This window comes from Dermacentor silvarum, chromosome 10 (genome assembly GCF_013339745.2).
Source record: "Dermacentor silvarum isolate Dsil-2018 chromosome 10, BIME_Dsil_1.4, whole genome shotgun sequence".
Taxonomy (NCBI): Eukaryota; Metazoa; Arthropoda; class Arachnida; order Ixodida; family Ixodidae; genus Dermacentor; species Dermacentor silvarum.
Genome location: NC_051163.1, coordinates 14202530 through 14274618, shown reverse-complemented (window position 1 = coordinate 14274618; position 72089 = coordinate 14202530). Strand labels below are relative to the sequence as shown.

Here is a 72089-nt window from a genome sequence, read left to right as displayed (position 1 = left end):
ATGTTATTGACAGCGGGCAGCCACAACTCAATGAAACCAATGACATATGTGTTGCTGTCATGTGACGCTCCTTATGTTAAGTTTTATGTTGCGCCTAATTAGTTAATCAATAAGGATTAATTGCGGAAAATGTTTATTATTCACTTTAGGGCCAATTACGTTTCATTTCGTTCTTGAGGGCATTTCAAAACGACCCATCTTTTTCTTTTTTTTTTTTTTTTTTTTTTTTTTTGCAGCCACACACATCCAGTGTGGTGAATTATTCCGGCGTTTATTGAAAGCCCGCGAAATGTGAAATAACCCCACGTGACTGAGCTTATGTGCTACTCTATTGCGTGCACACACACACAGTCACTCACACACGCATATATATATACGGGGGGCTTCAGCGAACACTTTCAAAAACTCTTCAATAGTGTCTGTGGCACAATGCCCAAGTCTAGTTCATGAGCTGGTCTGCTCTAAGTGGCGGACATTACTTGCACAAGCAATTGAAATGCTTAGCCGAATAATAATGAAACAGTCACTAATTAGGTTAACTAATTACCTGATGGACCACGTTGGAATGTACAAATTGTAGCCGTGGAGTTTGCAAGGCGGATCCACTCGAAACGAATTCTCGGGATGACAACAGTTTCGAGATATTGATGTAGATAATAATGAAAGCAGCTCTCGCGTGCACCACGGTGCCCCGGCTCACCGATTCAAGGAAAACGTGAGAGCCGCTTTTGATATTACCACGGACAAGTTGCACGGAACGTCGCTTGCACGCGCCGCCCGGCTAATGTTGTTTAGGACTTTCTCAACACGGGCGCTCGCCGCTTTGTCAGCGCCATCTCATAACTGTGCGCCCTGTTTGAACGGCTACTAGCGTTCTGGAAAGCGTCCGTCCGAATTGATACACCACTTTGGCCTCGGTAGCGCTGCGATTTATGCTTCAAATTTGCGTGAAACACTGCTTGCGCGTCCCGCCCCTGCTGATGCGATTTCGGATTTTGTAGCTGCATGCGGGCTATAGCTATAAAATTTGGGCGAATGCACCTGCGCGAAGCAAGTGCCCCGCTTGGTCCTTATGCGGCATTTAACGTGAGTGTAATTCTTTCAGTTAATATGCAATACGAAGCCTCGAGCCACTGGTATTATTGGAGGGACAGTGAGACCAATTTTGTTTAGAAATTGTTTAGAAACGATGAGGACGTGCACCTTCCAGCCATCTGCCTTCCCCATCATAAAGCGTCCTTGCTGCGCGTAATTGGAACAAACGCTTTTTCGGGCGCCCTTCAATGCAAACACACCTGTTTCTTTGCGTAAAAAAAAAAAAAAAAAAACAGATAATACTGGGGTTTTGCGTGCCAAAACCGCGGTCTGATTATGAGGCACGCCGTAGTGGACAACTCCGAAATAAATTAGACTACCTGGGGTTCTTTAACGTGGTGGTGGTGGTGGTGGTGGTGATGATGTTGAAGCAGGCGGGGTTAGCCTGGCATACATAGCCGGCAATTGTTCCGCCTGATCCTCCTTCGAGTTGATATCAGGGGTGTGTCACCAAGTGTCTATGAGCCCCGTGTCTCGCAGGAAGGCCAGCAGCAATCGTTGCGCTCTCTTCCTGGTTGTCGCAGGTCCTCCGGGGAAAACGACGTCTTCAAATGTCCTGTGCGTAAGACCGCTCTTTTGTAGGCTGTCGATCATCGCTTTTCTTTCTTTGTCAAACTGCGGGCATATCCAAATGTAATGTTCGATGTCGCCAATGTCACCACAGAAAGCACAGAATGGGGAAGCGCGAAGCCCAGTCTTGAATAACCAAGCTGTGGTGTACGCGGAGTCGGTCCTGATGCGGTATAAAAGCGTCGCTTCTTCGCGGGTAAATCCATGAGTCACGCAGGCTTCGTGGGGATTCTTGTGGATCTCCCTAAAGTGAAGGCGGATTACACCCTTAGGGTTCTGAAGAGCTTTTGGAGCTTTCACTTTTGGGACACATGTCAGCGCTAGGCGTGCAAGGGCGTCAGCTTTCTCGTTTCCATCAATTCCTACGTGTGATGGTATCCACTGGAATCTTATATTAAATCCTTTGCTTGTTAGATCGTTAATCAGTGCCAGAGATTGCCTTGTAAATTTCTCTAGAGGTAGGCCACGATGCAATCTCTGTAACGCTGACTTGGAATCCGTCAGCACCACGACATCTCGTGCAGAGAAGGCCCGTAGTTTCCGCAAAGCCGCGGTGATTGCGGCGCTTTCTACTGTTGTAGAGGAAACTACGCGATCCAGTCGGCCAGACCATGACACATCAAGGGATGGTATGCAGAATGCCGCTGCACAGCTATCTGTTTGTGCGCACACCGAGCCGTCTGTGTAAACTTGTAAGTGGCGTTGAAATGCTGTGCTCAAGTGTTCCAGCACAATAAACTTTGCTTCTGCAGTTGAAATGGTGCGTTTCGCCGGTAGGTGGGGTACACTGAGGCTGCAGGTAACGTCCGAAAAAGACCATGGCGGGTCAAGGCGACTGCGTTTAGGCCATCCCAATCCTAAACATTGGAAAGTGTTCAGCGCCGCATGGAAATGTGAGCGAGTTCTTGCTCTTAGCCGCCGGAGAAGCGCCGTGCCTGCGCGGGACTCGCCCAGCCTTAATAGCTGCGTCAACAACGCCTGAGATGCCAAGAGACGGAGTGGAAGAGATTCTGCCTCATTAGTGACTTTCTTGTTTGAAGCCGTCTGTGGAACTCCCATCGCCAAGCGAAGTCCCTTTCTGTGCACAGCCTCCAAGCGCTCGAATTGACTCGATGACGGGGATATCAGAGGGAGCTGATAGAGAATGCGGCTTGTTATCAGTGCCGCATTCAGTTTAAGCATGGACATAGGATTGTTTCCCCAACGTACACCTGCCAATCGACGAAGTGCGTTGACTCTTTGCACTGATGCAGCCACAACACTTTCGACCGCACGACGCCATAGTAGCTTGCTGTCGATGGTGACGCCCAGGAATCGAACATGAGTTGCACGAAGAATTGAATGTCCCTCTGATATTCAGCGTCAGGCGTGTTGACTTGCGTCTCACTCCCGGGAAAAGCATGAAGGCAGATTTTTCCGCTGATAAAGATAGGCCAAGCATCGATAAGCGGCGTTCGATGGCGGAGATTGCGCCCTGGGCGATCCGGACCAACCGTTTGTGTTGGTACCCCGAGATCCAAATGCAGATGTCATCTGCGTAGATGGACATTTTAACTGCCGTCCGACCTACTTTCAGTGCATCTGGAAGGCTGGCCATGGCAACGTTAAAAAGCAAGGGAGATAGGACGCTTCCTTGTGGGACACCGAGGGAAATTCGTCGCTTGTCACTCATTATACTTCCGAGCTTAACTTGGGCATACCGATCTCTGAGAAATTCATGGATGAATCGAAGAGCATTTCCTGAGACGCCCATGTTTTGGAGTCCGCTTGATGATGCCTGTATGAAGCACACAGTCGTATGCCTTGGCAATGTCCATAAAGATGGCGAGTGTGGAAAGGCCGTCCGCGCGATGGTGCTCGATATGGCTTATTAAATCCAAGACACTGTCCTGGGCACTCAACCGTGGACGAAAGCCGGTCATGCACGATGGCAGTCTATTTCCTTGCTCAAGATACCATGTTAACCTCGCACATACTAGTCTTTCCATCAACTTTGATACGCATGATGTTAGCGATACTGGCCGATATGAGGCGAGGTTCGCAGGATCCTTTCCGGACTTGAGTACTGGCACCACCCATGCTATCTTCCACGTTTCTGGGATCTCTCCCGTGCTCCAGACGTGATTAAATATGTCCAGAAGGGCTCGTCTTCGTTCGTACGGCAGATTTGTCAGCATCTGATTGCTGATCGAATCGGGACCCACAGCACAGCGTCTTCTTAATTTGCTGAGCGCCATATCCAACTCACGGAAAGTGAATGGCGTATCCATGGTATGGAATGCTTGAGACAACAGAGGGTTCGATACTCCTGCTGATCTGCCAGATGTGAATCCATCTGCAAAATCTTCTGCAAGGGTTTGCAAATCTTTTCCTTGCTTCAAAGCAAGTGCTTCAAATGGCCTGTGCGGGCGAATCTTTCCGGATAGGCTATTCATTACTCCCCATATTCTTGTCATGGCAAGCTCGTCTTAATCACCGCGTTTTGCAGCATAGCCAAGGCATAGCCCCATGGAAATGCGGCCGCCGTAGCTAGTATTTCATCCCGCACCCTTGGGCCTAGCAGCGCAACGCCAAAGCCACTACGCCACCATGGCGGGTGTATTAAAATTCATTAAGCACAGGTGCATATACGGTGGTTCTCTTGGAGGAGTGGCTGAATTTCAGCTCTCAAGTCGAATGTAGTCTAATTCTCGGCACGAGTCGCATCATCCTGGTCAGGTGATGGTTCTGCTCCTATCCGCTCCGCTGAACACGACAATGTATAGTGCACGTCTTCATTTAAGTCATTAGTTAAGCGCCCAAAACTTCTCAGCGGTATACAAGGGAGACCTTAGTGGGGGTCTCGGTTGAAGGTTTTTGCCGCTTTGGGTTCCTTAATGTGCAAATAAAGATAGCTTAGCATTTTAACATTCTGCCCTCCTTCTCAGCGTGGTCACTAGGACCGGTAATTCAGCAGTGACCTCGTGATAAGAAGCAGAGCGCCGTAGCGCACTGAGACACTGGTGTGTTAATCGCAGAACCAGAAAGCTTTCATATTCTCGCCAGCAAGGTCAGCGATAACTGTAGGGACAAAGTGAGTGTTCGAACTTTTCACGAGGAGTGTGCTTGGTATAAGAACCAGTAAAGCTAGTGGCATTACAGCGTGGAAAGCCTGTCGAATGTGGTGCTTGTGCGACACAGTATACTTCCTCCTTAAATTTATTCGGATTCTTGTAGCTTGCCCACAAAGATACAGCCGTAGAAGGCACACTGAAAAACACACACCGATACAACCCGTTCGATATTTTTATATATATAAATATATTATAGTTGGGAAATGTCGGCGACATTAATTCCGCGTCAGCTACTCCTTTCACATACAATAGAAATAATGAACGCCACAGACATGTATGTATTACCATAAAATCGCACTCAAACGTAAAGTAAGCTTTATAAATAAGTCAGACGTTCAGTCTTAAAGCAATGCCACTGAACAATAAAATGCGTAAGAAAAGAACACAGAAACGCGGAATAAGTTCACACAAACTGCACATGAATCCAGGCAGAGAATGAAACAGTCTACTCAATATTTTACTGTGGTTCTGCCTTTGTGAATGCGGTGCAATTATTTTAAGATGACAAACCAACAAACCCACATGGTCACTCTTATCGTTTTGAATATGTCAATTCGGCCACCCCTTGAATAGTCTGCACATGGCAGACGATTCGAAGTCATACTAGAAGCAGTTTGCTGAGAATATTTTTTTTTTCTTTCTACGGAGCTGAACGGCCCACAATGCTGTTTGGGCCGTATCAAAGAACGGCTTTAAAGCCAGAAGGTGAGCCAGTCAGTTGTCTAAGTAACGCAGCGCGATTTACAATGGTAAGAAAGGTTAGGGAAGGAATCATAAAGACAGGAAAGACGCTAAACTTCGACATGTTTCATAGACGGCATCCTAATTTGTCTAAAAGCTATAGACGCCACCTGGTGGCGTAAAGCCTGGTGGAGAGCGTAACGTTCGAAGCTGCACACTGGCATCTCTCTTGAAGTGACCACCACCCTTTCTGTGATTTGTTCTCCAAAAGTCACGTCGGCGCAATAATAAGCGCCGTCGTGGAGTGCTCTATAATTGGAGTGCGCAGTGTCCGTATAATTGTGATACTGACACTGCAAGCAAATTTTGCTATCGTCGTCGCCGTTGGCGTCGCCGTGAGGTTCTGTATATATTCAGGTAATGTGCTATATGCTATGTGCCGTGTAATGCTATAAGATATGCGGTATATGAGGGTTATAGAATAGAATAGAAATAAACTTTATTTGTCCGACGGTTATGGCTGCAAGGTATTGTATGACTAACACCATTGAATGAATAACGTTGCTTATACCAGGTCTAACATTTCTGCCACAATTGTTCCTCTGAATTGTGAGAATGGCAACCCACAAACAAATTTCATGAAACAAAACAGCGACAGCACATGCCTTTCAGGTTAAATCTTCACAGACTTAAATATTAAAAGTGCGAAACAACAACAGAGTTAAAACCTGAAAATCACGTAATTTCATTGGCACGGCTTTAAACGGCCACCGGGATCGGCCCAGGAAAAATGTTTAAAACATAGCCGATACGGAAAAGTGGTGGTAAAGTAGCTAAGAAAGACTTTGGCTTTAATTATTAAACATAAGTGAAATTGCCTGATAGGAGGATTCAAACGGAGGACCCCCAGCACAACAGCTTGTTTTTACTTCGTCATATTACGTTTGCTTCAATTCATACTGCCACTACAGCTGCGCAACTTACACTTGGTATAATACTCTAACATGTTGTTATCGCAGTCATTGCTTCGCCCTTATGGCGAAACTGAGATAGTTTTTAGACCACCGAGGGTTGTTTAATTTCCACCGGAATCACGGTAAGTTTGCGTTTTCGCATTGCACGTTCAAAGAAAGAAAGAAAGAAAGAAAGAAAGAAAGAAAGAAAGAAAGAAAGAAAGAAAGAAAGAAAGAAAGAAAGAAAGAAAGAAAGAAAGAAAGAAAGAAAGAAAGAAAGAAAGAAAGCAAAAAGAAAGAAAGAAATGCGGCCACCGCGTCTAGAAACCGAACCGGATATACTGTGCTCAGCAGCGGAACGCCACAATGTCCACGGTCATACGAACGTACTCTTTCGAACTACCGGATTTTATCGAATATGATACGTTTTGAGCACAGCATATAGATTCCACGACGTCTCAGCATTTGAGTGGTGCAGTTGATGCTGCATGGTTCCTCCACTACGGTGTGCCTCATAACCGGATCGTAGTTTTGTCACGTAAAACCCCAGAACTTAATTTTTAATTATCAAAGATCAAAGCAGAATTTTATCTTCGAGCAAAAATTATGGACCTATATCTTGCTTACTTTGGCCATTAACGAGACGGAATACAGAGGGGCCCGAGTTTTGTTAATCACAAACATATAAAGCCAACGGATAAAAAATTAATTGTTGCTCAATAAAGTTGAAGTTGAGAAAAACGCACGTAGTTGCCATTACAGCCAAATTGAGTACAAGTGCCTCATTGAGGTTAAATGACTCGTGCTTCATCGTCTCATTGAAAGCAATTTATTAATTGCATTAACGGGAATCGAACACGAGTCGATGGTACCTAACGTTATGTCCATGCCTTCTTTTTGCTGATGCTGTTCATTGCGAACGCTTAGTTTTCAATGCTGACGACTTTTTTCCTTAGTGCTATGGTACCCCGGCGAACACGTGAACAAGAAGACTGCAGCACATATGTGCACTGTATCACGCAGTGCTTTAGCCAAGATTGCATTCTTATTACATGGCAAGTTAGGAGCAACAGATCAGTCCTTTGGTTGGGTCCGTCAGACTACAAATTCGTTCACTCAGGTTTCTTATTTTTCACGTTTGAAATTATGAGCGTCTAAAAATTGTAGGCGCCACTGAAACTACTAACACTTCAAGTATTTTAATACCTTTGAAATATATGTCGTCGCTGCTCTTTACACCGTAGCCTGTCTATTAAAATGACACGCTTTGCATTTAGATGCAATCTAATATTCCTGCAACGCATTGCATTCGAACGCTATAGACCCGTCTCCTCGTCAACATTTGACATATTTATTACACCTATCGCGGAAAAGGAGTGTGCGACGGTACTCACAGCTGGTGACAATGATGCACACTGCAGCGATAGTTGTCCATACCGTTGATCGAGCCATGTTTTGGGGCGTTGAAGGTGAAGAAGACCTCTTGGGCTTTGCAGTACTGGAAGATGTAAGTAGCTTTCCAGGTATTCTTGCCAGTGATTTTGGGCAACCGGGCACCACGTGCTGGTAGCTTCGTGTACAAGCGAAGAGAATCACGTGCTGTTAAGTGATTGATAAATCTCTTAAAAATGAGGGGACACGACTTCTTGAGATCGATGAACAAAAGCTTTTTGAAGGGCGGCTTGCTGTCCAGCGCCTAATATATATCGAGGAAAGTTGGGCACCGCAGACCAGTCTTTCACGAGCACAAAGTCTGATTCACCTGGAAACCGCTATTTATCCTGCAGTCATCAGCTCCGCACAAATTCTTGAGCGGTGTTTCAGCTTCGCCACCTCTTATGTGCTTGAAGCAACATAATCGACACTCTTACAAAACTTGAAGACTGTCCTTTCGAGTTACTTGGCTGTCCTCAGGAAGCTTTCCGGACACCCTCGCAAAGACGACTTCACTGAAGACTCTGTCCTGGAAAGTAGGTAGCAATGCCGATTTCCAATGGTCTCTTACTTGCGACAGGCTGCGCAGCTTGGTTCGAAAACTACACTAAGCACACCCCACGAGAAGGAAGCGTTTGGTTCGCCGCTACGCCCGATTCAAACTCCAGTACAGCCTCGGTGGTGATTATACTGCCGCGCAGGTCCTTCGGCTGCCGTCCGCCGCCGGCTCCGCTGACGTCCAATTGTTTCGAGCGCCAAGCGTGTTCTTCGGGCTGGCGCGGCCACTTACTTCACCACCATCACCGTCGAGGCGAGGGTGAGTCTCGCTACGAGCCGGTAACGGTTCCGACCTCCTCCTCTCCGCGCATGCGCTGTCCTCACCCCTTGGTTACGCATGGGCGCTGGTCCACGCAACGCGCCGCGGGCGACTGTGGGTGGGGTGCCAGCGACGCCCTCACCGTTGGAGACTGGGGCCGATGCCTGACGGTGGAAGCGTCTTCTCGCAGCAGTGGCCCCATGCGTCCTGTTTGGGACACCGTTTCGGGGACACGTGCTCTCGTCTCACTCCCCTCTCTTGTCTTTCTAACCTGCTCTTCACTAATGGTTACGATACATTTCGCAAGCTCCCTATAACTATCTCTGTCTCTTTTTAATTGGGTTGCGCCTTGTCGCTTCATGACCTCTTCTTGTACTCGAGACCCGCAAGTTCGATGCTTTCGAAGGCTTCCTTTGAAATGCCCCGTGCTGCTATTTTTGCTCGCCGAGGGGACCCTTGTTGATGACACGCTCCACTGCCCGAAATGATGTAGCATGTTAGATACTTGGTAGCAAATGCAGTGCTTAAAGGAGACTGAAATAAACAAGGGTCTCGTCTGCCCGGACTTCTAGAGGCGCACACAGAACCAAAAAACAATAAAATAAAGAAGAACAACCACCCCTACAGGGAGCTTCTGGATAGCCAGCGACCTTCAGTGCAGTGTCCTCATGCATAGTCAATGCAACGTCGGCAAAATTTTCTGTCAAAGGAATGAATCTTAGGTTCCGCGACTAGAGTTCGCCACGACCTCTCCCTGTGACCTAGCACTTGGTTGAGCTGCGCGAAAAACTTTATTCCAAAACGCTTCTTTCTCTCTTTCTCTCTCCCTTTCACTTTGCCTGCATCACGCGCGTTTGCAAGAAAGGCATAGACGAAGTAGACGCAGACTCCACAGCCCGTCCAGTTGCCCGTGCCCTCGCGTAAGTCAAGTCGCCGGTTTCCAAGCAGGCGCTACTGCGCCTCTCCCACTTCAGCCCGCCCTTCCCAAAAGACCTATTAGAATTCTCTGCAATGGTCCACTGCCGCTTTCGCCAGGCTGTCAGAGAGCTCGAAAAGCGGATGAGACCGACTCCAGCCTACCCGCGTTGAAGGTAACCCTGTCCCTGAAACAAACAGAAAGAAAACAAGAGGATGGAGCGAAAGTAAAACGCTATAGAGGAAGAAGAAAGACAATACGAGAGAGGCGCAAGGAGCGGGCTCTCCGTTTTTATCTCTGTCGTCGACTGTCGCCTCCGCACCGCGCGCGAAAGCGAAGCGTAGCCTCCTCTTCTTACTAAGAAGTACGGCTTGGCCGAGGTCCGGCCTTGAAGGTGTGTCTCTTTGCAAGCCGCCGGCCGCTTTTACTTTCAGGCTGCTGGCTTCGTCGTACGCACTTGCGTCGCATTCCTTATTGCTTTTATTCTTCTTCTTGTTTTACTTCTTTTTTGCACGCGTTGATTTGGTTTTCATATTTTACCATTGGGACTGCCCACACTCCCACCGCTTCTCGTGCTGTGGCGTGAGAAAACGCGCAGGGTGTCCAAGCGAAGAAGCTTCGCGCGTCTACGGTGAGAATTCGCAACCGCAAAAATGCGGCGGGTTGCGAAACTTCGCTGACCATAGGAAAAAGAAAAAGAACCAAATGAAAGAGAGGAGAAAGGCGGGGTGCCCGCGTGTGTAATAGCGGCAACAGCGGAACACGCCTGAATGCCTTTATTCAATCCGCGTGCCGGTCTGTTGGGACGCGCCTGTGAATCGCTTCTCCGTGCGGGGGATGCGTACACCAGGCCGGAGTTGTTTTTCTCTGCGGTCGCTGGAGAATGGAGGGGGGGGGGGGGGGGGGGCAATAGCAGCTTGGACACGACGGCGGATATACGCGCCGAACGGTCACGCTCGTGTGATTCGGACACTTGTGTCACGCGAAGGACGAGTACTTGCGACTGATTCGCGTCAAAGACGCGGCACAAAAGAATTCCAGTACACGCCTTTTTCGACGCTTTTGTGCGTATCAAGGGCTGAAAGAAATCTTCCCCGATGTTTTTCGGCAGTTTTCCGGGCTTTACGCTTCTATCAGCGGTAGCTTACAGCGACAGTAAACAAGAAACTTGGCAAGGCACTGGTAATGACCACGAAAGGAGCGATGGAACAGCAACAAAAAGTTGACAGTTTCGCCATAAGTGCGAAGCAATGAATGCGATAGTTTCACACTTTTAAAATTTAAGTCAGAGAAAATTTAAGATAAAAGGCATGCTTTGTCGGTGTCTTCTATCGTGACATTTGTTTGTGGGCTGCCCTTCTCAAAATTCTAAGAAATAATTTTGTCAAGGATGCAAGACCTGGTATGAGCAACTTTAGAGATAGAGTGGTGTGGCAATGTAACCCGCATATACCGCATGTTTGCTACCCTTCACTAGGGTTAAGGGAAAGGGAGAATAGAAAGAGTAAAAGAGGGAGAGCGTAGAGTAATAAGTATACGTGAGACGATGTGCAGGGTTGGGCATTAAGCACGTGGTCTAGCTCAGTACAGCCGATGTTAATTCGACCTCGGTTAATTCGACCTTTCGCTTAATTTGAATGTACTGAAAAGTCCCCTCGGAAAACCATATATTGCTATGGTAGAAAAACTATTTTAGTTATAATGCGAAATCACGCCGCTTCGGTTAGTTCTTGTCAACGGGCGTTCCCTCATGCGCGCCGGGGTTGCTAAGGCAAGAAAGCAAGAGAAAATAAGCAGACGGTGCTACTTGACTTTTACTCAATTCTTCTTTTCTGTTCTAAACTTTCAGAACTTCACTTGTCCTCGCATTCCAACGCCGAGACAGTGTTCGGTTCCATCATAGACTGCTTCGAGCAATGATTTTTTTTTTTTGAATTTGGTCATTTTGGCCCCATTTGTTAATTCAGCCTCTCGGATAATTCGACCAGATCTTGCAATCCCGCAAATGTCGAACTAATGGAAGTCGACTGTTTAACGAAACGGGCGCCAAAGGACGGAATACACGGTCGAGGACTCTAGGTCGTGCGGTGAAGCTCAGGAAGTTTACACGCACAAGGATGGAGTCAGCTCACGTAAGGATTGGAGTAGGCTGGGAGAGACATTTGTGCTTGCACTGGACTCGAAATCGCATGACGATTATGACAGCGAGAGATGCTACGAGATCTTGGCTCTCCCGCGTGTGTTTAGAGTATACTTGTCATTGATAACAATCGCAGCGTACTCCTTAGATGCAATTTTGCATCAGTATATATGCAGCATGGGGGTGAGTAATGAACGTTGAACAGGAACGTCAATGGTATTTCGCAAAGAATATTGAATCCGCATTTTTCTAATATATGTAGGCACATAGTTTCTAGCGAATGGTTCTTCGTGGCGTACTAACTCCGATTATGTGAATGCAACATACCCCTTAAGTTTTCAATTAAATGTATATTTAGCGATAGGTATTGTGTAACGATCGTATTGTGGATTATCACATAAATTCTTATGGCGGCCATGATTATGAATATTCGTCAAAAAAATTAATTTGACTCCAATTCCTTGTTTTTTATCGTCAGAGACAGTCATCGCTGGGGAAACACATGGCATGCTGATGTGCTCGCTTCCTTTTTCTCCACTCCACATTGTTCTATAGAACGGATTGTACCATTCTGACAATCGGTCGAATTATTTCGATGGGCGTGCCAGCTAATATACGTTTTTTTGAATAAGCAAGATCACTTACAACACATCGCACGAATTTCAATGTGCCTTTCATTTTCGGTTTACACCAGGTGCGACTTGCAGAAAGCAGTTAAAAAGAAAACCTCGTGCGAATGACAGTTAGTTGACGTGCAATAAGCTGTTGAATGACTAATTGGGTGACGCTTGACCAAACCTTTTCTTTTTATCTTTTGGTCACTTTGACAGGGTGTGGTGCGGCAACCTATTCTCACTTTGACAAGGCGTAAATTACTGCGTAAATTGCGTAAATTTACTGCCGATAAATGCGTAAATTTACTCACCGATAAAATGCTTCGCGCAAGCTATCTGTACATGCGAGCATTCGAACTTGCTTTCACACATTTCACACCTGAATTTTCAAGTGAGTGAATGTTTAGTAAATTAGAAGAGCGCAAAGAGTGAGAAAATAGGTGTTCCCGCACTTGGCCCTTGTGAGTAGCCGTGACGTCATAGAATGTGACTGTATCCGCTCGATGATAAAGAAGGAATACTTTTTGCTCCAGACCAAACATTCAAACATTCAGCCATATTTTATTTGATGATTTTCGAACTTTAGTGCCCAGTTCTATAGATGTCTATGTAATATATATATATATATATATATATATATATATATATATATATATGTGTGTGTGTGTGTGTGTGTGTGTGTGTGTGTGTGTGTGTGTGTGTGTGTGTGTGTGTGTGTGTGTGTGTGTGTGTGTGTGTGTGTGTGTGTGTGTGTGTGTGTGTGTGTGTGTGTTTGTGGTTTAAGGCTATTTGATATGATATATGCATTTACCTATTGATGAAGTCTGTAGGATCAGTGCTGTAAGAATATTTTTTTTAACAACTTCTTTTGCATGCTTAGTTCTGTACTCATTTTTGCTGTTGTATAGAGATATTTGAGCGTTTGCATTTGCTGTATGCCATGTACAGCGGGGCTCAGGTTTTTTTAAAGCGAATTTGTCACTTTTTGCCTGGGCCATCCCGCTTCATCCTGATGTAAACAAATAAACAAATCAAATCAAATCAAGTCTCGGAATCTTTCCTGCACGAAAATGGTCAAAATACACAAGATAATGTTTTGAAATTTGTGGCATCACGCTTACGTGTCCTATCTGGAGTTTGGTGGTTGTGAAATTCAAGAAAACGAAATTCGGCTTTCGTTTCCTTCACTAGAAAGGAAAACGTTTCCCGCCGACTGGACAAGAGAGTAGCGTTCTGAAGGAATATTTCACCAATACAAACTGTATTTTCTCTCTTTTTATTCGTGGGATTTGCGTCGAAGCAAATGCAGGGAAAAGGGAAATAATGAATAGAGCACATAAATAAACGCATGCAACCCTGTGCGTTTCGTGAACTGCAATAACGAGTTCGCGAATTTAGAATTCTGAATGAAATTTTTATTTCAATGTCATATGTGCATACATGTTATTGAGAACACAAACCAAAAAGCTACTAACTCGCTTTGCGGGGACCTGTTACCTCGTTACAATGCAATATTCAGAGGATCTGAATGAAAAAGACATATAATACGTTTATAAAGGTTGAATTCAAGCACATATAATTCTTCATAATATTTTAAATCAAACATATAAAGGTTCGTACCCATTTGAAGAAATTGGTCATTAAACAACGCTATTAAAGCCATCAAGACAAGCGAGAATGCCTTAGTCGTTAGTCTGTTATCCGGCTGGTATAGTTATCCAGCTGATATCGTTATCCAGCTCTGGTACATTAAGCTTGGATTTGTCCTCCCTGGGCACCTGATTCATTAATCTAAAGCGATGTATAGTTACTATTCAATGTTCCTTTGAGTTTAATGGCTACACTGACACCTCCACGCGTTTTCTTCAGTTTTGCAGGTCTTCGACGCCGCAGTACGTGCCTCACCAATAACGAGGAAAATGACGCGCTGAAAAATAAGTTGCCAGCTTGTTGCCAAGTTAGGAGCAAGTTCGTGCCCAATGACGGTTTCCCTATCGCAGGAAAAGCAGGCATTTCCTCGTTAGGCATCCGAAGCGTCGAACTTGCTGAACTTACCAAAATGTTTGCCTTTGGAAGAAAACATAAGCACTTGTAACCGAGAGAAACATAATTTTGTATTGCCTTCTCATATATACTTGTAGTTTCACGACGTAAATGTTTCAAAAAGCCATGATTTGAAGGTAGCTTCTCAGTGAGAAGGTACCTTCACCTGTATGCTAGAGTGTTTAAAACTAAAGAAAGCACACACAACGTCTTACGTTAAACAGCTACGTCGGTTGCGGGAGCGTTGCAATTCGTGGCATGAACCGAATACTTTTTTTTTCTGCCTCAAACGCTGCCTGAGGTGCACATAATTTTTCCTATATCTGCTTTGAATGTGGACCTACAGAGCATCGTGAAGGTGCCTATTTAGAACTTTCATGTTAGACAGTTCTTGCCATTTTTACAAAAAGAAATAATGATATAGGGTAAATGTTAACTCATAGATATGATTGTTGCTTCCAGCTGTGATGACAATTGTCACACTTTCTGTCCAATACAACGCTTCTGTCAGCGCTGAGCTCTTGAATTTGGGGTTACCGCCGCTTCAGTGTAAAGTCCAGGGTTTTACGGAAGCCTGCCTGGTCGGAATAAAACATGCTAGTTCTTTTGCAAAGAAATTAACGAAAAAAGAAGTTAAACAACTAAACGCCAAGGCAAAGATATACTGGGTGTATATTTCTTTCTTTTTTTTTAGATCATACACATTTCATTTATCGCCTGTGGCAGATAGCTTAATTGTAGTACTTGAGCTGGATTACTCAAAGCAGCGGGTATTACTCGCGCGAGAATTCGAAATGCATAATCGACTAATTAATAAAAATTCACTAATTAACTTTTAAATTGATAACTCTACGGCACATTGCAATTTACAAACTGTAGCCGGTCAGTTTGCAAGGCATATCCACTTGGAACGACTTCTAAGGATCACACGGATTTTGAGATATGCGCCGTGAGACATGCGGCAAAAATGCACGATTGTTACACTTAATTTTCTAACAAACCTTCGTTTTACACGTTGAAGCGCAAATGCACTTGGAACGCCCATGTATTGCGTCGCACATATTGAGACAGAATGTCTCGAAACTGATGTCATCCAAAACATTGGTTCTCGCCGGCTGCAGTTGTGCTTTTTTGGAAATTAGTGCTTTTCTGGTTAAGTAGTTGATTATGCATTTCCATTTCTCGTGCAAGAAATGTCCTCCTCATTGAATAAGTCAATCCAAGGATTAGAATTGGGCTATCTGCCGCATCTGCCGCAGGCGATTTTTAAAAGTTTTCTGTGGTCCAAAAACAAAAACAAAAACAACAGAAAAGTACACCCGGAATATAAGAACCGAGTGGTCACAGAAGCTAAATTGAAATAAGAAAGCAAGAAGTAAGTATAATACATGAAATGTATTAACGCAATGAATAAGAAGAAACTGGGAATGGGTACCAGCTAAAACGATGACTAGAGATCGCATACGAGAGAAGTAAAATAAGAGAAGCGGAGAACGAAAGGGTGAGACAAGTACTTTTGGAATGGTTCCAGTTAAATCGAAGACTTCATTTACTGGCTACGTGAGAGAATGGAGAAACGTTTGTGACTTCCTGGAAAAGCGCACTCAGCAGCACGCGAGTGTGCGAAAACGCGCGTAAATTCGACTTCAATACCTGCCGCGGTGACTTAGTTGTCATGGCGAGCTGCTGCTGAGCCACGAAGTAGCCGGTTCGCATCCCGGCCACGCAATCAGTCAGTCAGTCAGTCAGTCAGTCAGTCAGTCAGTCAGTCAGTCAGTCAGTCAGTCAGTCAGTCCAGTCAGTCAGTCCAGTCAGTCCAGTCAGTCAGTGAGTCAGTGAGTGAGTGAGTGAGTCAGTGAGTCAGTGAGTCAGTGAGTGAATCGAGTGAGTGAGTGAGTCAGTGAGTGAGTGAGTCAGTGAGTGAGTGAGTGAGTGAGTGATCGGTGAGTCAACCAGATAGTGATCAGTGAGTCAGTGAGTGAGAAACGCCAACACGCCATAGTACTGCCAATCACATCATGACTAAGAACTAGCGGTCTGTACTACAGGCGGCGGTGCGTTACAGATAGCACACTCTAAAAACAGTTCCACCCTTTGGGGCGTATTTTTGCCACATAACAATAATCGTCATCTGACTTGCGTGGCTTTCCTTTCTTTAACGCTGTGCGCCCGGCACTTCTCGGTCACGAACGACAAGAGCGTTATCAGCGTGACACAGCGTTCTCGACAGGAAAGTAGCAAGTGCAGAGTTTTCAAGATAGGAAACGCAAGCAAGACAGATGACGATTATTGTTGTGTGGCAAAAATGCACCCCAAATGGTGCAACTGTTCTTAGAGTGCATGGAACGCTTTGTGCCAGCCATTTTTTTTTTCTGAATAATAGCGCCGGTGTAAGTAATGATGTCTAGGACAGCTTCCAACCACGTCACAATGTCACTCCTCTAAAGAGACGCGTCGCAAGAACCATTCACCGTGAAAGAACTCGCGAAGCACTGTCATTCGAGGCAGAATTACTGAACTATACGAGTAACTGGAAGCCGTCCGATCCTTGTTCCAGCGGACGAGAAAGTCGGGAACCACGCCCATTTCTAAGACCTTCCAGCCGCAGTCACGTTCGAAACACTCTCAGGGCACGCGAGCCAAAGACATGGTGATTATACGGAAACCCGTCAAAGAGCAAGTGAAAAGGATGCGAGCGCCCGAGGGCAGTTAACTCGAAACACCTACCGGAAAGAAAGTAGTCGTGAACGGCCTGGCTTCCTGGACGCCTTCAAGGTTTCAGCGAAGGGATTGTTCGTCTTCGTCAAGGTGGCCCTACGACTCGATACTGACGTCTCTATATTGCCGCTTCTGCGGCGGCTTAAGTGCCTGTGTCTCATTGGAACGTTCGGCAATCGCAATTATGCGTGTTGTACGTCAAAAAGCGAGGGCACAATCTGCACGAGCAGCTGCCTTCTCAATGGACCCTAACGTGCGTGGAAGCCGCGTCGGCTACTTTAATTACGGAACTCTCTCAGTACGCTATCCTGTATATTAATGAATGCTCTTGTAGATTCCATCTGTGTGTTTGCTAAAGTGGCTTTGGCATTGCCCAGTAAATCGTGAAACATGCATCCGTTCACGTGCTGTAAGCATACGTTTATGTTTGTATGTGTAATCTGACATATTCTTATATGTTTTAGAGTGTGACGTTCGTGTTCAGATACCTGGGATCCAACGGTACACAGTCTACATTATTGTAATGGCTCATATAAGCTGAATTTACGTTATTCTAATAGCTCATAAGCGTTCGTTCGTTGACGTTCCTTTTATTTCTTCCTGTAAAACCTGCGTCGATCATTATTGTTCCTTTCTGCCGGATCTGTAGAGTTCTATGTCTGAAGAACATTCCGCCATAGCACTATTCCGAACTTGTGCTCCGCTACACAAAACGTCTTCCCTCAATGCGGCAAAATAAGAAGAAAGAAAATGTACCCAAGGGTCCTGCAATAACTGTTCACACCTTCGTAGAATCAACGTTTATATTTAGGAAGCTGCTGCGGCGACAGTTCGTCGTGAAAGCGATCAAGTCCGGACAGCGTGAAGACGAAAGCTAGGAATCCACTTGACATTTCAATCCCATCCGGAGACATCTAAAATGGGTTACAAGCAACTCCAGCGTTGACTACATTTCTCCTCGGGGGAATACCCAGGAACACTTCCATTTTGCACGTCGCTGTCTGTCGCTTTCAATAAAGAAAAGCAATTACGGGCTCCTCTACAAAAAAAAATCCGGACTGCCTATTACGTTCTTTTTCATGTTCGTTCGCCGTCACTTGCAACGCGTAACAGTTTTCATCATTGTCTGCGTGTGGTGCCAGCGATCTTCATGCGTGACCGATGCTTTCCCGAACGAATCCAGCCGTGACTGACGGCTGGTTTCGGCATACATATCCCTCTCTCGAACTCTGGGCAACGTGGAAGCCAGACACTCCCAGGAGAGAGTTGACGGCACAAACGGCTGGGGTTGTAGGGTACATGAGTTTTGGTGGCAAGGAGAGAACGTGCTTTTCATGGGCTCGGTGGGGTGCGACTGTTTGTTTTAGCGCGCAATGGTTCATCGGCGACGGTGAGGGTGACGTCGCTGTGGGCGTTGGCGACGTGTTGTTTTCTCTCCCTTTGTTTTTGTTTCTTTAGCTCGATTAGCGTGTCGAACGTGGTTTTCGGTGTCACTCGAGCGTCGATCGACTCGCGGCTATTTCCCGGGTCGTTATACGCTGCCCCACGAAAAGTGTGCAGCACTTCCAAAACTACACTTAAAAAATCTCATTATAATGTCGATAGATTGCTTACATTATATACTTATATGCTTCCTGTAAACTTCCTGTAGACAACTTGGTCTCCCTGCAGAGTTTCACGTTTTTCCGTACTTAACTGAGAGAAATCTGCAGACAGTACCGGGCTTGCTGTACATCACTCCGTGTTGGCTATGGGTGTCTACTATACTAAGCACGAACTTCTGTCTCGCGTAAGATTCGGGATTGACAGCAGCATTCACCATAGTCCCTTATGAGAGTATATTTATAGGCTGTTTTTACAGAGTGTCATATGACATCTTGTATACTACTTTACCTGCCTATAGCTCTTTCTTTATTTCTGCCTGTGTGTAATCTGGGACATCCTAAATATAATATGTGGTTAAATGTTCATGCGCTAACAGTCATATTACCTCTAAAAACTTATTCCCGATGAGCTCCTTATGAACGGTAATGTCTGCTTATGGTTTACGTACGTTGTCACTCAAATGTCTCTGGACTTCCTTTAATTCGACGAAAATAAAGTGATCTTACAGTGGATACTGCTGTTGATTGTGGCTATCGGGAGGGCCATCGTGGAAACCTAATAATCGCGAGCTGCTGTTAGGACCAAATAACTCCGTGGATTCGGCTCTTTATTGTGACTGACGCCATCACTAGCTCATTTAGTGCTGCATGGTATTAATGGGACAATCAACGGACGCCTCGTTCAGGCAGGCCTCCGGGGTCAATGTCTGGCCCACTGCGAGCCATGCAATCCAGGAACAGCGTGGAAAGGGTGAAGGTCGGTGACTGGGAACACCAGGCGGTGGTGGCGTTTGCTGTCAGAGGCCCAAGGTAACTGGCGAAGAACATTCTAACTGCGTTTACCCACACCTACAGGGGCTTAATGAGTCAGGAGTTCCGCTGTTGCGCTGGATTTTCTCTCTCTTACGCAGGCGCATTTTGATACGGCTGCGTCAGGACTATAACTGCGATACCGTTGGAATTAACACAAAAAAAAATTACTTCGGAGTTCATCGCTCACCGCTGAGTTTATGATATATCATGGCGTAGCTTTATTCTACAAGATCCAGACCTTTATTTTCCTTATTCCGTAAGCTGCATGTCTCATTCGAGTCGTTCAACTTTGTTACTTTTTTTTTCATTCTGTTAACTTTCTTTCGCTCCTTCTTGAACTTATCGGTCGCAATGTCGTTATCAGCTGTGTGTTTGCACTTCTGAGGCCGATCTCGTGTTTGGTTCCTTCTTGCGGCGTACACTCTAAACAAAAGTTTACATCCTTTGGGTCGCATCTTGTCCCCAATCAATAATCGTCATCTGCCTTGCTTGCGTTTCCTTTCTTGAAAACTCGTCGCTCGTTACTTTCCTGCCGAGAATGCAATGTCACGTTGATAACGCGCGTGCCGTTCGTGACTAGGAAATACCGGGCTCGCAGCGTTAAAGAAAGGAAATGCGGACAAGACAGATGACGATTATTGTATGGGGACCAAAAACCACCCAAAGGGTGTAAACTTTTTTTAGAGTGTAGCTCTCGTCAGTAGTCATAACTTGACCAAACCGTTTTAGGAACGTTTTAGGAACATCTGCAAGATAAGTACATCGATCTACCGGTCTCTTAGTGGAGGAAGAGGAGGAGGAGAGAAAGAGAACGCGCAGGCGTGAAATGCAGTTTCAGTGATCAGCTGCTCAACTGCGGCGTCGTTGGGGGCACCAGGGTAACATACACTGGCTCACAGCGGCATACAAAGCACGACATCTCTCAGTGGTGTTCGAGTATCATATGTGCTCAACGTCCAACTTTTTACGTGTTGTACATGTTACTTGGACGTGTAATTTCTTTCTTTCTTTCTTTCTTTCTTTCTTTCTTTCTTTCTTTCTTTCTTTCTTTGTGTGCGTTCGCGTTTGTGCATGGGTGCGTGCATGGGTGCGTGTGGGATGTGTAGGCGTGTGTGTGTTTGATGTCCGTTTTTACCTGAGATGGCAGAGAGTGCACATGATGTTTATTTTTCTGAATTGCCCCCTTTTTATGCGCGCCTTAGTTTTTATCTGCTTATGTGCCTTATTCGCTTAAGTTTACGACTGATGGCTTCAGGCTAGCCCGCACTCCGGTTACCTACGTACCTTGGTTTATATAATTTTGTAAACAGCAACGCAGCATAACGTGACACCGGTCTACCAATTCTACTCAAAGCAAGAAAAAAGGTCACAGGAAGCTGGAGACCTTAATTGACCAACATTGGGCGAACAATTGAAGCGTCAGCTTGTAAGGGAAAAAGAAGAAAACGCCTGTGCATTTCTTTCTTGACAATTCTGTCCTATGCAATGAGAAGTATACATGCCTATAATTCTTTTATTGGTAGACATGTAACGGTGTCTCTTGGCAATTCGGAGCTGTATGAAGAAAAGAAAAATGAGCGCGTGGACACTTTTTTTTTTTTTAAGGGGGAGGGGGGGGGGGACACGCAGCTACTTCCTTACCTGCATGCTTACTATCGGGCGTATAGTTTTGAACCTAAAATGAAAGGCTATTTCACCCTGCCCTAAATTTGGCTCCCACGCTAAGCAGCCGCCTTCGTTGACCGTAGGCATCGGACCGACGACTTCGTGCTCGAGCACGACAGCGCCATAGCTCGATGAAGCCACTGCCGAGAGGTCGCCCCGCAAAGCAAGAAAATATTAATATTTAAATCAAACTACGAAAAAATTCAGAAGAAAACAAAATTAAGCCCACCATCAGCCAGACCAACGCAAAGGAAGCAGGCGGTGGGATCAAGTGCATTAATCTTTGGCAGAGAAAGTTTTGAACGAGGAATTGAAGTGTACTTAAAAGCGTTAATTGTGATTAGGTGCTTTATTGAATATTTCGTCATGGTAATTCTTGTGGTTATCAAATCTTCGTGGGTGAGACCATGTCGTCCGAAATCTCTTGCGATGTCTTTTCGCCGAGTCATCCTGTGTATAGGAAGAACAGCTTTCTATTAAATATCTTCGTTTTCGGTTTTCTATTGCGTTGCTATAGCAAATACAGCATGCTAGCGTTTTATTACACCAACATCCGAAAAAAAAAGAAGCTCAATTGGCGCAAGTCATACACAGGTCGAAATGATCGGAATGCGGATGCATTTAATGGACGGCAAACCCGTGTCACTATGGCAATTCGAAGCAATCCGCCGCCGTAGCCGAATGACTGTGGGCTTCGGCTGCTAAGCCCCATGCAGACGGTTCGATCACGACCGTGGTATGCAGCCCGTTTTCTAACGGCCGAAATGCAAAAACACTCGTGTACTTAGATGTAGATGCGCGTTAAAGAACCCTTAGGTGGTCAAAATTAAACCGGAGTCCCCTCCTATACGGCGTACCTCTTAATCAAATCATGGTTCCAGCATGCAAACGCCTAGAAATTTAAATTTTCATTGAAGAGAAACGGTGCGGCAAGAAGCAGGCTACGACGTGTACAGGGAACTCGAAACATGTTGCGAGGCGCGCTCGCAAGTTGCAAGTCATGCTCGCGGCCGGAGCCCAACGCGAATGCCAAGGCGGCCACGGAACCGCGAAGATTCCGTCGGTGAGTCTCATATCGATAAAACGATGGCGACAGTGTTAACGTCATTGCTGTTCACGAACACAGTGGATGCATGTGGAAGCTTCTAGAACATTCCGAGTTCGGCAACTGTATGCCCAGCTACGGTTTCTTTTTTTTTTTTCATTTTATTTGTTCGTTTGACTTCACCATCACCAGTCGCGCCGAGCGCGGTGATAACGGTGGCGTGGCCGCTAGCGAGCCAGTGACGTAGTTCGAGAACAGACCAATGCGAGAAGAGAAGAAGTGGCCGGGCGTATCAACGCATGCGCCAAAGTGCTTAGCATCGTGGTTGTCGGGGCCGTATAACGAACATCCGGATGTTTCGGCCGCCATTTTGCATTTTTCTGTCGACTTCGATGGGCCTCGTGTCGCTTGCCCTCTGCGTCGTACCGTACCCCGCGGTCCTGCTGGTCCTAATTACGCGCTAACGGTGGCAGCGCTTGACGAACTCGGGCCAGACTTTGGAAAAACTATGGCTTAATCCCCCCGGGCCTGCAAAATGTGAGGCACGCTTCGAGAGACTTTGTTGCCTCCGTCTCGGCAATTCTTCGCACTCCTTTCGAGCTCCCAGAATGTATGCGACGGCCAGCTGGCATTTCAGCCCGTGGGGCATCCCGGTTAAGCCGGCGCAGCGTAAAGTCGCAAGTCGTGCCTGCCGAGTACTTGTCCTTTTGTGTGTGCGCCTTCCCATTCGTCGGCGACGCCTGGACCATGAACTGTGGAGGAGCAACTCCGACCGTGGCTGTTAACGGAGGACCTGCGCAGCAACCCTTCACGGCGAGCGTCGTCACAGCGAGCTTCCAGACGTCGAGCGTCGTCAGCGCTCACGAGCTAAGTCCTATAGATGGTCCCCAAGCTGGCGAGGGTGGCGCACGCCTTAGCGAAGTTAACTGTCGAGTTCCACTAGTTAGCGCTCGCTAGCATTGTATTGCTACGTTTGAAAATTAAGTAAAGTTAGTTTTGTTGCTTAACTGTAAGCCCGAGAGTTTCGTGGGCATGGCTGCGACCACATGGGTCTCCCCCGTGCCGGAATCGAAGAGGACGGCCACCGTGTTCGGGGTGGCGGCCCGTGTAGCTTCAGGCTTAGCTGACACACAGGTTAGCTCACACTAGGCAGGCTAGCTGATAGCGTCCTCTTTTCGACTGCGGCAAGGACATGGACCCGTTCCGAATTGCACTGCGACCCGACCACTATTTCGTGACAAGGTAGCCCGGGCGCGTCAGTGCTATCGAGCGAAATGTGGATTCGGGGAGCACTCGGAATTACCCCGCCAGCTTTTAGCTACTAATCCTGCTTAATGCAGCCCTCGACGCCGGACGTCGCCTGCGGTCTTCATCGGAGCTCGGCCGGGCAGCAGCGACAGTAAGCGGGCCGTTTCGTTGCCGTTGTTGCTGTTCGTTTTCTCAGTGTGTACTTAGTGTCCTCGCTGTCTTTCAGAGTACCGCGGCCTACCGCGTTCGCTCTTCGGTGTGGTCTTGCTGGCAGGCGAGACCAGGGTCGTCGCCCCGCACTACTATGGGTAAGTACCACGTCCAGACGAGTAGTAGTTCTACAGCTATGTCCTGGAGTTGCTAAAAAATAAGCCTCGTTGTCGTTTCAGGATCCCAACGTTTGCTTTTGATTGGGGCCCACGAGTAGGAAGGATATCCAGTGTGCTGCTCCACGTTTGCCATCCTCCCAACGTCCCTATACAGGAGATGGCCCTGAGCACCACTCGTACCGTGGCTAGCCGCGTTGGCTCCATTGCATTCTACCACCCGTGGCGTCCTGCTGGCAGACGGGACTTGGTTTGGAGCCCTGCTATTACAGGTAAATATCGCTTGCGCACTATTCGTGGGGGGAGGTCAGTTCAACACCTGGGTTCATGTACAGGGTCGTCCACTCTTAGTACGAACACGGCGCCGCGTGGCCACGCTCCGCGGAGCGCCAGCGCACACGGCGCGGTCACCCGCATCGAAGCTAAGCGGCGCAGGCGCACAGGGGTTTCGAGGTGGGGCTTCGTGTTGTCTGCTAAAGCGCACGAGCGCGCTGTTCTTTTGCAGACAAGACGGCACAAACAGCGCCGCGCCGTGTGTGCTGGCGCTCCGCGGAGCGTGGCCACGCGGCGTCGTGTTCGTACTAAGAGTGGACGACCCTGTACCTTCATTTAAATCGAATCTTATGTGCCGTGATTTTAACAGTTACGTGACCGGACTTTGTTTACTTTAGTGCACCTATGTGACTGAACTTTATGTGCCGTTCTTCTGAGTTGACTTTCAGTTTTAGTGTGGCATTAGTGTACTTATGTGACTGGATTTCGTATTTGCTTTAATGCGCCTTTGTGACTGAAATTTGTGTTGCTGTGATTTGGAGTCGACATTTAATTAAAGCGTGTAGGGTATTTTTTTTCTTTCATGAGTATATGTGAAAAGGAGTAGCCGGAGCCAATTAAAGGCGTCAACATCTCCTAAATACCATATAATAAAAAAAATCTCGAAACTGGTTCAGTCCTGAATTCATTCCAAGTGGATACGCCTTGCGAACTCAGCGGCTATAATTCATGAGTTGAAAGATGTGCCATAAAGTAATTAACTAGTTAATTAGCGTAATTGTGTTAATTATTCACTTAGGCGGTTTGATTTCTCGTAGAAGTAATGGCCGCCTCATCGAGTAGTTTAGATCAAGAATTATAGTTGCGCTATCTTCCACAGGCAATTTTTGAAAATATGGTGCAGCTAAAAGAACCACCCTGTATGAAGGAATACAAGCCAGGGCCGCTATTTTGTAGCGATGTCTTTAATGTCATAATGCCTTTTCGCGCTTATCGCGCTTTGTCAGTGGTCAGAGCGACGGTCCGCTCGCGTTATCAACGTTGATATCGTAAGCGGACCGTCGCTCTGACCACTGACAAAGCGCGATAAGCGCGAAAACGCATTGACATTAAAGGCATCGCTACAAAATATCGGCGTAGTATAACACTTTGTGTAGCACGGGTAGGCTAGAGAACATGCGTGCGCGTGCTTCCCTTGCGGCGAAAGACGCCGGAATGAAGCACTTGACGAAACCTTCGCTTCGCACACCTTCCGACATGTCCGTTGAATGTGCGTAATTTATTCGCAGTGAGATTTCATTATTTTGGTTGTACCAGACGTATGGATGATTGCCGTTGCAAAGTTTGTAGAACGCGAGCGGCACTTTCTCGTGTTTTTTTTACGGATACTTTTTAGTCCCATCGCAAGCTTCTTTACGATTTTTATTACTTTTCGTTTCGTCTTCCCCGATAGGCAGTCCGTATTTTTGACTTTGTAACCACTCTTTGAAAGCTTTGTCGTGAATTGAGCTCAAATATAACGATTCTTGCCTTGCATAAACGGTGAATGCGTTCAAAAGTTGACGCTCTCTAACCAAGCGTGTCCTGTTTTTTTTTTTTTTTTCTTTACTCTGTAATGCCGAAGAGAGCTTGTGCGTTGCTCCTGCCGCTTGGCTGCGGAGACCTGTAGCCTTGGTGCTGCAACTCGCGCTAGCACTTGGCTGGAACGGCTCGGCAGCTGGGCAGGACCCGACGTGACTTGGCTTCCCGCTAACTGTCAATGAACCCCGTAGCAACGGTATCTTCTAGTACATTACTGTTTCCCTTTCAGCCCAATATAATTTAAACTCCTATAGTCTACAGCGTGCTCGCGCGCCACTATGCAGCGTAATCTCTAAACGCACGCGTAATCCTTATGGCGTATTCTCATCGGAATCTGCATTCATTTTAAGTGAGTCATGCCTTCTGGATAGGTTGAGTGCATGGAATCCATGAGCGTTTATAAGTGAGTGGTGACCTGCGAGTTCACAATGCTCTACTTTTAATAATTCCGAAGGTCTTCCAAATCTCGGTTAATTATTTCGCCTAAATAAACTATGAATTCATAGCTTACCTTTCATGTGGGCGAGCGCCACGGCTCGCCTATAGTAGCACTGGAGCGCACTTTTCAACCAGATTATCGCGTTGCGCGATGTATTTTAGTCCTTGTGTAATTATATTCCAAGCCGCATTTACAATACTTGGGAATAAGATCAAAACTTTGACTGTAAGACGGCGGCTCCTTTAACAACGATGACTCCGTGCAGTAATAAGTTTTCAAAATGACATCAGACGGCGTATTCCAACACGCCAATTTCATTCACAAGAATTTTACGCATGTGGCACTATAATAAAGGTCTCTTCAATGCTTCGCAGTCACAATGAACATCGCATAATGCGCTATTTATTTACGACACCTGGCCGCTTCGCTGCAGTTTTAGTACGGAGTGCTCTAACATTTGATAGCGTGTCTGCGTTGGTTAGCGCAAACGTTCAATTTTTCGTTCAGTGCGGTCATACGTTGTTAATGAAAGGGGTGTTCAGCCACGAGTTAAATGCGTATGAAAAAAACTTTCAATGAGGTCCCATATCGATTGCCAAGACGACTTTGACAGCGAAAGCTTTAATGCGTTGACGTCATTTCATGTGCGATTGTTCGCTTACGTTTGTTAATTAAATAACTATTAATTGGTCGTAATTCGGTTTTTCTTATTTGCTTTACGGAGTCTAATTTATCCTTGTTAGTATGTACTGCTCTTTAGAACTTAGTCTTAATTTGGCGTGACCACTCATCATGCAGTCTCGAATTGATGAGTAGTCTCTATTAGTGTTCGCAACCCTTAATTTTTATTAATCGTAATTATTCTTAGTCACTTAGTAATTTCCTTTAGCACGCTTTAATAAAGGTGTATGTCTGTATTGGTCTTAATTACCCTGATCAATTTTGATTGGGACTCTTGAGTTACTCTTAGCTATATTTAGCTACTTGGTGCTAAATTCACTTCTACATGCTTTACTGCACGGTAGAGGTGTATGCCGCTTTCTGATTTTTGCTACCGCAAGTGTTGTCGACGATGGTCACCATCAATCAATCAATCAAAGGGTAATTTTATTACACAATAATAAAATGGTCACCATCCACCGGATGGTCGGATCCATCGGATGGGTTGGAGACACTCTGTGCCCGATGCGGTCCAAGATCCAACGGCCCGTCTTGTTACCCTGTAGTCGGTGAATGTGCGCAGCTCTTCTGTGCTATTGTGTAACCCCAGGCTTAAAAGCAGCGCACAGGAAGATATTAGTTGATTCAGTAAAACCAGCATCGTCCTGTGCTATTTGTTGTGCGTATGCGTCTAGTTAACTATAGTTTAATTCCTTGTTCAATATGTACCAACTCTCCCGGTACTTAACGTTACTGCGTCCATGCCTTAATGTTTCAGAATCTTGACCTCTACTTTCGGTTGCGGCCCACGAGTAGGATATCCAGTGTGCTGCTCCACGTTTGCCATCCTCCCAACGTCCCCATACAGGAGATGGCCCTGAGCACCACTTGTACCGTGGCCGACCGCGCTCCATGCATCGCCGGTGCGCGGTCTTACTGGCAGACAAGACTGGTCATCGCCCTGCACCACTACGTGTAAGTACTCCGTACCCATGACTTGTACTACGGCTGTCCTCGAGTGGTTAAAAATACGCCTCGTGGTTTCATTTCAAGTTCAGTGTAATCATCGCTTCTAGTCACAAATATTCGTTTTCTACTCGTTTGGAAAGCAGATATACGAGAAATGGGGAAAACAACCGAGGAAAACCAGGTACTAAACATGCTTGTCTGTACCTGACTGGGCCCCTGTCCTCAATATTTTGTACCCTCGAGCGACAACGGTAACATACCATTGTCACTAAAAAGTAAATGGAATCAATATTTTTGATGCACTCTAGCAATATCACGAAATACATAAAAGGAAAATACATTTATCATGCGGCAAAGAGTCCAAGGCATCGCTTACTTCAACTTAACATTAATCAATTGGGCAAGGAAAACCGGCTAACCGATTCTTGCGGAAGTTTAAATACACAGCAAAAAATATATTGGCATCCAAAAAAAGAAAATTGCCAAACTTTTATTAGCTAAGCCCTCGGGGAAAGTGTCAAGCGGATGAATGGTCTCTTAACAGATCTCTCTAAAGTAGTTTTCTGAAATGTATCGGGGACTGTGCTTGCTGAATTTGCGTTTCAATATAGCTATCAAGAAAGCAGAAATCTAGACGCTAATGCTGTCCGCCATAATTTGCCCTTAGTTAACCGATAACACATTTCTGATCTGGAAAGTTTTTATCGAGCTGTTTCTAATTTTTGGGATCTCTTAACCTCAGTATAAATATATGTCGCGAGTCCGTACGTGTAGTTTGCTTACGAGTAGCAATTTGTAACGATCATGAAAATCCCTTGTAGAGTCCGCGTTTCCCAAACTTCAAAGCGCACGCCTTGACTTTTTTGCAACTTGGCTAGCGTTTTGATGGTAATAGCAGCAGTTGTGCCCCATATGAGAATGCAATGCAGCATCTGTGCTTGTATCAAAAAAAAAAAAAGACGGCCTCACCTAGCTGGTATTTGGTCTCAGCCTTCCTAAAGCGCTTATTTTATTAAAAATACCTTACATGCCCATTGAAAGGCTTAAGTAAAGGGGCAACAGTAATTACAAGAAAAAAGATACTAAAACAAATATTACAAAAAGCAAAGTGCGAAATATTTATACAATATTAACACATAATGAATTCACGTTATCACGGAATGTTTCACAATTAGAGATGGACGCAATATGTGATCCGGAAGACTGTTCCAATGTGCAATAGCTCTAGGTGATGAGTTAAATGCCTGTGTTTGGCCATGAATGCGCATGAAACTAAGTGCATTGTGAATGCGTCGAGATGTGCGCATAGGAGCATGAAGCGGCAAACAGTGAAATTTATTACTATAAACGTACCTGTGAAAGACGTAAAAGAGCAATGACTCCACGATCTTCCAATGACTGAAATGCAAGGTCTTGTTTTATTCGGGTAATGCTTGAATGATAGTCGTAGTTCCCAGATATGAATCTGGTTGCCCTATTTTGAACAGCTTCCAACATACGGATTAGATAATCTTGATATGGTGACCATGTGGATGAAGCATATTAGTTTTGGGCAAACATAAGTAAGATATGCTAATTTCGTACATCTGAAGGCGCGTTGTGGAAGTTTCTGCGCAGATAGCCGAGAGTTTGAGAAGCTTTCGATGAGACAGCTGCTATATGCGTTGTCCAGGATAAATCCGATGAAAGTTGAACACCTAGATATTTGTACGATGGGGTAGTAGAAATTACGGTATTAAACGAATAATAATGCAATACCCGAGTTATTGCGCTTTCGACTAAACGAAATTAACTTGCATTTTGAGGCATTAAGGACATCTGCCAAGTACCATCTGTATCTTAGGTCAAGGTCATTTTGGAGTTCAGAATGACCGTAGAAGCATTTAATATTGTGGTAAATGACGCAGTCGTCAGCGAACAGCCTAACTGAGGATGAAAGGTTAGCGGGCAAGTCGTTGATGTATATTAAAAAATGTAATGAACCCAGCACATTGCCTTGGGGGACACCGGACGTGACGTCGCAAAGGTTAGACTAATACCCGTGCCACACGGCCAAAGTAAAGTGCACTTTGAGCGAGTGCACTTCAGCGCGCTGAGTAGCGCGCTGCTACACGGGAAAGAAAAGTGTTCTTTCAAATTGATGGCCATGGCCATCGGGAGTCAGACGGGAAAGCATATATTTGTTAATATGAAAATATGTGCATGAAAACAGTTCATTACTGTTAGAAACATTTACAATCCACCTTTACAAGCGCCGGCAACGACGGCAACTTGACCAGCCACAGTCAAAACGACTCGATCCGCCAAACTGCGCAGTCATTACCCGGCGTGGTCGTGAACATCCCGAGAGCGAGAGTAGTTTCTTGCTGTACTTTTTTTTTTTTTTTTTGCAGTGTGGCACATTTTATCTTGTAACATTGGCAATTTAAAACAATGTTATTAAAATTACTCCTGACTCTTCTTTCAATAATACTTATTTTTTCTTCATTGGTAACGAGGCTACACACTCGCCGGCGAGTGCACTCTGCAGTGAGTGTCACTGAGCGTTCCCGTGTAGCAGCCTGCGAATGACACTAGCCGCGAAGTGCACTCGCTCAAAGTGCACTTTACTTTGCCCGTGTGGCACGGGTATAAATGTTGTTGACCACTGTAAATTGGTGACGCGAGGACAAGAAGTTACGAAGCCACGACAGTGTTAATGAATCTATACAAAGGGCACACAACTTGAAAATCAAACAGCAGTGAGGTACAGTATCGAACGCCTTAGCGAAATCGAGGAAAAGGCAATTGGTTTGATCGTTAGTGTTCATGTTGAAGTGAAGGTCAGTCGTGAATTTGAATAGCTGAGTCACATAAGTAGCCTTTTCTGAATCATGCTGATTAGAGAAAATACTTCATTGATTCAAGGTGACAGTAGATATGAAAAGCTATGTTAGTGAAATTCGTCGAGAATTACGGGGCGAGTGCCTGTAGCCAGATTTAAATAGGGGAACTACGTTACCAATTTTCCAATCCTTAGGCAGCTCACCTGATAGACTGGTTAAATAGAATACACAGAAAGCGTCTGGAAAGCTGCATTCATTATGCGTGGCAGCTTCCTTTAAATTTCTAACATGCTCATTCTGAAATCAACTCATGAAAAACAGAATGCAGAAAGATTCTGTTTGTGCGCTCTGTTATCAACAGATATAAACACTAAGGAATTACTGCCATGCTTCGAGACTTAAATTCGTACTTTGTTTTACTGACATTCAGTAGAAGCTCGTTCACAGCTAGCAACTTTGACAACTTTCTTAACCGCCTACTTGCTTTTATCTCGGTTAATTCATCACCAGAAAAGAAAACATTCATGTCATCCACGTACAAAAGCCCCTTTTCGTGTTGGCCTGCTAAGCACGAGGTGGCGGGATTGAATCCCGGCCACGGCGGCCGCATTTCGATGGGGGCGAAATGCGAAAACACCCGTATACTTAGATTTAGGTGCACGTTAACGAACTCCAGGTGGTCCAAATTTCCGGAGTCCCAACTACGGCGTGCCTTGTCAGATCAAGGTTTTGGCACGTAAAACCCCATAATTTAATTTAAAAGCCCCTTTTCGGTTAGTAAGATACAAGTGATATCACGCATATATAAGGGAACACCAAAAGCTGCCCTAACGAGCCTTGTGGTACACCTGTAGTCGGAGATTATACTGGGTTCATAATAGTCCAGTGTAGCATATTGCTTACCATTTTGCAGATAGTTTCTAATCGGGTTTAGCCCGCACCCTCCAATTCCGTAAGACAGCTTACTGAAAAGTACTGACTGAATGGAAGGGCTTTCTTAGGTCCAGAAATGTTGCCACTGTAAACAACCTTTGTTCGATATTTATTATAAGCTCCTTTGTTTGCAGTAGGGCTTGCTCAGTTCATTTATCCTGTCAACCAAGTTACGGTGGCGAAATTTATGCTTCTTAAACCCGAGGATTATTTCGTGCAGTGCACGTTCAGATATATTAGTGGAAATGCCGAGTATGAATATTGTTGTTACAGGATCCCAACGTCTGCTTTCGATTGCGGCCTACGAGTAGGAAGAACACCAGTGTGCCGCTCCTTGCCATCCTCCCAACGTCCCACAGGAGATGGCCTTGAGCACCATTCGCACCATGGCAGACCGTGTTTGTTACATTGCATTCCCTCACCGATGGCGTCCTGCAGGCAGACGGGACTTGCTCCTACTACTGGTGAGTATCACGCACAGGCGACTGTACAACGGCTGTCCTCGAGTGGTTAATAAGCCCTCTGTCGTTGCGTGTTTCCAGATGTTCGTTTTCGATGGCGGTGCACGAGGACAATCCAGGCAGTGTTTCCAAAAGGTGGGAAATTGTTCGTTGACGTCAGAAATGTTTTGTTCATTTATTTGTGGTGCAGGGTACCAACAGTGGAAATTGTGATTGCTTTTGTTAGTAGCCAATCGAATTCAAGTCAATGCGGCATGCCCTAACCGTTACAGACGCTGTTTTGCATAGTTTCTAAATGTGAACATCGTACCTGTGGCCAGCTTTGTTTAAGCGTTCCACAGCTGACAGAAGTTCCAAAGACAGACATTGCATAAGGCTCACGTAAGCGACTTTAATGAGTTTTGTTTGGGTTGCAGTGCAGGTGAGACCAAATGTTGGAAGAAGCGTCAGAGACGCTGCTTGAAGGATCCTTTGATAAAAGGTGCAGTTGCTTCAGTTAAGAGTGACTACTAGTTTCATGCGTTTTGTTCCATTATTGCGTGTTCAGCAGAAACCTACCCACGAATCAAACTGAACATTGAGTGGTATCTATTCATTTTCTCTGGCAAGTATGATGCTTGGAACATGCTTATGTGAAGCGGGAAGTGCAACTGAATTTACGGGTTGCTTAAGATAATAAAATGCTTGAAAGTGTGAACGTCTGACACTAACCCTTGATTTCTGATGTTTGAAAGAAACATTTTATCAAGGGACACTGCACATGGTTTCGCAAATCGTTTTAAATGGCAGGTCACACAGGAGCATTTATGTGGGACTCAATCAAGCTTGTTCGACATGTGCTTGTCGAATGGGTATTAATTTCTGTCGCGTCAGTGTGGAAGGAATTTATCATAACTGCACATGGCTCCAAAAGTGACTTTCTCGCTTATTTTTCTGAATAAATGTGTTCATGTGGTGAAGCAACGGGAAATTTCACCCGGCAAGGTGGCAGAAATACACGTGACAATTTTGCTGCGCTGGTTCCAGCATTAACCTAGAATTGCATTTTCTTGCCTACGTTCCAGATGAGATCACATTGAGCAGCAATCGTCCCATGGCTGCCCACCTGAGCACATCGGCCGACAACTGTGGACATCCAAGTCTGAGCGTGGCCACAAACCGAGGACCTGCGTAGCAACACTTCGTCACAGCGAGCTTCTTTCGTCGCGACGAGCTTAAATGCTCAACAAGTGAGATGCCAGATGGTCCCCAAGCTGGCGAGGGTGGCGCACGCCTTAGCGAAGATTAGCTGTTAAGTTCCACCAGTTAGCGCTCGCTAGCATTGTATTGCTACGTTTGAAAATTAAGTAAAGTTAGTTTTGTTGCTTAACTGTAAGCCCGAGAGTTTCGTGGGCATGGCTGCGACCACATGGGTCTCCCCCGTGCCGGAATCGAAGAGGACGGCCACCGTGTTCGGGGTGGCGGCCCGTGTAGCTTCAGGCTTAGCTGACACACAGGTTAGCTCACACTAGGCAGGCTAGCGGATAGCGTCCTCTTTTCGACTGCGGCAAGGACATGGACCCGTTCCGAATTGCACTGCGACCCGACCACTATTTCGTGACAAGGTAGCCCGGGCGCGTCAGTGCTATCGAGCGGAATGTGGATTCGGCGGAGCACTCGGAATTACCTCGCCAGCTTTTAGCTACTAATCCTGCTTAATGCAGCCCTCGACGCCGGACGTCGCCTGCGGTCCTCGTCGGAGCTCGGCCGGGCAGCAGCGACAGTAAGCGGGCCATTTCGTTTCCGTGGTTGCTATTATTTCTTTCAGTGTATAGTACTTACTGTCCTCGCTGTCTTTCAGAGTACCGCGGCCTACCGTGTTCCCTCGTCGGTGTGGTCTTGCTGGCAGGCGAGACCAAGGTCGTCACCCTGCACTACTACGCGTAAGTACCACGTCCAGACGAATAGTAGTTCTACAGCTATGTCCTGGAGTTGCTAAAAAATAAGCCTCGTTGTCGTTTCAGGATCCCAACGTTTGCTTTTGATTGGGGCCCACGAGTAGGAAGGATATCCAGTGTGCTGCTCCACGTTTGCCATCCTCCCAACGTCCCTATACAGGAGATGGCCCTGAGCACCACTCGTACCGTGGCTAGCCGCGTTGGCTCCATTGCATTCTACCACCCGTGGCGTCCTGCTGGCAGACGGGACTTGGTTTGGATCCCTGCTATTACAGGTAAATATCACTTGCACACTATTCGTACTACCCCTATGTCCTATTATTATAATTATTTACAATACTGCCGCTATAGAGTGGGAGGATAGCTGGTGGGCATACTGCAGGCACTTTCGCGCTCAGTAGGGCCTACAACTGCTCAGTTCAGGGTGTTCAGCTGTGAGTTAAATAGCGTATTAAAAAAAAAAAAGCCTTCAGTGGGGTCCCATGACGGCGTTGACTTCGCAACTTTAATGCGTTTACGTCATTTCATTTACGATTGTTTGCGTATCTTGGTTAAACTATTAATTGGTCGTAATTCGGTCTAATTTTCTTGCTAGGTTGCCGTTACGGAGTATGATTCTTATTAGCAAGTACTGCTCTTTGGAACTGTCCTAATTTGGCGTGACCAGTCTTATCATGGTGTATCGAATTGATGTTAAGTAGTCTCTATTACTGTTCTCAACCCTTAATTACTTTAATTATTCATAATTATTAATTCTTTAGCACGCTTTAATAAATGTGTCGTATGATGCTTGTGAATTGGTCTTGTTAAATACCCCAATTACTTTTAATTCTTGGGACTCTTGAATTACTTTGAATTTAGCTACTTGGTGCTTAATTCACTTTTACATGCTTTATTGAACGGTAGAAGTGTAGCAAGCCGCTTTCTCATTTTTGCCACTGCAAGTGTTGTTGACGATGGCCACATTCCGCGAATAATGAGCCAGTTAAGCCTCTCGCTTTAAAAGGTGCCGATGCCCATTAACGCGCACGCACGAGCGCTTATGCACCATCGCGTGCACACGTGCGCTCACAGCATTTGAGACCGCATTCGCACAGCCCCTCTGAGACAACACTAAAAGGCAGCCAACGCTGCTCTTTTGGTGCACCTATTTAGAAGCACTGGGGGAGTGAGGCGAGCTTGCTAGGGAGTCTGCGCATGCACGGTTTTCGTAAGTAGCTAGTAAATACACGCGTTTACTAGATTACTATGCATTTTACTACCTTCTGACTAGTTCTGTACTAGCCAGCGGCTAGTAAAGCTAGTAAGTGCTGCCTTTACTAGCCAGAAATGCTTAGTAGTTTTTTACTAACTACTAAGCCACTACTACCTTCTCTGACCTTGGCCTATTATGCTGTGATTGTGAGTCTTTGCGAAACGGAAACCGTAGTGTTCATTATGCTGGACTAACAGTTATGTGACGTCGTAGCACACATATGTACTAGGCTTTAGACATTTGTGCACGAAGCTTTTATTATTTAACCAAATACATAGGCGCTCTCCGGTGCCGCATGTGCTCCCTCTAGCTAGGCCTATAAATACTTGTTAAGTTTCTCTTTAAGTGTTGCGTAGCACCTTGCTCGTTCTGTGTCCTTGCTTGTCATTGCTTGTTGGTGCTGATACGTAGTACATTCTTACCCGGAGTCAGTGCGCCTTCATGTCCTTGGTAAACGTTACGTATATGTATATACCATCAATTAATGCCTTAATTATAGCGAAAGGATGCGGTTTTTTTTTCATGTATATTTATTTTCTTATGCTCTCAATACCATCGACTTCATATGACAATGCAAGCGGCACTTATAAGTCGAGTAGGCCACATTGCATTGTTGGTAATTATAATTCAGTTGCGCTAGTAACTGCACTATCGAGGTAGTATTTAGTTAGTACTACGTTAATGCTTTTCTAGCTTCAGCAGGTCGTGAAAAGTACTAACCATAATTTACTATCTGCACTTACTAAGAACGTAGTGCTTTTTGGGACTAGTAACCTGTTAGTATTTACTTAGTGAAAATGACCTTTTCTTTTTTTTAAGAGTACTTCTTCACCGGCGCGCTCCGCCGGCGAAAGGCCACTGGTCCGGCGTTCCGAGTTATTTTGTGGGTACCTGTACAGTGTTTCACAGGTGTAGCTGTTCATAGTTGCGCCAGGTAAGCCAACGAAATTGTGTGGCAGGAAGCAGCTTGTGGCGTTGTGCTCTTGCGCAGCCCAAGTCGAATCGAACCGCTCCGCTTGTCCCACGCGTGCAGGCAGAACCGGCGCGAACACTAGCTGTAGATTGTAGTTGAACGGTTTAATTGCAACCTAATTGCTGGTAGTGCTGCGGATGCCCACGCTTTACTGAACAAGGAATTAAACCAGCGAAGACGCATGCAAAGCAAAGCAGCGCACAGGAAGATCCTGGTTGAGTCAGTTGATGGTAAAACCAGCATCGTCCTGTGTTATTTGTTGTGCGTATGCGTCTAGTTAACTGTAGTTTAATTACTTGTTCAATGTGTACCAAATCGCCCGGTACTTAACGTTACTCCGTCCATGCCTTGTTTCAGAATCTTGACCTCTGCTTTCGGTTGCGGCCCACGAGTAGGAAGGATATCCAGTGTGCTGCTTCACGTTTGCCATCCTCCCAACGTCCCCATACAGGAGATGGCCCTGAGCACCACTTGTACCGTGGCTGACCGCGCTACCTCGCCACTCGTGTGCGGTCTTGCTCGCAGACAAGACTGCTCATCGCCCTGCACCACTACGTGTAAGTACTCCGTACCCGTGACTTGTACTACGGCTGTCCTCGAGTGGTTAAAGATGCGCCTCGTGGTTTCATTTCCAGTTTTTCAGTGTAATCTTCGCTAGATGTACGACAAAGGGGAAAAACAACCGAGGAAAACCAGGTACTAAACATGCTTGTCTGTACCTGACTGGGCCCCTGTCCTCAATATTTTGTACACCCGAGCAACGACGGTAACATACCATTAACACTAAAATAAAAGTAAATCGAATAGAAATTTTGAAGCACTCCAGCAATATCGCGAAATACACAAACAGAATGCTTTTATCGTGCGGTAGTGTGTCAAGGCATCGCATACTTCAACAACTTAACATTCTATAATCAATTAAACAAGGAAAACCGGCAAGTTCAAATACACAGCAAAAGTATCTTGGCATCCAAAAAGAAAATTGCATAACGTTTAATAGCTAAGCCTTCGAAAAAGAAGTATTGGTCCTTTAACAGATCTCTCTATATAAAGTAGCTTTTTGAAATGTATCGGGGACTGTGCTTGCTGAATTTGAATTGGAAAGTTTTTATCAAGCTGTTTCTAATTTTTTTATCTCTTAACCTCGGTATAAATATGTCGCGAGACCGTACGTGTAGTTTGCTTACGAGTGCCGCTTGTACCGATCATGAAAATCCCTTGTAGTGTCCGCGTTTCCCGAACTTAAAAGCGCACGGCTTGACTTTTTTTTGCAACTTGGCTAGCCTTTTGATGTTTATCTTGGAATTACTGGGCCTGTTAGGTATTCCGAATAAATAAATAAAATAGGCGCTTTAGGAAAGCTGACACACGAAATACCAGCTAGGTGAGGCCATCTTTCTTTTTTTTATACAAGCAGTAGCTACAAATAGGTATATGGGGCACAACTATTTGTATACCGCTGTATTTATGAGAATGCAATACAGCATCTGTGCTTGTATAAAAAAAAAAGGACGGCCTCACCTAGCTGGTATTTCGTGTCAGCTTTCCTAAAGCGCCTATTTTATTTATTTATTCGGAATACCTCACAGGCCCAGTATTTCCAAGAAAAGATACTTAGCCAAATATTACAAAAAAGCAAAGTGCAACATCTTTATACAATATTATCACGGAATGTTTCACAATTAGAGATGGATGCAAAGTGATCCAGAAGACCGTTCCAATGTGCAATAACTCTGGGAAGTGGTGATCAGTTAAATGCCTGCATTTGACCCTGAATGCGCATGAAACTCAGTGCATTGTGAATGCGCCGAGATGTGCGCACAGTAACATTAAGCTGCAAACAGTGAAATTTTTGCTATGAATGTAGTACCTGGGAAAGACAAAAGAGCAATGACACGGCGATCTTCCAATGACAAATGCAAGGTCTCGTTTTATTCGGGTAATGCTTGAATGATAGTCGTAGTTACCAGATATAAATCTGGCTGCCCTATTTTGGTGGTGCTATCACCCCCTTTGTATTTCGTGGCTTTCTTTAAAGGCAATTACAAGACGCTCCATCAATGGTGCTTAATTGAAAACGCTTCAGTCAGCCATTTTTAAATGTGGTCTACAACGTTCGTATTGGCGCTTTCTTGGTGAAGCCAATATTCAAAAAGTTAGGCAATTAGTTTGTGCTAATTGACGTTGCAAAACGAAAAAAATACCGCAGACTAGGACACGCGATCCTCGACACCACTGAGTTGGTTTGAACCTCCTAACACACTCCGTCGTTTAAAAAAAAAATATTCGCAACTTTTAGCTGGGACACCCTGTATAAAGGAAAACCAAAAGCTGCCCTAATGAGCCTTGTGGTGCACCTGTAGTCACTCAGATTACACTGGGTTCGTAATCGTCCAGTGTAGCATATTGCTTGCCATTTTGCAGATCGCTTATAATCGGGTTTAGCCCGCACCCTCCAATTCCGTAAGACGGCTTACTGGAAAGTACTGACTGAATGGAAGGGCGTTCTTAGGTCCAGAAATGTTGCCACTGTACACAACCTTTGTTTGATATTTATTATAAGCTCCTTTGTTTGCAGTAGGGCTAGCTCAGTTGATTTATCCTCTAGACAACCAAGCTGCGGTGGTGAAATTCATGCTTTTTCAGAAACCCGAGTAATCTTTCGTGCAGTACGCGTTCAGATCTATTAGTGGAAATGCTGAGTATGAATATTGTTGTTTCAGGATCCCAACGTCTGCTTTCGATTGCGGCCTACGAGTAGGAAGGACATCAGTGTGCCGCTCCTTGCCATCCTCCCAACGTTCCACAGGAGATGGCTTTGAGCACCACTCGCACCGTGGCAGACCGTGTTTGTTACATTGCGTTCCCTCACCGATGGCGTCCTGCAGGCAGACGGGACTTGCTCCTACTACTGGTGAGTATCGTGTATACAGGCGACTCGTACATCGGCTCTGTCCTCGAGTGGTTATTAAGCCCTCTATCGTTTCGTGTTTCCAGATGTTCGTTTTCGATGGCGGTGCACCAGGACATTCCAGACAGTGTTTCCAAAAGGTGGGACATTGTTTTTTTTTTTTTTTTGACGTCAGAAATTTTTGTTCTTTCTTGTGGTGCAGGATACCAGCAGTGGCAATAGTAATTGTTTTTGTTAGTAGCCAATCTAATTCCAGTCACTACAACACGCCCTAACCGTTACAGACGCTGTTTTGCATAGTTTCTAAATGTGAGCATCGTACGTGTGGCCAGCTTTCGTTACGCTTTCTACAGCTGACAGAAGTTGCAAAGGAAGACATTGCATAAGGCTCACGTAAGCGACTTTAGTGAGTTTTGTGGTGGTTGCATTGCAGGTAAGACCAAACGTTGGAAGAACTGTCAGCGACGCTGCTTGAAGGATCCTTTGTTAAAGGGTGGAGTGGTTTCAGTTAATGGTGACGACTACTAGCTTCATGCGTTTTGTGCCATCATTTGGCCGTGGGGCCGTGTATGGGAAGTAGTGGGGGCGACGCTGTGCTGCGGCACCAAATGCGTATCTTGCAACCGGACGCAAGGGGAACTGGCGACGCAATCTCCCACACGAAAGGAGGAAAACGGGAAGTATGCGCGGGAGGGAGGGGGCTTCTACTCTGCCAACACCCGTGAGCATAGGTCGGCGCACTCTCACGAGTGCACTCACTCGCACTCGTTTCAAAGGCGCGAGTGCCAGTGCGCCAGTGTGAGTGTGTGCCAGTGCGAGGCCTGGAAAATCTTTGGTAAGTTTTCTCCCACACTGCCGACCTATGCCCGTGAGCAAAAGTATACGGACCACAAGGTCACCATAAAAAAACGAAATGTCTCGTAATTAACAAAAATAAACTTAAATTGACTAGTACACTGAAAAGTTCACAATGCCAAGTTTAGACTGCAGTCCTCAATTTCAAGTTGTGCTCACCGACAGGTAAAAAAACTCGGCTTTATCGCGCAACCCCTGGTCCGTATACTTTTGTTCACGGGTGTACTTTGCACCAGTACGGGCTGCCAGTGTTGTCTCGCGCACCGTATCTTGCAAGCAATCTCCACACGGCTCTGACCTTTGTATGCGCCGTGCATTCGCCGCTCAGTTTCCGTTGAAGCGATATACAGCACGAACCTTCGCTCGCTGCGGCGGCTGCGCTTGCTGCCAGCGTTTTGACGGTGGTTGTCCGCGGCCATCGTGTGTGATCTATTCATGTTTGCTTGTGCGCGCTGACATCACGCTTGTTAATTGAGTTAGTAAGCGAATGTGTCCAAGTTTATGCAGCCGATAAAACTGCTATCCCTACTCCGAATAGCTCTCTACTAATTTGCTGTCGCAATTGATGCTTCGCCTGTCGGGCGAAACTGCGACATTTTCATCAAGGGCACTGCACATGCGTTTCGCAACTCGTTTTAAATGGCCGGTCACACAGGAACATATATTTGGGACTCAATCAAGCTTGTTGGAAATTTCTTGTCGAATGGGTATTAATTCCTTCCACATTGACGTGAAAGAAATTGATTATAACTGCAGATGCCCCAAAAGTGACTTTCTCGCTGCTTAGAATTTTTTTCTGAATAAATGTGTTCATGTGGTAAGGCAATGGGAAATTTCGGCCACAAATGTGGCTGGAATACACGTGACAATTTGGCTGCGCTGGTTCCAGCACTAACGTAGACAATTTTCTTGCCTACGTTTCAGATGAGATCACACTGAGCAGCAATCGTCCCATGGCTGCCCACCTGAGCACATCGGCCGACAACTGTGGACATCGAAGTCTGAGCGTGGCCACAAACCCAGGACCTGCGGAGCAACCGCTCGTCACAGCGAGCTTCTTTCTTCGCGACGAGCTTAAATGCTCATCAAGTAAGATAGATGCCAGGTGTTCTCCAAGCTGGCGAGGGTGGCGCATGCTTTTGAGAAGTTGTGCAGTTGAGTGTAGCTGTATTCGAAAATTGCGTAAGTTTAGTTTAGGTGATTAATTTTAAGCCCGAAGTTTGGTGGGCACTGCTGCGGCCACATCGGGTCTTCTCCCTGATGGAATCGAAGAGGACGGTCCACACCCGCGGTGGCGGCGGGTGTAGCTTCAGGCTTAGCGAATTGCGGGTAGGCTTAGCTGGCACCCGGTAGGCTACAGCTGACAGCCGTCCTCTTTCGATTGCGCCAGGGACATACACCCGTTCTGCATGTCCTTGCGACCCGACCACTATTTCGTGACAAGGTAGCCCGGGCGCGTCAGTGCTATCGAGCGAAATGTGGATTCGTGGAAGCAAACGACATCCGGAATCGCCTCGCCAGCTTTAGCTTTCGTGGCATCGCACGTCGCCTTGGGTCTCCAGCGCATCTCGGGCCTGCAGCAGATCATGTAAGTGGTCCCATTTCGCTGCAATTGCAGCTGTTCGTTTTTTGGCGTTTACGCTCCTCCCTTCGTTGCAGAGGATGACCTTGAAAGCCACTCGTATACCGTCGCCGATCGTGTTGGCTTCGCATTCCCTCGCCGGTGGTCTTGCTGGTGAACGATACTTTGTGCCTCGCCCGGCACTACTACTGGCAAGTACCTTGAACACTCGAATCCTACTGTACCTGTGTTCTCGAGTGTTTAATGAGCCCCGCGTGTTTTCGGGTTCCGACCGTCTGCTTTCGATTGCGGCTATTCACAAGGATATCCGGCGCGCTTCTGCGCAGTCGATAGTCTCCGACCTACGCTAGAGACGCATTTAAGCTCTACTCGTCCTATATGGCCGCGGCCGTGTTAAATCTGCATCTTCTCGCCGGTGGCTTCCTGCTGGGAGACCGAGTGTTGCTCGGCTCCCTGTGCTAGTTCTGGCAAGAACTATGTACACTTTAATCGCACTACAGATGTGCTCTCGTGTGGTTCGCAAGTCCTGCGGCATTTCAGATTCCCAACGTCTGCTTTTGAATTAAGCGTCGTCAGAAGTTGTTCCAATGACGGCTCTTGTTCGTGTTCTCACTATTTTCCTTCAACTCTGTTGCTGCACCTTCCTGGGGCCGCAAAGAAACTCTTCGTGGGCTCCCGAAGAAACTTGCTGTCGGCTGCCTTTAATATGCAGGCCCTCGAGGTTTGGTTTATGCTTGGGAAAGCTTTCTTCGCCGCGCATATTTTCGAAAAGGTTCTTAAATGTTGCTCTCCGCGTAAGACGATGTCAGCTTTCCTCAGTTCCTGGTGACATTTCAGAGCTGGTTTCATTTTCGCACCTGAATTCTTTCGTGTACTCGGAGGGCCATATTTTTCAGTCTTCACGTAGCCTCCACTTGTATCGAAGGTTGCCGTCCTATTCCTCACTGACGTCTACTCCCAGTTGCCACCAGTCGGGTCCGAAGAAGTTGCATTATAGGTTCTTCAGGTTCATCGTAAACGTATATTAGCGATTGGTTCATGCTATCATCTATTTCGTATGTCAAGGTAGATAATGATCCAAAATGCAGTAAACATCGGCCAATCGCTTTTCGTAGTTGACTTGAAACTATAAACGAGCCTTTCATAGAAGCCCCCCCCCCCCCCCTCCCCCCACGGAGCGTTTTCCAGAAGAAATTTCCACTTGGTGATTGGTGACGAAATCTCGAGTTTTTTTCGCGATGTAATGTTGTAGTGACCGCATTCAATTCCTTGTCAGTTTCCTGAAAGTCTTTCGTTGTCGCTGAGCACTTCTTCTTGATCCAGGAAGCGCCAAACAGCTTGTACAAAACTGAGGTGAAGTCTCTCAGTTTGCAAGTGTACAGTTCTTGTGACAGCACATGTCAAAATTAGTACGTTAAGTTTGACAGTGTCATTTTTTGTTGTAGTTGCGCCCAGAGCACCGGTGAAATGTAGGTCAGCTGTTTCTAACGGTGCGGTCTTCGTCACTCTATCGGCAGAAAGAGGACGTACTTCCTGTTGCAACTGTCTGAAATTGTACCGTTGTGTAACTGCTGTCGCACAACGCACTGTCATATTACGTCTTTCACTTATTTTCGTCCTCGGATTACTCAATCTGCTTCGTATACGAGTCAGTGTGTCATGCGCTGCGCCGTGAAGTTTCTTCATATTACTGTTTAACTATAGTGTCAGATTTCTATATGGTGTGATCGGGTGCCGCTCCTCTTGTCATATGGGCCCTGCGGAAGGCGCCCTTGAAGGCTCAATAGGCCTCTTCGGTCTTAAAACATTTGGCATTCCCGTATTGTCTGCACATTCGCTTGCTTGTTGAATTCCTTCAATTCTCTTGTAATGTCCACATTTTGGTCTAGCGAAATGAGACCGGTTTCGGCGGTATTTCTTTTGTCTGCTTTTAGTGGACCGTTGACGTTGTCTTCTAATGTTGCTTACGCAACGAAACATTTCTGCAGTTACTCTCTAAATATACAGGTAACTGCCAAATCTGATAACTTCAGCTCCTCGTCTTACGATCATTACCGTTGTAGATCTAACACGTGATTCATCGTCTGTCCTTTCATTGTTATCCGGCTTTTTGTAACACGGCTATTCTTTGGTTTGTAGCAACTGGGATTCCTTCCACAATTTCTGACGACGAAATCCGTTCTACGGTGACTTGTCAGATCTGCTGTATTGTCATTACCGCTGTCTTATCTCCATTGTTTTTCCATGAAGTAATCCCTTATTTCTTGCCGTCTGTGTTAAATGGACGCTTCACACATTATCTTTCTTTATCCAATGCAGCACACTTGTAGCAGTGGTCCAAAACTTTAGTTTGTCAATTTCTTGTTTTGGATTGTTCTTGATGTAACTCCCCATAACACATTGTTGCTCGCAAGTTCTATATTTGCGAGGCTGACAATGGTCTTTATTAGAGCTACTGTTCTTTGCCAGAATCAGTGCTGTCTGTCTGCGTACTACGCATTCTGCACTTGCATACGCCGCCGGGCTTGCATCCGAGAAAATGTTAGTGCTTATGTTGTTTCTTGTTGTCGATGTGCACTGTAGTCTTTTAGTCTGATTTATTTTTAACTTCCTCGATTCATTCCTACATAGATCATCTATAATCTGCTAGAAAAGGGTTGTCCCAAGACATAGCGGTTTTTCCCGGTCATTGAATATCGATTTTAGCTGTTACAGTGAATCGCGTTAAGAATTTCAGCGGATCAAATATTTTTGCCCTGACTCGAAGTACTATGCGTTTCGTGAGCATTTCACTCGTCATTCGTCCATATTTTGATGGTATAGCAGAATATCGCCGGTCGTGTCCCAGCTTATTCCTTAAATGCTGGTCTCGCTTGATCACGTAAGAACGGTATCGTCATGTGCCTAACATTTTCTTCAGTATTTCATGTCCGTTTCCTAAGATTCACTGCAGCTCGCCGAAAATGATTTTTACATCTATGTACACACATTTTGCCTGGTTTTCTGCTCATCCAAGCATATCGTTAACGCAAATCGCATTGCGTCTGCTGTCATTGAAAATCAATTGCTTCGAAAATTCATTAGTGTTAATCTACCTGGATTCAAATTTTATCTTGCTTGAAGCTTTCTTTTCCACGTCTGCTATCATTGCAACTGAGTGGTCTCAAATGTTAATTCAGTGTTTTTACACCTGGATTCAAATTTTCTCCTGCTTGAAGGTTTCCATTCAGAACATTCCTGATGTTGACCACGAGGCGTTAAATATTACGCTTTCTTTGTTGCTAGTCGGTCTTCTCGAATTGCTTGATGCAGCATATGGTATTTAACGTGTTCGGATTCTTCCGACAGTGCCATTCCAGGCGTGCAATACCTTGCATTGCAGTTGTACTTTCCTCTCAATACCGAATTTGTTACTCTTTGCATGGGAGGTTTCTCTCTCCATCCTTCTGAGCAGTCCTTGTGAATTATGTAACTACATGGTCCAATTGATGCATTGTTTTTCTGGGGAGTTATGGCGATATTTTCCATTTTCCGCAACTTTCTGATTTCGTACATTTCGTCAGTTTCTGCGGCGTGAACAACCGTGACGGGTTTCGCACTTATAATTCTACACCACATGCATGGCCATGGACAATCCAGTCGAGAATGCTTTGCATTGTACGTTCGTATAGTCATCTTACCCGTTTTGTTATCGGTTCCCAGAAAACTGATCCAAGCGTCTCTTGAGCTTCTCGCCGTTGTCATCTGCAATCTTTATTCCCATCCTGTTCGTATATAACTTTTCGTTGGGTCGACGAAGTCGTCCTTTTGAGATTAAGTCCATTTCAATGACCTTGATTAGTTACTAATTCACCATCTTGATTTTGTTTTGATAGATATTCTTCTACAGTCTTCTCGCTTTCTCTTCGTCCGAATGCTCCCAGCATGAGTGTCTGCTGTTGAATTTACAGCCTAGTTTTCGTGCCACACAGGCCCATGTATGCTTGTTGGCTTCCACATGAGATTCTTGCATCCTCTCCTCTATTTTAACATTCTGCCCATGCTGTGGCCGTGTATAGTAGAACTCAACGGTCTTGTGGTTTAGGAGATGCTAGTTGCCATCAGCCACATCACATTTTCCTTTTTCGTCGTTTGACTCGCTCTCGTTGATTTTCGTTCTGCACATTTCATTTTGCTTCGCAACGCTTGCAGACGACGGTTGCCTTGCAAGATTTTACACTATATTTTGGTCTCGCGTACCGGGAGCATTTGTTTTCGTATCGAAGCTTCTGCTTCATATCTTCATATGTTGTTGGTCTACGGCAGTCTTCAGTGAAGTGGTTTTTGATTCGAGTAGCCACATACTTTTGGGACTGAGCTATGAAGTCTTGCGCGTGAAGTTTGATCTATCGACCCGATTTCTATGAGCTCTTCACTGTCTTCGGAATAATCGGGTGACTCGATGCGCCTTCTTGCAAAAATCTAATGTTTTGTGACTCTGCACTAGACATTCCTTTGTTTCTTCCTCGTATAGACTTCAGTTCTGCCCGGAGTAGGTTGGACTCTCTACTAGTTTCACAAAACTAGTAGTCCATGAATAGTTCTCGTGGCGTCCTACGCTTCCAAATTGGCATCAGCATTGGAGCGTACAAATCTGCATTCACTCCAAGCGCTTCCACTGCAATGATGTGATCTTACACCGTCTGGCAGAAACCTCGCAAACCTTTGAAGTCATCAGGATCTTTGACTGGTTTTAACTCGATCAACGCATTCATGGCAGTTTCCTTTAAATGTTCATTGCCGTATTCTTCCTTCAAAAGCTACACAGTTGTCCAGTAATTATGGGAGTACTGCAACCATTCAATCAGTGCAGCTGCCTTCCCATCAAAGACAAAGTAGTGGAACTTGTGGTAAATTCTGTAGATAAATTGCGCTTTCAAACTGTCTCCAAAGACTGCCACGTCAACTTGTTGCCGTCAAACATTAACATATTTAGGCAATTTTACGTAACTGCCATGATCCGGAGACCGATTTACTGACGCTGACTGGTCGCTTTCTATTGCTGTATTATCGCAATGATTCGTCGTTAGTCAACTTATTTATACTGGGATATCTTTCAAATTGTTACCTTCATGCCATATTCCACTTCCGAAATTCGTCGGACGCTGTTTCCTCGATGACGAACGTCTCCATATATCCATTTGCGGCTCGGCAACTGTAACTCCCTTGATTTGACTAATGCTCGTGGTAACAGAATCTACATCCAATTCGTCGCTCAGTGGTTAACAAATAAGCCCCGTGTCGTTCCAGGTTCTGAGCTCCTGTTTGATTGCGGTCCACAAGGACACCCAGCCCGCTCCTGCACTCTCCGGTCTACGCTCCATAGGTTACTTCGTGCACGAGTACCACCCGTTCCAGGAGGCACTGTCATCACTTCTACATTCTCTCACCGATGGCGTTCTGCGGGCAGACTCGACTGGCCTTCTCACCCTGCACTACTACTGGTAAGTGTCGTGCACAGAAGGCTCATAATACTACGGCTATGTCTTCCAGTGCTTAACAAATAAGCACCGTGTCGTTCCAGGTTCTGAGCTCCTGTTTGACTGCGGTTCACAAGGACACCCAGGCCCGCTCCTGCACTCTCCGGTCTACGCTCCATAGGTTACTTCGTGCACGAGTACCACCCGTTCCAGGAGGCACTGTCATCACTTCTACATTCTCTCAGCCGATGGCGTTCTGCGGGCAGACTCGACTGGCCTTCTCACCCTGCACTACTACTGGTAAGTGTCGTGCACAGAAGGCTCATAATACTACGGCTATGTCTTCCAGTGCTTAACAAATAAGCACCGTGTCGTTCCAGGTTCTGAGCTCCTGTTTGACTGCGGTCCACAAGGACACCCAGGCCGCTCCTGCACTCTCCGGTCTACGCTCCATAGGTTACTTCGTGCACGAGTACCACCCGTTCCAGGAGGCACTGTCATCACTTCTACATTCTCTCGCCGATGGCGTTCTGCGGGCAGACTCGACTGGCCTTCTCACCCTGCACTACTACTGGTAAGTGTCGTGCACAGAAGGCTCATAATACTACGGCTATGTCTTCCAGTGCTTAACAAATAAGCACCGTGTCGTTCCAGGTTCTGAGCTCCTGTTTGACTGCGGTCACAAGGACACCCAGGCCGCTCCTGCACTCTCCGATCTACGCTCCATAGGTTACTTCGTGCACGAGTACCACCCGTTCCAGGAGGCACTGTCATCACTTCTACATTCTCTCGCCGATGGCGGTCTGCGGGCAGACTCGACTGGCCTTCTCACCCTGCACTACTACTGGTAAGTGTCGTGCACAGAAGGCTCATAATACTACGGCTATGTCTTCCAGTGCTTAACAAATAAGCACCGTGTCGTTCCAGGTTCTGAGCTCCTGTTTGACTGCGGTCCACAAGGACACCCAGCCCGCTCCTGCACTCTCCGGTCTACGCTCCATAGGTTACTTCGTGCACGAGTACCACCCGTTCCAGGAGGCACTGTCATCACTTCTACATTCTCTCGCCGATGGCGGTCTGCGGGCAGACTCGACTGGCCTTCTCACCCTGCACTACTACTGGTAAGTGTCGTGCACAGAAGGCTCATAATACTACGGCTATGTCTTCCAGTGCTTAACAAATAAGCACCGTGTCGTTCCAGGTTCTGAGCTCCTGTTTGACTGCGGTCCACAAGGACACCCAGGCCGCTCCTGCACTCTCCGGTCTACGCTCCATAGGTTACTTCGTGCACGAGTACCACCCGTTCCAGGAGGCACTGTCATCACTTCTACATTCTCTCGCCGATGGCGTTCTGCGGGCAGACTCGACTGGCCTTCTCACCCTGCACTACTACTGGTAAGTGTCGCGCACAGAAGGCTCATAATACTACGGCTATGTCTTCCAGTGCTTAACAAATAAGCACCGTGTCGTTCCAGTTTCTGAGCTCCTGTTTGACTGCGGTCCACAAGGACACCCAGGCCGCTCCTGCACTCTCCGGTCTACGCTCCATAGGTACTTCGTGCACGAGTACCACCCGTTCCAGGAGGCACTGTCATCACTTCTACATTCTCTCGCCGATGGCGTTCTGCGGGCAGACTCGACTGGCCTTCTCACCCTGCACTACTACTGGTAAGTGTCGTGCACAGAAGGCTCATAATACTACGGCTATGTCTTCCAGTGATTAACAAATAAGCACCGTGTCGTTCCAAGCACTGCGGTCCACAAGGACACCCAGGCCGCTCCTGCACTCTCCGGTCTACGCTCCATAGGTTACTTCGTGCACGAGTACCACCCGTCCAGGAGGCACTGTCATCACTTCTACATTCTCTCGCCGATGGCGTTCTGCGGGCAGACTCGACTGGCCTTCTCACCCTGCACTACTACTGGTAAGTGTCGTGCACAGAAGGCTCATAATACTACGGCTATGTCTTCCAGTGCTTAACAAATAAGCACCGTGTCGTTCCAGGTTCTGAGCTCCTGTTTGATTGCGGTCCACAAGGACACCCAGCCCGCTCCTGCACTCTCCGGTCTACGCTCCATAGGTTACTTCGTGCACGAGTACCACCCGTTCCAGGAGGCACTGTCATCACTTCTACATTCTCTCGCCGATGGCGTTCTGCGGGCAGACTCGACTGGCCTTCTCACCCTGCACTACTACTGGTAAGTGTCGTGCACAGAAGGCTCATAATACTACGGCTATGTCTTCCAGTGCTTAACAAATAAGCACCGTGTCGTTCCATGTTCTGAGCTCCTGTTCGATCGCGGCCCACAAGGACACCCAGCCCGCTCCTGCATTCTCCGGTCTACGCTCCAGAGGATACTTACTTCAAGAGCGACAATCTTCAGCCCGATCGTCCTGCCGCAGACTCTAAAACAGCCCGCTTCCTCTGTCGTACGCCTCCTCCTTCGCTGTGTCCTGCACTGTGATGGTGGCATGTTAATGCTCTGAAGGACTGCTTGTCGTCGCCGTCCCGCGACCGTCCATCGGATGTACTTCTACAGTTCTTCCCTGTTGGTTTTTTTTTTTTTTTTTTTTTTTTTTTTACGCAGGCATATTGAATATTACGTATAGCAAGCTTTTCGGCTTTGAAAGAGTAGTACGTTGCTCAGCGAATGGATGACGCTTCTAGCAATTAGAATAATAAAAAGCAGAACAGTAAGGTCTGGTTACGTGGACACCACCCAGTTTTTCAGAAGAGCTTAAGTCTTCATGAGCTGATCTGTAAATTTTTGGTGGCGAGAGTAATGGACATTCAGTCATTGTGCACTTTCGTAGTAGTACGTTGATTGTGTGTGTGTGTGTGTGTGTGTGTGTGTGTGTGTGTGTGTGTGTGTGTGTGTGTGTGTGTGTGTGTGTGTGTGTGTGTGTGTGTGTGTGTGTGTACTGTATGAGAGACCCGGTTGACGCGCGTACTGGTTCGTTCATTTCGTATGTGCCCTCCTGTTCCGTGCTCCTTTCATTCGGCCGCGAACGGATGTATGACAGTTTCACCGCTATTCGGCGCACTTCAAATTATATCTCGGTAGCATTTCCACTGTCACCGTTGTATCCACAAAGCGCGTTGGTGGTTCATTTCTCCGGTTCATCCCGGTTGAAAGCTGCCTGGTTTGATGACTCACTATCGACCATGGCATCCGCTTTTGGATTGGTTGAACAACTCGTTTCTTTGGCTTTGTTTCTTTGGTTGATCTCGGTACTCGTTTCAGCATTCAGCGAATTTGTTTAGGCATCCTTCTTGTATCGGAAACGAGGGCTTCGTACACATTTTCGGTTCTTCCACGTCGCTCATCACCGACTCAAAAGATCAACATGCCACTACAAAAGCACACAATGCCAATGAATGGGAAAGGGGAGGGTAGTTACTCTCGCCAGCAAAAATTTCCTGATCAGCTCATGATGGTAATGATGACCATTTTAAAAAAAACTGGTTGGTGATAAATGTCGCCATGCTCGCTGTTCCTAGTTTTGATGTGCCTGAATCATTAAATGCGTTTATGGATGGGTGACTGTATGGATAAGAGCATTCTCCATGAAGCGGTGTGGTGCTTGCGCCGTGTGCATAATTATCATGTACTGCGCAAGGTCAGTAGTAACATTGAACCGCCATGGCGCCCTTGACGGGTCTCTGATCTTGTTGCCTGCCGACTGTAGAGATTATGCACACTTTTGTCATTTCGTGCTTGAAGTATACCGCTTGAGCCATTGTCAAATGACTGCTTCAAATGGGCTACATTTATTCCCCCTTATGCCAAATCATGTGTAAACACGTCTACACAAAAAGTGCACGAGCGCGTGCAATGAAATCTTCAAAAGAAAAATGTCCGCTTTAGTTGTATTTTTCGTTTAAGCGACTAGTTTACCACAGTTTCTCTTGTACCGCTTTTTTTTTTTTACTGTACGCTGTGTTAATCTTACATTGCTCTTCGAATGCTTGAATGCGTTTGCTTGGAATAGTGTTTTAATTTGATCATGCTTCCACTGTTGTCCTAATGTCGATTTTAAGGACGCACACCTTGAGTTACTACTTTCAATGTCATCAGTAACCTCCAATAACCTTGTCCCCACGTTGCTTGAAAACTAAATAAAAGGTGAGCAATGTCCTTGGCACATAGTTACCTGTACCGCTGTGATGGAAAGTCAAGAAACCACGCATGCGCGATGCTGCTCAACATGTCTTACGCATTTTTCTTGACCCCGAGCATGCACAAGGCTCTATTGAACCTTTCTGTAGGAAGTGTCTTCTTATTTTCATCAGTTTTAACGACAGTCTTTCAATTACGCCGCAGAATACTCGCAAGCAGTTTACGAGCCGTGTGGAGATTTGGACTTATGTGCTGAAGGCTTTTTGTGTGTGTGTGTTTAACGCAACTGGTACATGGACGCAGAGAAAGAACAAGACACACCCACACAGCACTCAATAGTTTCTAATACGACAGCGATGCACGACATTACTGCACATTGAGAGGCCTGTGATATAGGAGGACGTGACGCGGTATATAGGATAGTTGGGTCGAAATGTTTTTGTCCCTTCTGTGCGTTTCGCACCCAACTGGGCAATTTCGCATACTTGCATGCTTTCTCGTTTCCTAAAAACAAGAATCAGGGTAACTTTCCTTTCATCTCCATGTGAAGGTGCTGTACAACGCTTGCTTGTTTCGCATTGTTATAACAGCTTAAAGCTGTAAAACCTTTCATGCATATGCAAATAAAGACGTAAGAAGTCTGCTATTCCTTGGCTTATGCTGTTTCGCTTTCATTTGGTGTGTTGTACGAAAACCGTGTTTTGCATTTTTGTACGTCAAAGTACTTTGAAGATGAAATTGTGTATGCTATGTAAATCCCGTTATGTATTTGTGTGTTCGTCTACAAATTCATAAATGCTTATTATCATTCTGTATATTAAATGTGCTATATGCTGGGCCGGTATTTTGTAGCGATGAGTTATGCTTTATTCTATACTAGTCCACCGCTCACGGCCGGCTGATCCCGTTAACGTGAGCGGACCGGTCGCTCTGACCGAGCGCGATAAGCGCGAAAAGGCATTAGCATCGGAAAGGCATAGCTACAAAATACCGGCCCTGCTGTCTGCAGCATGGGGAATGAAGTCCAGTCAGGCGGCATTGAGTCGCTTTCAATTTCATTTACTTGGGTCTTCTTTGTGCCGATTGTATTGAACATGCATTGCATTAAACTACACCTTACGAATCTCCTGTCAAAATAAAACTTATTCCTGTTCTCCGTCTCACTAACTCCATGTAGCGCATGGACTGTGTCGTGTCGGCCAACTACGAGGTCACATCCACTGACACCGACTGAACGGGAGCTTCACGGACGGGTTAGTATATCGCACAATCAGCGAGCCCTTCTCATTTCTCTAGAACAAGCCGCCGGCTCTTGTTGATTAAACGAGCATTACAAGGCGTTAGGCTTCTCTGGACTACGAAGAGTTAGTTTGCATGCGTTTAAAAAACATCTCGGCGAGTTACGCCCACTTTTTCGTGTCTGGTATCTGCTTCAGTATACTGTAGTTATGGGAGACTTCAATGCAGAAGTGGTGGGGAAAGCAAGCTGGTGAGCAAGCAATCGGCAACTACTGGCATCGGTTCTAGGAACACTAAGGAGAGATGGTGGTAGAATTCGCGGAGAGGAATAGGCTCCGAATTAATACCTTCAGGAAGCGCAGCAACAGGAGGTGGACCTGGAAAAGCCCTAATGGCGAAACAAGGAATGAAATAATTTCATACTCTGACGATCCCAGCATAGTGCAGGATGTAGGTGTTAGGTAGGGTAAAGTGCAGTGACCATAGGTTAGTGAGGGCTAGGATTTCTCCATTTGAAGAGAATAAAATTATTCGAAAAGAAACGGACCAACCTAGACGCAGTAAGGGTAAAAGTAGACGAATTCAGGCACGTGCTCGCAAACAAATATGCAGCTTTAGAACAGGAAGATGACAACATAGAGGCAATGAATGAAACCGTAACTAGGCTGATTTCAGAAGCAGCAATTGAAGTGGGACGGTAAGGCGCCAAGGCAACCAGTATAGGCAAGAGAGCAAGGAGAGGAAAGGCAAGGAGGTCAACCAGAAGAGCGTCCGGTTTGCTACCCTGCACTAGGGGTAGGGGAAATGCGGAATAGAAAGAAAAATAGGGAGAGAATGAGTACACGTGGTACGATGTACAGGGAAACTATAGGCGGTCTCTTAAACCGGTGCACTTCAAATACTGTACAAATGCACGCAGCGCTTTTTGTGCCAGTGACTGGTGTGGCCACGGTCCGAGTATCTTTGACTCGGAGAAGGGTCTCGAGTCCAGCCGGTTTAAAGTTGTCCTGAGAGAGAGGCGCTGTACGGTCGTAGCGAGGACTAGGTACACAATAGGTGCTCGATGGTTTCCTCGCACATACAGGAGTCGCACATCGGGCTCTCGGCCATTCCCATACGATATGAGTAAGCGTTGGTGAACGCCACAAGCGGCACAGCAAGGTAGTTTCGCCGCGGGAAAGGCTAGATGGCAGTTGTAGCCGTAGCAAGGGGTCCAACTTAAACAATCGGCAATTGAAGGCACTTGAACTCCATAAACCTTAGTTAAGCTCTTCCAATAACAAAGGACCTAATAAACGGCAAAGCATTAAAGTGTCAAACTCAAGAGATCAGAATTGGCTGAACTGTCAAAACTGATCAAGATGAAAGTAAGGGATATTCGAAATTAAAACGTGAAAAAGATTGAGGAAGAAGTGGAATATGGACGCAGCATGAAATCAGGCGAGAACAAAACTTGCCATAGGACAAGCCAAGATATATGCACTGAAAGATAAGCAGGTTAATGCCATCAGCAATTTCGATGACATAGTAAAAGCAGCTGAAGAATTCTATACTGACCTGTACAGTGCCCAGAGCAGCCAAGCTACTTTCATTCGAAGTAGTGATGAACATGATACAGAGGCTCCTTCTATAAGTAGCGATGAAGTTAGAAAGGCCTTGAAAGACATGACCAGGGGGAAAGCTGCTGAAGAAGATGGAATAATAGTCGATTTAATCAAAGATGGAGGAGACACCATGCTTGAAAAGTTTGCGTCTCTTTATACGCAATGCCTCGCGACTTCAAGTGCACCAGAGAGCTGGAAGAACGCCAACATTATACTAATCCATAAGAAGGGAGACGTTAAAGAATTCAATAATTATAGACCCATTAGCTTACTTTCAGTATTGTATAAAATATTCACCAAGGTAATTTCCAATAGAATCGGGGCAAGACTTGACTTCAGCCAACCAAGAGAACAGGCTGGCTTCAGGAAAGGATATTCTACGATGGATGATATCCATGTCATCAATCAGGTAATCGAGAAATCTGCGGAGTACAATCAACCTCTCTATATGGCTTTGATAGATTATGAAAAGGCATTTGATTCAGTAAAGATACCAGCAGTCATAGAGGCATTGCGTAATCAAGGAATACAGGAGGCATACGTGAATATCTTGGCAAATATCTACAAGGATTGCACAGCAACCTTGGGTCTCCGCAAGAAAAGTAGAAAAATACCTATCAAGAAAGGGGTCAGGCAAGGACACACAATCTCTCCAATGATATTCACTCTATGCTTAGAAGTATTCGAGCTATCAGACTGGGAAGGCTTAGGAGTGAGGATCAACGGAGAATATCTCGGCAACCTTAAGTTTGCAGATGACATTGTCCTGTTCAGCAACACTGGGTCTCCGCAAGAAAAGTAGAAAAATACCTATCAAGAAAGGGGTCAGGCAAGGACACACAATCTCTCCATTGATATTCACTCTATGCTTAGAAGTATTCGAGCTATTAGACTGGGAAGGCTTATGAGTGAGGATCAACGGAGAATATCTCAGCAACCTTAGGTTTGCAGATGACATTGTCCTGTTCAGCAACACTGGGGACGAATTACAACAAATGATTGAGGACCTTAAGCGAGAAAGTGGAAGAGTGGGGCTGAAGATTAATATGCGGAAGACAACCATAACCATAAAGAGAGGAGAAACGAGGAGCAGGGAAGGCGGAGGAGGAGAGTGTCTCTACTTTTTTTATATAGGGGCTTTACTCAAAGCCAACTTCCAGCGACAAGCTGCGGCCATCATCGAAAACAAAGCGGAAATGCACGGGCTGTTAACTGGATACACATATACTTCACCTGCGTGTCTACAATGCAAGGAGCCTCTCATCTACTGTTGGCTGTGACAACGCCTCTCGATATCAGACATTATCGAAATTCTGGGACTTCACGTGCCAAAGCCCCGACATGATTCATGCACACCGCAGTGTGCATTTCGATAATCTCTGGAATAATGTTGGCCATTTGGGTTTCTTCAACGTGCACCCAATGTACACTACGCAAGCGTTATTGCATCCAGCCCTCTTCAGAATGCGGCTGCCATGGCCGGGATGGAACCCGTGACCTCGAGCTCCACTGTGCAAACGCGGTACCATCTGGGATACCACGGGGAGTCGATATCGGAAAGGTTGGTAATGACGATGCAGATGTGAACGTAGATGTAAACGGGGGCGGGTCGATCGTGTACTTCACTTGCACGAGCCTGGGCGTGGAAACCGCTAACATTCGCCAAGTTCTGTAGCAAACTACAAGATTTATGACGCGCGTTCACACAGCCACCCCGGGGGTCGAGAAGTGCGTCCTAAACCCAGTAACCAGGTTGAAACATCGCGTTCTTTAACCCACTGCTGTGCGCTGGCAGAACGCGCTAGACAGCATGCAATGTGGACATATGTAATACAGTGCTCGGCGATTGAAACACGATACTCGGAGCGCGTGGCTTGAATAGTTTCACTGGGATTCGTTAAAGCCGCAGTGTTGACTGGTAGGACTTGCAGCTTTTCTTTCGTCAAAACAACGACGCGACCACAGAACAAACAAGTCTGAACGCTGCCGAAGCCTTAACCGCATAAGAAAAGGGATAAACAAATAAAAAGACAAATTTTTCTCATCAATTCTTACAGCATACATCACACATGCCTAAGAAAGAAATTCAAGCTCCTTTGGTGTCGAAAATTTTGTGACAGGGAGGCAGATTTGATGGAGCAATCGACTGGGCTACTCAGAAGTCACGACAGGCTTCTTGCAAGATACAATACAGGCAAGAGAGATTACAGAACTTGGTAATTGGTACGTCGGTGTCGCGTCCGCTTCCCTGCCATAAAAAGAGCTTTAATTTCTATCTCATACACGTGTCATATGTATCGTGTAAGGCTCAATGCGAAAAAGTTGTCCTTTCATGTGTCTTGATTACGGCTTACATACATATGCGAATCCTACAACAAACATGAGTTACAACGCTCTGTCTTCATAACAACATAAAGCCAACAGACAATGAAGCCAAGGAAAACATCGGGGAAATTAAGTGTGGTTGAAATTGTAATGTAATAAAATAATGAAGAAAGAGGGAGAGAAATTCGTTTACACAAAGGCAGAGGCCTGAGCTATAGTTTGATCTGGCCTACCACTCTGCACTGGGGAAAGGAGACAGGGAAGAACAGGTGTGATGAGCGATGATGATTAAGAAATACGAAAGTCCGTATATGCATGTCCGCCATGTCGCAGCATGTCTCAAGCCAGTGGCCTGTTATAAGGCTAGAGTTGCACTCATAGTCACGGCTGCGCTTCTTGCGTTAGACCAAGGACGCAATGCAATGAGTCACCACAAAGGCCTCCAGGTACACTGTGTACCCAGAACTGTTAACAAACAATGTGCGAGCATATTCTCATTAACTTTATGATAGCTTGATGCGGATTCTCCTAGTTAACAGAAGGCGACGTACAGTGCTATACCCCCCTTTCTCCTCCTCCTCCAATCCTCGGTACAAAACTTTTGCTATTCAATTAATCGCCGCTTTGATATTTGCGCACATTCAACAGTTTACGCTAATACCCTAAGCCAGCTAGTTTCGTGTAAGTTAGGCCTATGGTGGGGTAAGCACGGTGTACGTGTATGCGTACGTCATACTTTCTTTTTATCTTACGGACCCCTTGAGCAGTCTCAGTGTTGACACGTTCGAGAGGAACAAGTGCGAAGTACGCGGAAACAAAAGCGGCCCGAGCGTTCTACATCCTACAGACTTCGGATCGGAGAGAGCTTTGGACGGCAGCCTCTAAGCTCTTTATTAGCTTTTTTTTTTTTTAAATGCTTATCTTCGTCTAGTGTCGCACGCTTTGTCCTGGCTTCTCTCGTGGTCTGTCCGAAGTTGTTTCCATCCCCTCCGTACGGAGTACAGACCGCGTCCAGACTTAGCAGACTTTCCTGATTTGCAACCTTGGGCGCGTATAGCACTACATGCGAAGTGTGCATACTATATACACACGGTAAGCTTCAGACACGGCGGCGGACAGACGCGCACACACTCCAACGTAGAAACAACGCACTCCAACGCACACACGAGAACGTAGAAAACAGTCGTCATTGTCTTTTCGTCCCCGAATAAGAGAAAGAAGGAGAATCGAATAGTAACGAAGAACAAAAAAAAGAAAGAAGAAACAGGAGAACGTGGACGGTTCCTCTTCGACGATGGCCTCCACTCGAAATGAAAAGGAACGGCAAGCCCTCGGCAAGCCCCTTTTGTTTTGGCGCGCAAGCGGCACTCGTACGGCCCTCGGCCGATCTTTGTGCTGATGGAGGGGGGTAAAAAAGAAAAGAAAAGGAAACAATCGCGCGACGCACCCATGAATATACTCGAACCCACGGCCGGTGCGTGTCGTGAAGAAACGTGGCGATCGCGTGCCTCGTCGTGATTAAAACTTGGTGACTCGCCACTTTCGGAACAAGAGGACGAAGTGAACACAGGAAAGGAACGAAGTAAGAAAGAAAGAAAGAGCAAGAACGGTAAAAAACACACCCAGGGCAATGGAACACTAGGGGTAATGGAAAAAGAAAAGAAGGCGCAAGAACAATTGACTCATAGGCGTGCCGCGATGACTCGGCTGGATCCAGAAGTTGATGGAATGACGGCAACACCCACAATCGTGCCGCGATGACTTCGCGCCGGGGGTGGGTATGACGCCATGGACGCCGGTGTGCGTGCGTGGTTTTCATGTTGGCAGCGGCGTAAATGACACGGCGTGTAGATTAGGCGCCGGAGGGCATAGGTTTGAACGGGGGAGCATGCAATGGAGGTGTTGAACTGCGACGATTACGGCGACAGCGAGACGACATGACATCATCGACTCACGACATATCTAACACAACGATCAAGTGTATGATTCTCAAGATCAAGATGGAGCTAGTCTCTAAACGTGTAGAGGGACTTGGAGACTCACAACTACTGTTCGAATTCATTGAGTTACGTGATTATTAAAAGAGCGAGTGAGAACATTCATCTTCTGTGATGTCTTGGTCACATCATAGTTCTCTATAGAAGTATTGAAATAGTCGCTTGAATCTGTCGGTTTTAAAGCGCAGCAATCTCTGCGACCCTTCCAGAACTTTCCTGACCCTGGCTGCTTGCTAGGTGCTGCTGCTGCTGCTGTCTTGCCGAGTAGCTCCACACTCAGGATGGCATTACTATTTTACTACCCTTACAGTTGGCCTAGCTGCTGGTCTTTTTTTTTTTTCTACAGAATTACTTAGTGATAAAACAAATTATACCTAAACATCTTCGTTGACACAAATACTCGTCATCAATAGCACAATTCCTTGAATAAATCGAACCTTTCTAACCTTTTTATGCCTACTTTCATAACCATTAGGCCACAGCCACACGTATACTTCTATTCAGCCAACGCCAACTATATGTGTATACCTATTTGAGATTACAGCCGCGTGTTGATGATGATGGTGATTTCCATACTATGGCACATACCGACAAAGGGGGATTGACCAAAAAGCTGGCGGTACATTCAATATAAATTAAAAAATTAAGAAATACAAGACAATATCAGAGTTATCAAATTGCGTATAGAAGCAGGAATGAAATGGACAAATTTATAGCATTTCATTAACCACTTCACGAAAACTTTGCTTCACATAAATACCAAAATGTGCGTCGGATCTGCATATTTTTTAAAGGTAAATCCCGTTATATATTTTCGTGTAATTTGATTCCAGTTACCAGCATTACAATTTCGGAGAAGATATATGATTATGCGGGTCATCGGCTTATTCACAATAATGTTTTTTTTTTTTTTCAGTTTTTGCGCTCGTTGCGTGCCTGAGTGCGTGTGAGCGGGTAAATAGCTGACCTGCGACATCAATTTCGGTTGACCTGTGCTTGTACAAATTCATTAACGTCCCTGCGTTTACACTTCTACCGAATAAACTTTTCTTAACGTCACGGATAACAGCATTTGCACGAGTATAATCTATCGTTTGCCTATACTGAATATACTGAATATACTGAATTCTAGAGGAACAAAATAATCAAGCTAGTAAGTTGCGAAAACAATATTTTCAGGAAAACAGCCCAAACATAAAAAAAAAAGAGTGTGACGTCACACTGTCTAATGCCAGTGCTTCAGTATGGGTGCGAAATTAAAGAAAGAGTAAAAGAAACTCTGAATTTCGTTCTCTTCGCTAGTAAGCAACATTTTACATTTTACATGCAGCAGGTTGCATATCGACTCGCTGTGATAACAACAAAAAGATCTCAGCCTATAACTGCAGAACAAACACGTTTTACTACTCTTTTTTCTCCAAATCAATTAGGCAATGGAATACTTTATCAAATGATATAGTAAATGTGTCAAATAACGAACTATTCTATTCTATGCTGTGACGGCGCTCTTCTAAACAAATGTATTTGCTATATATCTTGAAAACCTGTTTGTTTCATATTACGTGTATGTCTCTCTCTAAATGCTATTGTAGTGCTTCTGTTTGCGAGTATATCTTTGCAAAAGCTTTTCTGTATTACTGGTTATGTTTTATTCCCCCCTACGTAATGCCTTTATGGCGATGTAGGTACTCTGTAAATAAATAAATAAATAAATAAATAAATAAATAAATAAATAAATAAATAAATTTGCCTGCCAAATTAATGCAAATACAGTCTTGGGCGAATACTTAATCAGTTTTAACTGATTTAATGTTCCTCTTTATTGTACCTTTAAAACACGCATAAGCGCATGGCTGATAAGTCAGCCGTCGGCAGAAGTTGTCTGTTCGGATACAAACAGCCTGTTCGTGCAGGTCATGATACGACAGTGAGGCGAGCGTGTGAACGAGAGGAGGTCGCGTCAAGAGAAAAAGTACACGTTTCGACAACCCGCGTAATTGCTGTCTCGCGTTCCTTGAAGCGACCGCCGCGTGGTCAGCGTGCACGCCTCAAGTCACTCCTCGTCTCAAGCCGTCATTAAATTTTGTCGGTGACGTGTCCAGTTCGGAGGCTGCCAGTTTGTCAAGATGACCGGATGCGGAGGTGAGTGTTCTGCTACTGGCCGAGAAAAACAAGGGTTAATCAGGAAAGAAAGCTGCAGGAGCGAGGTCTTCGTCTGTTTGTTTGACTGTATATACCAGCGTAAAGAATTCTAGCAATGTTCAGGCATTAGCAGCTGGCGCAAGAGGTAACTTGAGATCGGTGGAAGAGGCTTTCGTCCTGCTGTGCACATAAAGACGATTATGATGATGTTGATGATCGTTCTGTTTCGACGCGTCTGCTTAACAAACTTTTATTTGAAATAAAGGCTCAGTGGCCAAGCAGGGGGAGCGGGATCTAGTGTCGGAGGAAACGCGCAATGAAAAGAAGGAAGTACGATCATGAATATTTTTCTGTGGCATATATCTATATTAAAATAGCTTATTAGTGACATTGTCGGGGATTATAGGGCAATACGGTGTGTCCGCCACTGCTCTGAAACATCATCCGAAAGAAAAAACTGTAACTTTATTTCGAATTTTCTATTTTTAGTTATTATAGGCGGTTTTCGCTGATATATCTCGTATGTCCACACACGCAGGATAATTTACAACACGATTGAAAGTTTAACTGACCTGTGTGTTCCATGCATAGGTGCTGATGTGCTGTGCTCACGAATATATTGAACGAGCAACCAACCAATGCATGAATGAATGAAGTAAGTGATTCCGTCATTTGATATCATAGTGTAAAACCAGCCACGTGTTATAAAGGTCACGGGTTTGTCTGTTATCCTGATCCGTTTTCCACTGCAAATGCCAGTGACCCTCTGCGGGCAATCAGAGTTCTCCAAACAAACTTCGTTGGCTTAACAGGCCTAATATGGCCACGTATTTGCCTCGTATTAACACGATAGCGTTAAGGGACCCATGTCGCAGAAAATCCGGCGTCGTCGTCGGTGTCGGAGTAAGGTTCGGCGTCTGGCGGAAATAATCATGCCGAACCACATTATCACGAACCACCCCGACCGGGCGGGCCCTTCACATGGCGCAAGGAATTAGTGAACAAAAATTCAATTTCCCAAAGTAAAATTTGTCAGAAAACTTGTAAAGTACGACTTAACCACAACGTACATACGTGATAGAGTCGGATTGTCATTTTCCGTGCATCAACCGTGCAGCCCGGTTTATTTACTCTGAATATTCTTATCATGCAAGCGTGTCTGAACTACTAGGGCTAATCAGCATTTTTGCTCACGCGTACATCTTAATACGAACATGACTACGAGTTTTTTGTTTACTAATATCCGAAGTGTAGTGCCCAAAAGCGTGCCTCTTTCCTCACTGATCGATTCATGCTCTGCATCGGTCGTCGCACTAACGGAAACATGGCTAAATGACAGCATTCCCGATCATTCCATCCTTCTCACTGACTCTGAATTTAAGTTGTATCGCTGCGACCGTGAAAACGGCCGAGGTGGGGGTGTTCTTCTTGGCCTTAGTAAAGACCTTATTGCTATTCCCATTTTCATTCATACATATCTCGAGTCTACATGGGTGTCTTTGAAGAATGGTGCTACCAATATAATTATTGGTACTGTTTATCGTCCCCCTGATATGAATATGTTCACAGTCGAATTTCGCAGAGTATTAGTCGAGATATCATCGAAGTTTTCTAATCCAACGCTAGTCATATTTGGTGATTTTAATTTTCCCACTATCGATTGGTCTACCTTATCTGAAGCTTCCTTGAAATCGGAGCCTCGTGCTTTCCTGGACATCTGCCTTGATTTCTCATTGTTTCAATTAATCAGCCAGCCCACACGACGTTCTTCAACGTCGGCTAACATCCTTGACCTAATTTCAACAAACCATCCCAATCTTTGTTCTGATATTGTACATCATGATGGTCTTTCCGATCACGCCATTATCACAGGAAACCTGAACTTTTCACCCATTTCAAAAAGCGTTACTAAAAAGCAAATTAGGTGTTACGGTAGAGCTAACTACGATCGTATCAACGAGGAATTGTCTACTTTCGCAGGAGTGTTTCTCGACAATCATGAAACCCGATCAGTAGATGAAAACTGGAGTTTGTTGAAAACTAAATTTGCCGACCTCATAAACAAGTTTGTACCCGTCATAACAATTCCATGTACTAACACAGTTCCTTGGTTTAATAACCAGCTTCGGCGACTTAATAACAAAAAGAAACGCCTTTACAGGCAAGCTAATAAAAATAAAGAATCGGCTTCCTGGTTCCGGTACAAATTTTGTGACAGTGAGTACCAATCGCTGCTAAAATCAACCCGCCGTAACTTTTTCACTCACGATCTGCCATCAATGTTAACCAACAACCCAAGAAAGTTTTGGCGCACAATAAACCCTTGTAATCATCCCGACATCACCCTTTCAAATGCTACCGGTGACGCGATTCCCGAGGACGAGTGCGCGCAGGTCCTAAATAATTTCTTTTTGTCAGTGTTTACTCGAGAGGACGTTACGTCATCGCCAACTGTAATCACTTTTTCCGTTAACTCAATGCCCGAAATAGTTATTGACGAAGGCGGTATCTTTTCCTTACTCAGCAAACTTAAAACGACTTCAGCATCTCATCACCTTGGATTCAATAACAAGATACTAAAAAATGTTGCTCAGGGCATTCATCGCATCTTATCTGCTCTCTTTACGCAGTGCTTGTCGTCTGGTTTAATCCCTGAAGACTGGAGGATCGCTAAAATAACACCCATCTTTAAATCTGGAGATCGTTCATCCCCACTTAATTATAGGCCAATATCATTAACTAGCACCATTTGCAAACTTCTCGAGCATATAATTCACTCGCAGGTAATTAACTATCTGGAAGAGCATAACATCATTTTCAAATATCAACACGGCTTTCGAAAGGGCTACTCGTGTGACACTCAACTTGCTGGGTTCGTTCATGATTTACATTCTTCCGTTGACGCTGGCATACAAACTGACGCAATTTTTCTTGATTTTTCCAAAGCCTTTGACCGTGTGCCTCATCACAGGTTGCTAATCAAATTAACACAGGTTAATATTCATCCGCTTGTACTCGCATGGATTAAAGATTTCTTTTCAAGAAGAGTCCAATTCACATCCGTCAATAACAGTTCCTCATCCCTTGGGAAAGTGTACTCAGGCGTTCCTCAGGGCAGCGTCCTGGGCCCCTTGCTTTTTTTAATTTTTATTAATGATTTGCCTAACACAGTTTTATCCCAAATCAGGCTCTTCGCGGACGATTGCGTGATCTATCGCAAAATTTTATGTAAAGATGATGAACGGGCACTCCAGGCTGACCTGGACTGCGTCACCTCTTGGTGCTCTAAATGGTTAATGTGCCTTAATACTTCTAAAACTAAGTTTATGTCCTTGAATAAACGCCCTAATCGCATTGCCACCTCGTACTCTTTAAATAATACTGCAGTTGAACTTACTACTACTTACAAATACCTCGGTGTTTACCTTAGTTCAGACTTATCCTGGAATTATCACATCAACGTCATACTCGCATCTGCTAACCGCTCATTAGGTCTCTTAAAACATGACTTGAAGCATACTCCATCGCACCTACGTAAACTTGCTTACTTCACCCTAATACGGCCTAAAATCGAGTATGCATGTGCCATTTGGGACCCTTACCAAGCTTACTTAATCAACAACATCGAATCACTTCAAAACCGCGCAGTTCGCTTCATCTTTTCAGACTACTCCCGTCATTCTAGTGTCTCAGCATTGAAAATTCGTGCAGAACTGCCAGACTTGTCTCAACGACGCACAGTTTCACGGTTATCACTGTTTCACAAACTTTATCATCACCCATTGCTTCATGACGACTTCTTTTCTTCACCAGTTGCCATCCTTCCCAGACGTGACCATCCTTTCAAAGTGAAGCGTTTTGCGTGTCATACCTTTAACTATTCACAATCATTCATTCCACGTACAATCGTTGACTGGAACGCACTGCCATCACACATAGCCACCGTCATTGATTCTGTTAAATTTCATGAACTAATAATGACGGAAGTTGTGAAGTGAAAATAAAACTATTGCTATTTTTATTGTATAACTTCCGACACATTGTTCTCTCTTTGTTTGTTGTTGCTTCTTCCATGTCTATCTTTGTGTTATTCGGAGCTAATATTATTTTGTGATATTTGTGTTCGCTCATGCGTTCTTTCCACGTTTGACTAATCCAACTTTATAACATTTTTTTGTTGTATTGAACACCCCCTATGTAATACCCTCCTGCGCGAGGGCCTTTAGGGGTATTTTGAATAAAATAAATAAAAATAAAACCCGTGCCGGTCTTGCTAATCTAGAATCACGACGTCACATTTCTCAACTGTGTCTTTTTCACAAATTCTGTCATTCACCACTCCAGATTCCAGCTATATTACCAGCTCATCGTCAGTCCAGCCGCATTAACCACAGAAAAGCCGTGTATCCTCCCCCGGCGCAGACTACCACCCATCTACGATCATTTTTCGTGAAAACCGCAAGGCACATGGAACGGTCTGCCTGCCGACGTCACGCACCACTCCGACGCACATCCCTTCAAGGCTGCTCTCGAATCACTTTTTTGTTAAACTAAGCCCATCCCTTATGTAATTCCCCATCTCTGGGGCCTTTGAGGTACAAAAATGAAATGAAATAAATGAAATGAATATACGAAAAAAAAAAAGCCTGATAAGCAGCCAAGGATTTTTTAATGCTATCGCGTCACCCTCTTAAAGGCGAAACTTAAGCGTCCTCCAACTCTGATGGTGTTTCGCTGTACTTTAGTTCTAGGCAACATTGAGGGGAATGTTGAAAAACCAAGCCTTTCTAAATTTTGATCGGGCCCCATGTCACAAGAAATACGGCGTCGATGTCGGCGTCAACGGCGTCCAATAACGCTATTGCGTTCCACTCTTAAAGGCGAATCTTAAGCGTACTCCAAGTACAATATGGCCACGTCTTCGCCTTTTATTGTTTATTTTGTGCCACTTCCATGGTAACCGAATGTGGCAGACAGACATCTGTGCGCTCGCTAACGCGGGCGACCCTTATTTCCAAATCTGTTCAAGCCGACGGTAACACCGAACGGCATCGTCGAACGTCAGTAACGATCAATGAAAACACATGCACTGAAATCGATTCAGACAGATGTAAATGCAGTGTTACGGCCACGATAACATGTTAAGACGAAAAGAAATGGCAGCGCACACTAAGCACATTGTGGACGGTCGTTTCCACGAAAAGCTCCGAGGGCGTGCTTTCTACAGCCGTAATTTGGTCAAGAAAGAGAAAGAAAAGAGAGACGTTCGCTCCTTTAGACCATATTTAGGCAACTGATTCGTTGCTTACGTTCAGCAGCCTCTAATGTAACCTTAGAGAAGAAAAATAAGAAAAGTTGGGTACAGTTGTGGGCGTAGCGTTCTATACAGCGTTAGCTGTTGCGGTGGGCTGTTCCCTGCAGCCGAAATTATGGTGATGGCATCCGTCGTCAATTTAGCACTGAGCACGATAACCTCGAACCCTGGTGCGTGAACTGCGACGGGACGCAGTTGCAGTGGTGTCACGAGGTTCACGCAGGTGAACCTCAAGGTCGTCGTAAGGTCACCGTAGAGCCATTACACACGACGCTTGCTACATTATACTAAGAGAGAGAAAGGAAAGGGAGGGAGGTTACTATGGTTGCCGATGAACTTGCTGCGACAGTGTCTGGTTATATAACGAAGAGCGCCGATCCTAAACGCTCCATTGTATTTGGTGGAAGTGCTGGATCGCTACAATCCTAGAATTTATACTAGCGGACCATTATACCAAATAGTCCGCTAAGGTGTCGTTGCTATCGCGGGCTCGTATACAGTAAATTAAGACAGGGTTAACCAGGCAAGTGTCTCAGACAGGCTGGCCGGTGTTTCTGTAGAGCTACTTATCTCTGTCAAGGGTGACCTTGTCATCCTCGGCATGTCAGTTTTACATTGTTAGTGGAGCATTGTCACGTGTTATCACCGCTGAAGGCAGCGAACTGCCAAAGAGGTTGAAAAGAAGTGCTGGTGCATTACGTTTGCAATCCGTCAGTGATCATTATCTTTTATGAGGCATTTTCCGTTCATCGCCAACTTAATGGTTGGAAAGGAGAAACGATGCGTTCTCTTTGGAACCCGAACACACACCTCTTCAAGTATATGCCTCGATGAGGCCCGTATACAAGGCAACATCGGCGTGTTACTTTAGAGCTTGCCACGTTGGCGGTGCCACGTTGGCAGTCACGTGGGACACTTAAAAGCAAACATTATGTCGGGTTAAGTTTATAACGCCTTCACCAAAAATTTTTCAAAGCCACTGAGCTGGTGACGAACACTCTCGCCTGGCTCTGTGCCGGGAATGTTGCTGCAACTCTCGAACTCCAGCTACCGTTTACAAGAACCTCCAGGTTGGACTTGTTGTGGGACAAAAATTGTGACACATTTTCATGTTTCTCATGTGAAAAGGAGTAACCGGCAATATCTCTTGGCCTCAACATCTCCTTAACTATTCTTCCGAATAAAGAAAAACCTGCCAAAATCGGAGCTGTGCCTGTTTATACATACCTGCGCGTGTTTGCGCCTGTTCTTGTGCTATCTTCTGTGGCTTTCTGGACTCGTTTGTAGAGCGCTGTATCTGTTCATGCTTTCTGACTGTAATCAGTGATTTTAGGTCATTGGTCATTCGGTCTTTCTTTCTTTCTTTCTTTCTTTCTTTCTTTCTTTCTTTCTTTCTTTCTTTCTTTCTTTCTTTCTTTCTTTCTTTCTTTCTTTCTTTCTTTCTTTCTTAATGGAGCTCAGATTGGCGACGTCAGCCAGAATAAATATCACAATGTTCAGCATCTGTGCATCGTATCAGTTGCGTATCGTATCAGTTGTCATATCAGTTGCATATCTGTGGTCGTATAATGCAAGGTTCTCCTTCAGTCCTTCACGCCGTAGTCGTCGGTGCCGCTTAAAAGAAAGCAGGGTCGCGTTGCCGAAGTGCGCCAGAACAGAGCACAGTCGGAGGGTGGGAACCAACGTGCTGCCCTTCGTCCGTGGCCATGATAGAAACTGTAGGCAAGGCACTGCTGCGGAGTTCCAGGGTTGTAGCGATCCGGCACTTTCACCAAATATAATGGAGCGTTTGGGATCGGCAGTCTTCTTCATAACCAGACACTGTCGCATCAAGTTCATCAGCAATGGCGGAACCAGGGCAAGGTTTGCGCTGCTGAATCGTCTTATTTTTGTGTGAGCAGCGCACTCTGCTTGTACGAGTATAGTGCTTGGTCTTCTTCCATTAATTTTCTTTCTTTGCGTGTGATGGGGAGCTGCCATTGCCACCGAAAGGCACCATCCTCTTTTATAAAATCATCTCATTAAAGAAATTGGTTTAAGTGCCTAAGGCACTTAAGTGGGCTTATCGTCATGCCGGGAATCTCAATATCTCAAGATATCCAGTTCTCATTAAGGTGTATTTCTCTCCTTTTTGTTTGTAGGGTAGATTTCCATCTATCAGTTTCTACACCTTGAATCGGTACCGTGTATTGACGCGGGACTACAGAGGGTTTTTTTTTTCCATTGGTGGAACCACTATACGTTCTATGACCGTGAAGTGAGAATCACAGGAATGATTGTGACACCGGCACCCGTGGCCAGGTAAACAGCAACAATTACCGGCATCCTTTCTCGGCTTGCGGTCACGTAGCGTTTGAGCCTTGTGTGCCTGAATGGCCCGTGATTACAGCCATCTCGCTGTAGCACTTCCTGTGGTGCTCATTGCTCCCGTGACCTTCGGGCTCATTAAGCGCCTCCGACACTCTAGCCGGTGTTAAACACCAGTCCTCGCGTTTGCTGAGGTCCGGAAGATGAACAGTGTAGCGCTTTCTTAAATTAAACGAAAATGAAAGTGTTTTCAGCATAATCAGTAGAAGGATATACTTTTTTTTATTTTACGATTATCTAATAACCACGTTAATAAGCATCAAGAGAACAAAACGCACGAGCATTATGAAGCAGGAGCTGTGTAGTTAGAAGAACAGTTAGGCAAGTCTGGCGCTTAATTTGAAAACAACAGCAGCAAGAAGTTCCGCATTGTCCCAGATTTGAATTTGTAAGTTATTTGTAAGTTAAGATTAACGCTCGCACGCAGTTGCAACAATATAAAGTTATGCGCTTTGCTGTTTTTTTTTTTCTGTTCCCCTTTTTGTGTGTGCGCTCTCGCACTTCAAGATATGTTTATATGTACGCAGTTGCGCTGATTAGCGTCAGTAATATATGAGTTAACATTGGTTGAATTATAGACGTTTACTACAGACACACGAGGCCCCAATTCAGTCTATGACTGTGGGACCTCCTTTCATATGTGACAGTGTGTAAGGACAACATACGGAGAACTATAGATTTGATTATGATTCTGATTTACCATTTCAAAACAGCAGCTGGCTCAGAGACCTCGGAAGTGCTTCGCGGATGGGGGAAGGGGAGGCGAAGCGGGGGTAGGAAATCATCCCGAAGTTTGAGGAAGCTGGCTTTTATACTTCATGCTTTTATGCAGTTTGTACAGCTGCTGCTAAAGGTTTCAAAGCCACTGAGCTGTGCTGAGAATGTTTATTTATCCCTCGAGCTTTGCGCTAAAGCAGATGATGACATCCACTGAAACGGCACAAAGGTAATAAATGAAATATTACTACTATTAGAAAGAATAGGAGAGATATTTTGTCACCGGCTCATTGGGCGTCGAAACCTTGACTGTATAGAAACTACATCCAACGTAACGTTTGGTTTATGTGTTTCTCGATGAGTAGTAGGATTAACCAAGCCACAAAGTAGGCTGCCCACGCTGCGGGGACTCGGCAGTTATGACGTTATGCTGCTGAGCACGAGGTCGAGGGTTCGATAACTGACTGCGGCGGCCGCATTTAGTCAGGGGTGAAATGCAAAAACGCTCGTGTACCGCGTCTTGGGTGTATATGAAGGAACCCCAAGTGTTGAAAGTTATTCCGGAGCCTCACGGCTCACTGTATGCAGTTTCAGGACGGTGAACCTCCCAATTTTTAAGTAGTCAGTGAAGGTTCCCATCATTTGATACAGTCTTCACTGTCGTCACCAAGTGAAAAAAAATAATAATAATAAGATGTCCAAAGTAAACCGATGAGATTTGTCTGCAACAAGCAACGCCTGGTGGATCTCATCTAACAAGGCTGGCCGACTTGTCCAGCGAACCACGCAGACTCCCGCTCTGCGCGCAGTGCGTATTCTCGCCGACTCACCGGGTCAAGGGCTGCGAGACGGCGTCGGCGGCAATTGGGCAACCGTTACGTGCAAAATATGCCGGCCAGCGAGATACTACATGCGGAACGCTTTGCTATATTATCTTCCTCCGGTTCGTTAGGGACAGGCGCCGTAACAACCCACGGAATAGTTCATGTGACACGATGCCCGTCGCAGTAATGCGAACACCAAACTTGGGCTCAACAATGGAGCACCTCTCTACGATTGCTGCTACCGTTACAGCTCCTCGCCCCTCCCCACCTCCCTCCCCCGAATACGCATGCGCGTGGTGTACTGCGCATGCGCAGTTAGGCTATCGATAGTTCGGTAACATGAATACGAATATATTGGTCACGAAATAAGACGAAATCAAAGAAGACGACAGGGGGAGTGCTCGCTTACTACTGAACATGTATCGCCATGGTCAATTGAAACGTGAACTATAACGGATGCCAATAACGCATAATTACATGAAAGTGCGGTGTGTGATCGCTCGGTAGCCGGTCTCTGAGCGTGGAGTTGTCTCAAGTGTACATGTTGGAGTTTGAATTAGGCCGCTGTTACAAATGCAGTAGAAACAGGGAACAAAATAATGCACTGTAACACTTTCGGAATCGTACGCGTTTGAATTTATGCTATAGTGCGTGCACCAACTCGGCTTAACAACGTAATTTGCTAAGGTAACGGTCTGCTAAATATTTTACGTGTTGTCAGTGCTGTCAAACTAAACGCGCATTGTAGCGCGAGGTTTCTCACCACTTGAAACGACGCTAAAATGGAACACTATTTTTTTTTTTTCAGTGGTGTAGAGTATTCTTTCTAAATGTTGATCAGCATTTATTTGGCGGAAGGAAGTTGTCAATTAGCGGGAGGGGGATATGTCCAGACTTCTCTAAAAATGTGTGCCCCCACCGTGGTGCAGATGACGTCAGCGTGATGTCATGGGTTTTGTTGTATTTTGACATTCTTGGGAGGTTTTTGTCCAGGAAAAGTTTCCACGTTGTCCAGGTTGAGCTGCTGAATGTCTAGTTCGGCGTAATCCTTTATTAGTGAACACTTTTTTTCTGATTAGTGAGGAGCAAGCAGACGCGTGATCTTTTTTGCAGCGATGTTGGCACATTTTTAAAACATCGGTGGGTGTTCTGATCCCAAAGGCCCGTGAGATGACTCGTTATCGAGCGTTTTATTTTTCACATATTAAGAGGAAGCTTTAGCTCGGGAGCCCCTATCTAAATACATTTAAACGGAGAAATCTGTTTTCGCCACAACCAATGCACTAATTTTGATTAGGTTTGTTGGATTTAAAACAAAAAGTTAAAATCTCGTGATTGTGCGATTTCTATTTAGGTCGGCAGGCGTCTCGTCTAAGTGAGCTGTTGCAGTACGACGGAGTAGGTGATGACCGCTCCCATGACGCTGAGGATGAAGGGACGGTCGATGTCGAAGCAGTCCCAGCCGGTGAACGCCAGCTGCCCGTTGGCGACGTCCTCCTGAAGCAGCATCACCTGCAAGGCGCAACGAAACGGCAGCTGTGGCACACGGATGAAGACGACGGCACGACGAGGGTCGGACGACGAAGTTGGAACGACGACGACGAAGGAAAACGATGACATCACAACGTCGGTATGGCAACGAATGCACGACAACGACTGCGTGACAACGATTGTATGACCACGATTGTACAATTGAAGACCGGCGTTAAGATAGATAGATAGATAGATAGATGGATAGATAGATAGATAGATAGATAGATAGATAGATAGATAGATAGATAGATAGATAGATAGATAGATAGATAGATAGATAGATAGATAGATAGATAGATAGATAGATAGATAGATAGATAGATAGATAGATAGATAGATAGATAGATAGATAGATAGATAGATAGATAGATAGATAGATAGATAGATAGATAGATAGATAGATAGATAGATAGATAGATAGATAGATAGATAGATAGATAGATAGATAGATAGATAGATAGATAGATAGATAGATAGGGTTGCGCACCTGGTTGCAGAGCTCATCGTCTTCGACGCCGCCTACAGCGCACACCAGGCGGCACATGTCGTGCAGTAGGTGCCTCCTCTGCGCCACCAGGTTGGCGGCGGAGAGCGAGACGAGCAGGAAGGCGGCGGTCAGGTACGCCGCGTGCACGTACGCCCCGGACGCCGAGTACACGTTGTAGTGAGCCAGCGTGTGCTGTACGGCGCGAACGCTCACCACGATGTTGAGCACCGTGTCCACGTACCTGCGTTAAAATTTGAATTATGGGCTTTCATAACGTGCCAAAACCACGATCTGATTATGAGGCACACCGCATTAGGGCACGCCGGAATGATTTGCAGCACCTGGGGTTCTTTAACGTGCGCCTAAATCTAAGTGCGCGGGTGTTTTCGCATTTTGCCGCCATCGAAATGCGGCCGCTAGGGCCGGGATTTGATCCCGCGACCTCGTGCTTAGCAGCCCAACACCATAGCTACTAAGCAACCACGGCGGGTACGTACCCGCGTGACAGGA

General features: G+C 45.6%; 1 protein-coding gene across 4 annotated transcripts; it reads left to right on the top strand.

Annotated features, from left to right (window-relative positions):
- The first annotated feature begins 22437 nt into the window (after positions 1–22437).
- Positions 22438–49104, top strand: LOC119431309 (uncharacterized). Of its 4 annotated transcripts, XM_049658136.1 has the most exons (11): positions 22438–23210; positions 33293–33698; positions 33777–33858; positions 33940–34148; positions 36459–36658; positions 46739–46932; positions 47013–47089; positions 47638–47755; positions 47836–48029; positions 48110–48303; positions 48914–49104. In XM_049658136.1, exons 5-10 carry the CDS (start codon positions 36556–36558, stop codon positions 48114–48116), a joined length of 693 nt encoding a protein of 230 aa, XP_049514093.1. In that variant the 5' UTR covers positions 22438–23210; positions 33293–33698; positions 33777–33858; positions 33940–34148; positions 36459–36555; the 3' UTR covers positions 48117–48303; positions 48914–49104. The 4 variants fall into 4 exon arrangements, 1 of the variants encoding a protein (XP_049514093.1); XR_007464159.1 differs by lacking the exons at positions 22438–23210; positions 33293–33698; positions 33777–33858; ... (2 more) ...; positions 47013–47089; positions 47638–47755 and adding exons at positions 43907–43990; positions 47289–47482; XR_007464160.1 differs by lacking the exons at positions 22438–23210; positions 33293–33698; positions 33777–33858; ... (3 more) ...; positions 47013–47089; positions 47638–47755 and adding exons at positions 47153–47208; positions 47289–47482.
- The last annotated feature ends 22985 nt before the right edge of the window (positions 49105–72089 follow it).

Bases quoted from the DNA above. Each gene is read 5' to 3' on its own strand.
- LOC119431309 (XM_049658136.1), top strand. From the start codon at position 36,556: ATGGCCCTGAGCACCACTTGTACCGTGGCTGACCGCGCTACCTCGCCA. The intron at 46,933-47,012 runs GTAAGTGTCGTG...GTGTCGTTCCAG, and splicing joins CTCACCCTGCACTACTACTG to GTTCTGAGCTCCTGTTTGAC. The intron at 47,090-47,637 runs GTTACTTCGTGC...TACGCTCCATAG, and splicing joins CTCCGGTCTACGCTCCATAG to GTTACTTCGTGCACGAGTAC.